Genomic DNA, 68,061 nt, shown 5'->3' with positions numbered 1-68,061 from the left:
TTTTTCATTTTAACATGAAAAGGGGGGGCTGTCTTATTTGATGGCCCTGCCTTATCATCGGGGAAACACGGTATCTACATCACAGGAAACTGGATTGAGTAGACATTACTAACAGAATCAACAGGTTTTTGTGGGACTTTGCACTTAGATGCATATAACTGTAGTGCTGTGCTGTAGTAAATACAAATTTTCTTTTTTTTAAATAAAAGCCTAAAATTGTACTTTAATTTTAGAGATAATAAATAAGGGTTTTCTTTCTATCCTCTTAATGTAAATATGTTGTGCCAACCCCAGGGTAAATCAATAGGTATGTAGAAGAACGATATTTCTTTGGCAATATAGAAGTGTATTAGTTGAGAACCTAATAGAACTTCTACATACATTTTATTTTAAAAACCTATTTGTGAATAACTGGTCATCTTTGTGATTTATTGTAATATGCAGTAAAAGTAAGCCTTATGGCTTTTTGAAAAAATTCTGCACCCCGTCTTCTTGGGTTCACCCACAAAGTCATTTATTCACTCCTATGGAGAGAATAAAATGCCTACTTACCCTGCAATTAGAATGTTTGTTATAGGGTGACAGCATTCTGTCCCATCTACCAGTTGTGCTATTGCATTGCTCTGTTATACAGTCATTCAATTGAAATCCCAAGTTCTCTGTAAGGCCCTGTTCCATCACCAGTACTCGCCAGACACCAGTCGCCCAATCTAATGCCACACTCGTTACCTATAGCAAGCCCCCGCTCAGCTTTAGGAGACTAGTTGCGCCTTCCCAACATACGGTTGCCGCCAAGACTTCTGTGTTCAGGGGATGGTGTCTGGTGAAGGACAGCCAGAGGACTAGGAGCTGACATATAATGCAGTACAAAGACAAGTCCAGACATAAGAATGCAGTATAAAAACAGTATACAAAGACAAAAGCAGAGTCCACAGGCAAAAGGTCAGTCTGGGCAGCATACACTCGCAGGGTCAGAAACAGGCAAGGTCAACAACAATAAATCAGATGAATTCACACTTCAGCAGCAAGTCAACCTAACGCTACAACAGGCACTGATGACTGGGAGCAGTATGTACAGCACTCATTCATGCATCGTGCAGTGTTAGTCATTAGTATAGTGATAGTGAAAGATCCTTTCCAACAACTAATATTGCACTTGTGTATGTGGCTTAAGAACCATTTCAAACTCCCGGTGAGCTGTAATGTTCTGCCACGGGCTCAACTGCAGTCCAAAACTCTCTCACTCAGTTTGAGAGTTGGGGACCATTTTTTGCACGTGGCTGCAGCAGATTGCGGCACAGTTCCCGTTTCAAGTTGCTTTTGGCTGCACAGTTGTTTGAACATTTGCGCAGTGGTTATAGCTTTGTGCAACTGGTGACCTGCAGCGTGCTTTGCTGTTTCTCAGTACACAGCAAATTGTTGCCAAATGCATGGTTTCACACTGCAGACACCTAACACCATTGAATCATTGAGGAAGAAAACAAAGAAAATGATTTAAAACTTTAATTCTTGTCCATAAACTCCATATATTAAAAATAACATATCTGTATCAATGTACAGCGTCAGATTCCTGTGTGTAAGGTTTTCTCTTTAAATTCGATGTTCACACGTCACTGTACGTACTACAAAGAATACAGATAACGCTTGCAGTGATGCTAGTGACCTTGGTATATGATATTATTGCAATTTTGTTTGATTTTAAATAAATATTTATATTCTACCTTGAACTGCTTTCAAGCTAATGTTAGTTATAGACATGTGTTCTCAGCTTTCCATAGTACATACAATGGACAGGGACCTTGAATAAATTGCCACTTAACACATATAAATCTTATATTGCCAGCATAGGCTGTGGCTCAGGATGGTATGGCTGACTGCATCCCCCCTTCCCAATCAGGTCACTGAGTGCCAGTAACACAATATTCACATTTATAGGCAGCCCTTAAAGAATTAAACATCAGGATTCAATGGTAATATACAAAGAATTTTTTTTACAAAGCAGGGTTGCAAAAGCCAACAGAGCAATTCCTTTTTTTCCCAATATTTATTGGTAAATGTAAAAATCGCTTGCAGACACTGAAAAATTATTGTGTAATCGGTACTAATTTAAGTTTATGCAAAAACATGTATCATCAAAAAAAACAAACATGTGGCAACATTGCTACCTCATACTTCCTGTCAAATAAAGGAAAATGACCAGACAGGTTATGTCTTGTGGATCTTAAGTGCCCAACAGGTGGATCACGATCTACCGGTAGATCGCAAAGGCAACGCAAGTAGATCGCGGAGCCCTGGCTTTCAAAATAAATTCTACCGCACACAGAAATTAGTTTTTATTGTTGGTATATCATTTTGACTTGGTCATTTTAAAAGTAGCTCCCAAGCCAAAAAAGTGTGAGCACCCTTGTGTTAAGTTTTTGCTAATAATTTTGATTAGTAAAACTGGTCAATACCACTTGCAAAACTGCTAGACCAAACCGGGTTTATTACAAAATGTGTTTGTGTTATTTTCTATATATTCTATATTCAGCCTTGACTAGTTTTAGGTAACAACCTAAATATTTAGTCCTAAAATGACTGCCATAATTAAAAGAAAAAAAACCCTGCTGTTAAGTATAAAGTGCATTTAGCAGCATTGAGTCTCTCTGCTGCACAAAAATACTGACCTGTTCTGATCAGGGAAAGATTGGGCTGCTGTTAATAGTGTCAGAGTTTACACACTCCTATATCTTAAAGTAGATCTAAACCAGGAAAACAAAAAACACCAGGAGGTAGTACTACTTAAAAAAGAGACATGCAATGTCTGGCTCCTGGTGGAATTTTGTTACATGGAAATCCGCCAAGAAGCAGGTGGTGAAGATGGCGGCACCCATCACCGCAGCATTGACAGGTCCTGAACCTGCCATTGCTGCAGGGCACCAGCACAAGGTATTTGCTGTAATTGGAAGGTATGCTGTGCATACTTGCTGATTATGGCAGAAGATCACCACCCACCAAGAAGTTTAGTTCCCCTTTAAGACTGCCCTTAATAGTTATAGACCCCTAAGGTGTATGGGGGGCAGGAAGGAAAATATAGGGCCAATGGAATAAAAAGAGGAACCAATTCATCATAAAGATATTGTTTCAACTTTTTGTATAATTTGTTTCCTTTGGTTTGCACATTGTAACTTACTAGAATTTTTTTTAAATTTAGGGCCAAAACACTCTTTTGCAATCACATGCATTTCAATTAACACATAATGATGAAATTTGTTTTGAATGATACCCCAGTGCAATAAGTTAACACAAATCCGGCACAGAGAGTTTATCTGCGCCATGCACATGATTTTTTGTTTTCTTGTGCTGTGTCTAAAAAAAAAAAAGTTGATTTTTCTTTTTAATTATGTAGATAATGCAACACATGGTAAAGCAGACAATACAAGGTTGTTTTCTGCTGTTGGTAGTCAGTCAAAGCTCATAAGGCAGAACAAAACCCCCCACCACCCCTGCAATTACATCACCCAGCTTTGTGATAATCTCTCAATCTTTAAATATTGAACACAGCAGCATGCCTATGGTCACTAAGTAGGTGTCAGGACAGGTACCGGAGGTTGGATATTGGTTTGACTGCATGTATGCTCCAAAACTTTGCACTGTACAGAACTTCCTACAAGACTGTGCTGGGAGCCAAATGATTCAGAGGACAAAGAGAATGGGCATGGCTGGCATTGATAAGTAGGATTAAGCAACATATGATGACAAATGTGCTTATAATACCTAAAGAGATTAATAGAGACACCCATTACTGAACCTGTTTAGGAATCCTTATTCCCTGGTTGAGTTTTTGACCCAGATCAAGCATGCAGATAAGTAGTTCTTACACTTGTTCACAACATACTGCTTTCAGGACTGGAATGTATTGAAGTCAGACACAACCACTCGTCATGTTTTCAGAAGGAGGGCTGCAATGGTACACATACTTCTCTTAGGGTCCAAAAGGAAATGTATTGGCAGTTGGACACCTGGACAACATAATTAGGTGGGGATAAGGACAGGTTATGGACATCCTTCTCAAAAAAAGTCATAAACATGTACTGCACAACATGATATTTAAATTGTTAAAACAAGTTGAACATGTTTACATTTCCATGGCTGGTTTCTCTGCTAACAAAACAGGTGATCTGAGCACCAGCTAAGCCAAAGGAATAGATACAGTATTTACACATAGAAGCACCAACCTTACTGAGGTTGGTTCATGTCTGCTTACTGAGGATATTCCAGTATATAAATAACCTCTGCAGCTATAAACACACACATGGCTATGAGTGCCAATTTCCTAATAAAGGGTCTAATTCTTCCCTACTCTTTGCCTTTACACCTCACTACAATGTCAAAGGCAAATATGATTGTCGTGTGTTATAAAACCTGAGGTCTGAGCTTAGGTCGGTCCTGGGGGTCTTCACTGAGATTTACACACAGGATTGTTACAGAGGGTGTGCTACAAAGATCTGCACTGGGGTCTGTTACTAAGGTCTGCAGTAGGTGGTCTGAGCTCAGATATGCCCTGGGGTCTACCACTAAGGTCTAAATTGCAATTTGAACAAGGATTTGTTATAGGGGGTCTGCTACTGATGTCTTATATTGTGTGTTTAGCAGTAGTGGCAGCAGGCTGCACACATCCATTAGCAGTAGTGGCAGCAGGCTGCACACATCCAAAAGTGTAGGCCAAGGCAGGGGGGATTTTCTGGATGCCTGGTGGAACCTGATGCAGCCACCTCAAACAAGTGAAGTCCAGGGGCATAACCATAGGGAACGGCTGAAGCGCATGATTACATGGCTCTTTTCTGGTTGTTGGTTGTGGTCTTGACGACAGCAGTTATGAGGAGGATCCCTGTCCTGACAGTAGTGACGCCAATTAATTTTTGGGTCAATAGGCTTGAAATCTGCCTGCAGTTGGCACAGTATGCCATCAAGCTTCTTTCATGCCCGGCATTCAATGTTCTGTCCGAAAGAACCTTTAGTACCGCTGGCGGAGTGGTCACGGACAACCGATTACGACTGTTGCCGGAAAATGTCAATCACCTCATCCTTTTGAAAATGAACGAAAGGTGGGTTACTAACAACTATCATACCCTCACTACAGATGTCACTGATTGACTGACACGAGGACTCACTGGCCAACCAAGATGTCTCTGTGAACCCACACTGCTCCAATGCTGAGTCTGTGGCTGCCAATCACCAACACCCTGTCAGCTGAGCCTGCCGGTTGAATATTTCCGCTAGTTATCACAACATATAGGGATGGCATTGATCACCAATGTCATGCGCACCATTGTGCCAGCTAGCAATATACTTTAAATTTCTGCTGCTTCCGGGAGGCCAAAAACCTGCAGATGAAAACCCCTAGTACTGCCACACTGATAGGTACCATTGCCTTTGCCTATTTTTTCAGCTAAGTATTGTAAGATTGAGGGTTGGCATTCATGTATTAAACTTCATGATGCACTACACCCAGCTCTAGATGCCAGTTACCAATGCAGTCCACGCTCCGTCTCAGGGCCCTCTGCCTCCTCCTGCTGCTGCTGTTGCTGCTGCCTGTCAGTACTCCATTCACCTAAATTGTATTACACGCTTCAGGGTGGCATTGATGATGCACTACATCCAGCTCTAGATGCCAGTTACCAATGCGGTCCCCGCTCCTTCTCAGGGCCCACCGCCTCCTCCTGCTGCTGCTACCGCCTGTCCGTACTCCATTCACTATAATTGTATTACACACTTCTGGGTGGCATTGTCAATGCACTACACCCAGCTCTGGATGCCAGTTACCAATGCGGTCCCCGCTCCTTCTCAGGGCCCACTGCCTCCTCCTCCTGTTGCTGCCACCTGTCAGTACTCCATTCACCTAAATTGTATTACACACTTCTGTGTGGCATTGACAATGCACTACACCCAGCTCTAGATGCCAAGAACTAATGTGGTCCATGCTTCGTCTCAGGGCCCACCACCTCCTGCTGCTGCTGCTGCCGGCTGGCAGTACTCCGTTCACTAAAACTGCATTACACTTCTTGGTGGCATTGACGACGCACTACACCCAGCCCTAGATGTCATTTACCAAAGTGGTCCACGCTCCGTCCCAGGGCCCACTGCCTCCTCCTCTTGCTGCTGCTGCTGCCGCCTGTCCGTACTCTATTCACTATAATTGTATTACACACTTCTGGGTGGCATTGACCATGCACTACACCCAGCTCTACATGACACTTACCAATGCAGTCTCCCTGGAAATAGCTGACCAGAGGCCACACATTGCTACTGCTCTCGCTGACCCACGCTTTGTCTCTGGTCCTCCATCCTTGCCTAATGTCACCGCGCTACTTCTCCACAACATTATGGGTGACATTCCTAACACATGTCATCCAGTTCATAATGGCAGCTAGCAATGCGTCCTCCTGCTGTTTTGACGGCAGAGACTGTTGCTAGTGGGTTGAGTTCACACCTAGTGCCACCCTTTCTCAATGTCCTAATGTTTATGCTGCCTTCTGTACACTGTCCATCATGCAAAAATCCTATTTGCCTGCTGTCACTTTGCCTGCCATTTTCTGGAAAACCACAAAGTCTTTTGGAACTTTTGTACTTTTCCTTTGTTGTCACTGTTCTCCTATATATACCTAGCAAATTTGGTGGTTCTAACATGTATAGGGGTTTTGCTAATAATGTTTAAAATCAATAGGCTATTGACTTTGGATTTCGCGAAATCAGTTTGCCGAAATTTTGCAGACCCATCGGAAGTTCGAGGGAATTTTCGCAAGACTGTCAGAGGCCTTCTTGCTCCTCCCTACTACTGAACAAGCAATGGCCTTGTTTTAGAAATCTTACTGCCTTCCCACATATGACAATAAATCACAAAGGTTATAAATAATGAAAAGTTAGGTGAGTGACATGATGGCTAAGTTGGGGCCATATAGGATCCTGGAGTTCTCCATTTCCTTCCCCCACATTTCGGTAGCAGGCTGCTATCTTGGCGATTTGGTTTAGATGATCCTTGGCTGGGTGTCTCTCAGTCGGCTGCCTCCCAAAAATTCCCAGGCCCCTCACTTTCCTTACCAACCCTTCTCCATCGCTCCTCTCCTTTCCTTTCTTCCCCCTGTTCTTGCCTTTCTCTATCGCCCTGTGCTTTGTCATCTCCTTTATATTTCTTCTCCATTTTTTATAGATGTTCATTGACCACTTATCTGAACAGTCTGCACACTAACCCAGCCATTCTTCACCAGGGTTTACTGGAACCTCAGGGTACCATCAGGACTTTGCTAGGACTACAAAAGGACGGCACATCCACCAAGCAAAGTCAGCAGCATGAACCCATAGGTTATTTTAGCTTACCTGTTTGTAAGAGAGGCATTCTTCCCACTGACCACCAATGTAGGGGGTATTCTTCCAACTGACACCGGAATAAAGGGTATTCTTCTCACCTATCACCAATGTAAAGGATATTATTCTCATTGACCGCCCAAAAAAGGGTATTTTCTTCCCACTGACCACTAATGAAAGGGTTAATCTTCCCACTGACCACCAATGCTAGGGATTTTCTTCCCCCTAACCACCAATGTAAAGGATATTCTTCCCACTGATCACTAATGTAAAGGCATTCTTCCCCCTGACCATCTATGTAAGGGGTGTACATACCACTAACCACCAATGTAAGGGGCGTTTTTCCCACTGACCAACAATGTAAGGGACATTCTTCCCACTGACCACCAATGTAAAGGGTATTCGTATAGGAGCACCAACATAAAGGCGTTCTTCCCACTGACCGCCGATGTAAGGGGTGTACATCCCACTAACCACCAATCTAAGGAACGTTCTTCCCATTGACCACCAATGTAAGGGACATTCTTATTAGGCACCAGTGTAAAGGCATTCTTCCTACTGACCACTAGTGTAAGGGCCGTTCTTCCTACTGACCACCAATGTAAAGGGTATTCTTCTCATTGGCTACCAATGTAGGGGCGTTCTTCTCACTGACCATCAATGTAAAGGGTATTCTTGGTATTAAGCACCAATGTAAAGACATTCTTCCATCTGACCACCAGTGTAAGGGGCGTTCTTCCTACTGACCACCAATAAATTTATTTTAGCAGAGATTCCCTGAGACCTAAACATTACCAGGTTTGGAAAAGCTGCATCAACCCATTGGGTATATTCCATAGATTGGCACTGTCCTGGTCTATGTGAGGTCGGCCTTTAGTAACATGGGGGAATTATTTCTATAATTACTGTATCACTGTCTGTTTTAGTCTGTCATTTGCAACCCCTATTTAATGTACAGCGCTGCGTAATATGTTGGCGCTATATAAATCCTGTTTATTAATAATAATATTAATAATAATAATATATAAATAATAAATAATAATAATACATAATATATCCACAGATCACATTACATTAGTGTGGTGGTCAGAGGGAAGAATGCCTCTTACATTGCTGGCCAGTAGGAAGAATGTCACCCTTACACAAAGACTCTAATCTGAGAAGGCCAAATTTCTCAGGGAACCCCTAGCAACCTCTGGAGGAACCCCGGGGCTGAATTGGGTTGTAAAACACGAGCGATCTTTGCCATGGCAGTGAAAAGGTTAATGCTTCCCATTTGTTGACACCGGTGTCATTGCTGCAGCTGTATAAGACATCTGACACATGTGCCCATACGGTGATAAACACACTCCATGCTGCTGACTGAGTCACTGTCCCTTTAAGAGAAGCAGGCAGCACTTCCATATAATCAGCTCTCTCTCCTCTAATCAGCGTCCCAGAGAGCACAGCCAGGTGACACATGTCCGTCCATGTGTATCCAACCCTTGTACGCACGCCCCTCCAGCAAGCTGATTGGCCATAACTGGGTCAGGCCCCTCCCAGACGGCACCCGATTGGACAAATCTAGGTCAGGGTCCACCTGCCTCTCCCTCTGTCAATGCCACATGACTGTGAAACTTGGAAAACACAAACAGAGTCGGGCAGCGCGCAGACACTCATAGAGCGAGCTGCGGGGAGATCGGGGAAATAAATAAATAAATGGTGCAAGGAGCTGCAAAGCCCGGAGCTGATTGGCTGCATGAGAAGTCTCGTTTCATGGATGGAGACTCCTCCTCAATTCTCCCTACCATAGAGGAAAATAGGAATCTAGGAAAACTGCTTCCCATTGATCAGGAAATGGGGGGAACTTCTGTCTGTTACCAAGATCACACATCTGGGCAGCCTATAGCAGCTGCGATCTGCTCGTGCTGAACAGGCATCGTGCTGTCATCTCAAACAAAAATCTTCATTAGCCATCATCGGTGGAGAGAAGATTATTACATATCGCACAGCTTGGCATCATCTCATCATTGCCATGGCACGGCCAACAACACAACTGGCTGGCAGCGAGAAGCTACAGGGCCAGCAACTGCACCCCACTCCTCCTATCGGGGTCCCAGGAGCTGGCATGGTGAACCTCAAGAGCCTGTTACAAGGGCCCATCAAGGGGCAAGAGCGCAGGACTAAGGAGCTGGCAACCTGTAAGTCTGCCATTGTTATATATTGCATGGGGTCAGATACTTTGTAACAGATCACAAGTCACATATGATTGGCTAGCAGTGCCCCTTACACTGGCTACAATGTCCCCAATTTATAGGATGACACTCACTTCCTGCAGGTTGTCACTTCTCATGTCTGTAGCACACATTTCAAGAACCTATAAGGTGCTGACTGTAAGATTTTGGGGGTTTAACCCCTTGTTACCCCAATATAAAGCTAAATGCCCCCCCCCCAGGTTCTGCATGCATAGGATATCTGTATCTTCTACCTTCCATCTGTTAAAGTTTGGGATTATTCCAACCAAAGGTCACACGTTGCATTGCTTGTGCACAGATTACATCGCTTCATTTTATTCCATTTGCATTAATGGGGTTTTATTTTTTATTGTGTGGTGAATTTATCAATGTTTTGCAGCATTGTGCTGATTGTATTTTAGTGGCATTAAATGTTTCTTAAAGTGGAATTATATTTGGCTCTATGCTTTGTCTTTTCTGCAATAAAATGATTTATCTGCTTGTTCATGGTAAGTGCGGCACACATGCGCAGATAAGTGTCCATCCTTGGTATACCTGGGATGCCAGAATGAGTGAACTCTTGTGCGCATGCTTTTTAGAGAAGAGCGGGTTCAGAGATGGATCCGGCCAGGGGAATCAGAAGTTTTTGAATTAAAGGGCCTACTCAGACTATCCATTGAATTAATGCACATTCACTTTGCATGAAAAGATGGATATTTTTTCAACACAGGGAAGAATGGTTCATATTTCTTCTTTTCTGAGCACTGTAACGCAAATGTGTTGTGATCTGCTGGGTATGTGCGTTGAGATGCCGTTCCAAGTGAATAGCGACTCATTTAGGTAGGTGATGGTAACATGCGTATGCTAATGAGCATGCTTTTCATTTTGAATGGCTTGCCAATGCACTCTAGCATTACATGGGCATTAGGATCACACCTTACCTTTACCGGAAGACATGACAACTTCTGTTCTCTGCAGGGCAGGTGGGTTGCCTTATTGGGATGGCGCGCCTTCCAAATTGAATGGCACCCATATGCACCAACACATGGCACGCATAAAAGGCAGTAGTACAACCCCAACCTATTTTACCTTATATCTGGGAAGGATGCATTCTCCATTTAATTCCTAGCTTCTCCCCATCCCTGGATTGTCCTCCGTGGTGTTTCAGCATCTCTTGCTTGGATTGGGATGGTATTTTCAGCCATGGACAGGCCAGTTTTAAATGATTTGTTGAAGGCTTGAGAAACAATCTTTGAATATTTAATAAATATAGATATTTTTTTCTGAGGACCAAAATGAACAATAATGGCAAATATCACAATGTTAAACTTTGAAGAACATATTTTAATGTAATAGATTTGAACAATTTTTTATCAGAATAAATAGGCATTTAACACAGGGAGATTACCATCTGAAATATCTGATGCTCTTTAAATTTGTTCTTGTTGTTTGGTGACTTTGATTTGTGGATCTTTCAAAATATTGCCCTGTCTATGGCTAGCCTATATCACAGGAACCATTCACCTTTCCTTATACTGTATGTGGAAAGATGTAATCATGGCTGGTTCTAGGGATCTCTGTATTTTGCAAAGGAAGGCAATTCCAATGTATATATTCTATATGTGATAATGTGTATCACATGCATCAACATTAAATATATATATTAAATATTTTACAATCCACTATAATTTTACCTAACCTTTAGGTGAAATAATATAATATAGACAAATGTTAGATATTGTCATTAGGATGATGTAGACAACTCTAATGTGGTAGAACTTTATTCCAGGCAATTGGGCTGACACCCATGCCACCATGCATTAAAATATGGCAAGTTTACATTATTAATTTCATTTATGCAATTATAATATAACATCTCAACAGTAACACACTGAGCAAAAAAGAGGTGTAGTGCATGTACCCGAGGAACCTTTTAAATTGTAAAGAAAAACCAATAATTGTTGTGTCAGTGGGATACTGGCTTTTTACATTGGTGGAAAGCTGGACAAATGTTCCTTTTTGCAGTGGGGGTCTGAAGGCCACCTGAAAGACTCTGGTCTCATGCTTCACCAGCATCAAATAGGAGGGCAATCATTCACAGCTCAAGGAACCCCCAGCAATCTCTTGAGGCATCCTGCATGACAATGGCTAATGTTAAATTTTTGTATGGATTTTCTCTACTTCCTTTACAGTACAGATATTATACCCAAATACTTACCTATGGTCATGCTTTGAAGAGCTTCATTATATGGCTTTGGGTGCCACACAACATGAGCCCAAAAAAATGTTGGCTACATCTGGCTTCTACTATTCATGCATTCTAGACACGCCATTCATTGTTGTGCAGGGTCTGTATTCCTCTGGATGGTTGTGGCCACCATGTGTACAGCCACTGCCAAAATTTGGAATAATTTGAATTTTGGAATAATTTGAACCAGTGTTTCACAACCAGGGTGTCCCCAAAGATTGCTGGGGGTCCTAGAGCAATGAACAGTTGTTACTCTCAAGTCAGTTACCACGGGCATCAATTATATCTTTGCCTATCTGTAAGGGTGCCAGCAATGTAGAAGGAAATGTTCCCAATGACCACAAAACCAATGTACTGTGAGCTTTGGATATAGTAATTATAGCAGGGGTTACCTGAAAACCTGGAAGTTATTTCAAGGGGAAAGGTGAAAAAGATCAAGAAACACTGATTTGGACAAATGCCGCAAATGTGCCAGAAGAAGCTTTCTATGGACTGGCTGTATGGACCAAGGCTTCAAAATTAAGATTTCCAAGTGTGGTTGTAGATAAATATTTAAGTATGTGTTTTCCACGGGGAGAGGTGGGGGAACATGTGAAAAGTAAGAGTAATTATTTTAGGTTTTTATTGTTTAGCATTGTTTTTCTTTGGGAAGGCTTTACCTCACTTCCTGTGCTTGTGACAACAAGACAATAAATAAGGAGATTGATTATCTGAGTTCCTAACCCTCATCATTTTACTGAAGAAATAAAAAGAAGTATTGCAGTCTGTGTCTTCACTGGAATATCTCTTTACTTGGGACACAGGTTAGAGTTGGGATTTATCTTTTTAACTGGGAATTATATGGTTTGCAGCATTCTCCCCAACTCCTAGCTGGTCTAAGTACCCGTAACTTTTCAGTAACCACCTGGCTGTTTTTAAGTAGCTACAGAAAAGTTAGGTCAGAAAAATGAAACCTAGGGGTGGTGGAAAGTTGGAACAAAGTATAGGGGGTGATAGAAAGTTGGAACAAAGTATAGGGGGGGTAATATAAAGTTCATACATTTCTAGGGGGTATTGGATTCCTTTGACAATAACAACTGGGAACACTAAATTTGTCACCCAATTTTTGACCAACTGACTACAAGCTGCTGCCCTACCAGTTTAAAAAGTTTGTTGTACAGAAGTTATAATCCATACCAGGCTCCAAAGTGTAATCTGCACAGGAGCTCCCTCATATAATGTTCAGGACTTTGCCTGCTAAAATCCAGTTCTACTTCCTTAGTAAGCCTGGCAAACTACAAATTGGGTACAATAGGTTCCATTCACAAAGCTTAAAAACAAGGAAAAGTTTCTTTACTTTAACCACGTGATTGTAATGTTCAAACCTCAGCTGAAAATAATAAAAAAAATAAAATAAATACATATTATCCTCGTGTGTTCACTTTATTTTTTAGCAAAATTTTACTATACCCATTGCTGTATACGTGGAAAATAAATCTGAATCTGATTAGTGGATGAGTGAAAGTAAGCCTTGCTCATTGGAAGAACAACTTTATATATTTGCCTATAGACATGGAAGTAGCAGACAGGATGAATGTTGCTGTGGAGAATAGAATAATGTTTTTTTTTCTTCTGTATATGTAATGTGTGTATGAGTGAATAGGAGGATATAGCCGCCATGGTTGTTTGAATGTTCCCATTTTGTTTGCTATAACAAGGCTACGGTGCCCAGCCCAGTGTTATATTTGAGAGACAGGAGAAAAGCACTTTAGATCCCTCTAGATGAAACTTACAGAACACCACTGAATGAGTTATATGGATGCTATCAATGGGTCACGTTGGGGCTTAGGCAATGAGATTCTGCCCTAACACAGCACCCATGTGTCCTCCCTCCATGGCTGTGTTCAGGGAACAGGACATTTATAAATGCAGTCCTGTTAAAGTATATCTTCATCCAAAATGTTTTATGTGTTAGCTAGAGTAAAGTAGGGTTCAAACAACCATGGGTTTTATTATCTCCATCATCATTGGGGATGATTGGTCCCTATTTTTTGCCACTTGGGCTGAGAATAGGACTATCTTTGCCCAGTAGGCACACAGACATATGTAAAAACCATTGGTGGGAGTTCTAACCCATCCTTGTTAAAAACATTGGATTTAAGAGAATACTTTTACCCAAAAGTTCCACATTTCTTCCCATTGGATTCAAAAGTTGGGTGAATCTTGGGTGCAAACCAAGATATTTTTTTTAATGGAATTTAGATTTGAAAACAAAGGTGTGTAACCTATCTATAAACCATGAAAGCTTGCATGGGCGTGAGTAGAATTTCAGCATCTGCCTGTTCCTGCTGTGCTCGCTAAGGATGTTTTTTGAAAACCTGACTTTCCACATGATCAATATTTAGCTAAAAGGACTGTACAGAGTCTGTCAAGCATGCTTAAAAATCAACATCAAGTTATGTTATTGGTAAGGAGAACTCATTGGCCCTGATTCATTAAGCTGCAACTTTGCTTAAAGCAATCCTCTAAGTATTTTGCCAGTCCTTATAACCTGATATAGCCAATTATCACTACCATTGCCCCTTCCTATCGGCCTAGGGTACTTTCAGTCATGGGTAGTACTGTTGGTACATACATCTGAATCTGTGCAAATATGCTGTGACCTACCATAACAACCTTCAAGAAGCTCATCATTTCACACAAAGTGATGGCAATGCCACTCCTGACATGTAGAGCTGAATGTGAGCATTACCACCGTAGAAGAGAATGGCCTTACCAGTATCAACAATTCATTTACATTTTAATTTGTTTGATTCCATGATGAGCATTGTTGAATAAAACGTGGCACTATTAGATAAAAAAATGGCCTTCATTTCAGAAGACAATGAATAACGTAACAAGACAGATCAGCATGCTTGGACTTCTTACAACCAATCAAAACTTTTTTCTTTAATCAGATCAAAGCAACCTGAATTATGATTCTGATTTTTATTTTGCTGAGAATATTGATCTTTGGTGCACTTTAATTGGTAGTAGTTGCTGCTGGCACAGGGAGTGTAATGGAATTTTACATTGAAAATGTTCTATTAGGCTTCTGAATTTGGATTAGGAAGTTTGCATGAAATATTAATAGACATAGATCTGCCCATCTCCCAGAGTTTACAAGCAAGCAGCATTGCACAATGACATGGAGCGCTGCCCATTTGCTATAGAAGGCAGGGCGTAGGTAGGGAGCATTCCAGGTGAGCCAGCAAGCCAGAGCTCAGAGCCGCGTCCAGCATGTCTGACATCTGACTGGAGGAATTGATGCAGCACGTGTAGAGCAAGGTGCTTACAGGACAGGCCATGCGGTGCTTGTTGTGTGCTCAGCAGACCTAATTGGAGTAATGTTTACAGTAGCGTGGTTGTAATAAGTATGAGACATAGTGCTTCAATGAGAAAGCTGACGACACAATGAAAAACAAATGACTGTAGTTAAAGAAGAAATAAACCTGTCATGATAACAATGATACGTTAGTTATTTGCATTAGAAATAAAACATTAAGTCAATTATTTATTCTACACATCGCCTTTATTTAGTGCTAGGTCTGTACTATAAGAATAAAATGGGGGAAAAACAGCTGCTTGGGCTTGTCAGTTTTTAAAGTGCAACTTTAGTCATATTATTCTGTATAAAAAGTAGGAAATAGTTAAAATTTGGGCTTAATCTCATTTTTTATTCCTGACCTGTTGGTTTTCCCCTCACTTACGGTCTCAAACATACAAATGGAAGATTTCACCCACCTCCTTTCTGGTGATAACTGTAAAATTCTGGAATTTTATTATTTGACAGCTGTCTCCAGGATTAAAAAAAAAGTCAACTCTTCACAGTGGGGACATAAACTGTAATAAAAATGTCACCAACAAAGCCAGGCCTGGCGGGTACTAACTGCACAACCTTAGCATATGGAGGGGAAAAAAAGTCCAGACCTTACAATTTGTGCTTGTAAAGTAGGTCACAGCTCAATGAAGGAGGGGGTGGGGGTCACACTTTGGGCATTTTGCTTTGTGGTTCTAAAGGTCCATATCCTGTCACTGATAGTGATTGCAGTTCTTGGGAAAGTAGGTTAGTGCTGCGGTCTCTGAAATCATTAGTTCTGTGGCCCTCTTCTTGGGATACAGAGCAAGATTTTACAGAAAGGTCTGGAATATGGATCAGATATACCACCATGAGATCTAACTAGTCTATCATCTTCACATCTAATTAATCAGGACCCAAAAAAAACAGCTATATCGAGGTACATATTTTTTAACATGACCTGTTTTATTGAGGAAAAGTTTGTCTTTGAAGTACGATACGAGTCAAGAAGGGAGTCTAGCAATTAACATCTTACCACCATCCTAGGACAGAACTAAATAACACCTGCCCTTCTGATGGTAATATCCTAGAGGGAAGGTGTTCTTTAGTTCCCAAGGAAGAACTTGGTAGGGCTATAAAGTGCATAGGTTAACCTTGGATCTATGGCAGGAGCAAGGACTTTTTGCACTTCCCAAACAGATTTAACAAAAATTTTTAATCAGTGACCAAATAGGAATAAACATGACAGTTACCTACAGTCTAACTACTGTACAAGTACAGTAAAAAGAAACAGTAGGTTATTGACCTAGGCACAGAAATAGAATACATCTGTACTCTTCTATCGCAAACATAAAAGAAGCAGGTAAGTGAAGCGCCAAACACTAGATGCCAACTAAAATCTTTGTTGTGCCATTTAGCTGTTGTGACCTGCATAGTACCTGCATTGTGGTGGAAACTCCTGTGCTCTGTAAGCCCTGACTGTGTGGTGTTACAGACAATGAAATGTGTACAGTGGCATAAACCTTGTTACGTAAAAAGGCGGTGGTTCCTGTGCATTGTCCAAGCATTCTTCAGTAATTGATTACATGCCTAAACAATGAGTATTACTTTTATAGCATTTGCATAGAGACAATATGAACACACAGAAGGTGAAGATATATGAACCTATTTATAAAGAGTGGTGAAAGATTTTATCCGTTTCACTGCACTTTCACAAAGTTTGGACAAAAAAATTTATTTTCTGCAGCTTTTGAAAACTACAGAAGTTGTCATGTTGAAACAAAGTATTTTTATTGCTGCCCATGTCCCAATTAGGGAGATTTTGCTTACTTCCTAGTGGGACAGGAAGTGTTAAAAAATCTCCCAGACATTTTCTTTCATACAGTGGGAAAGTTTTAGAAATTCTGACACAGTTTTTGTATTGTGTTCCTTTTTGCTTTTAGTTTGGATAGTTTATTTTTGTATATACAGTATATATATGTTTCTATACAGACAACCATAACATTTTTTTTAATTTGTAAATTTGGCCTAAAAGCACCAAAAGTTTTTGAAAAGTGTAATGTAAAGTATATTTTGGATATGCCATAAGGTCACTAGTGGAAATTTATTATCCAACACATTTTGGGAATTGAGCATTCATTCTTCAGGTAGCACTAAACAGGATAAAAGATTTTGCAAGATTTTTGTTCAGTCCAGTTACCAAAATATTTTGGACCTTAAAAATTAAAGCTGTCCAAGACTGATGAAGCTAGACTATCATCAGAGAACCTGTGTGATCCAGCAAACCTGGAATGGATCTTGTCCAGGATTGGAAACATTTGCCAACTATTAACAAATGATTATTAAGAAATCCATTCCTGGTGTTGGATCACCCAGGATCTCCAGTCTGGGAGATCCTTTATCAGAAGAATCAGACAGTTTATGTTCTCTCACTACAATAGTCCTGCTAAACTCCTGAACGGAAATCAAATATCAAAAATAAAGTTTACACTACACTGCACTTTACTCCCAATATCATATTTTGTGTATGATCATCCAAGGGTCCTATAGTGAACTATAGGCACCAAAGTAGCCCAAAACACATTAACTTCCAATCCAGCCACCACTGGTATATTAAAAATTGTAATTGTAATTTTGTAGGTGAACCTCTTCAATTTGTACACAGAGAGCAATAAACCTTACATAGGTACCACCCCAGTTTTTATTCAAACCTATGTATATTGTCAAACCTTATTAAACATTGCTGAATCTTTAGAAATTGGGTGCACAGTGACTTCAGGAATCAAACTGCTTACGATCTTGTTTTGATCCCTCGTTTTTTATTTTTTAGAAAAAGACCCCATACATGTTACTGGATTTGCAGATTTGTGAGTTCTTTAGCTTCTGTCTGTGATGAGATGTATCTCAGTTTCTAATGTAACATGGAAGATGTACCCATTGTTCATTTAGGCTTAGTTTTCTCAAGCAAAATGTAGTAAATTTTGTTCTGCGAACTAAAAACATGCATGCAAGTAATACTGATTATAAGCATTCTTCTCTTGAAGGTATCATGAAGGATAAGGAGAGAAAACTGGAAGATGAAATGGCCGGATCTCGTCCTCATTGTGCATTCCTAGGATCACTTCTCTGGGAGCGCACTTTGCCATACAATGAGATAGAATATGTTGACCTGGATGAGTTCCTCTTGGAAAACGGCCTCCCACCAAGCCCACCTCATCAGCCTTTTTCACCAGCTAACTTGACACCACCTCCATCTAATCAGTCAGTGGTTGACCTCAGCCGACCAGCTTCCTGCGCCTCTTCTACCTCTGCTTGTTCCTCTCCTGTGCAAAGCATGGTTGGCAGTGATTTTGAACAACAAAGCAGCAAAGCAGGTACCTCAAACTGCAATACTGTAAAAACTTGTTCATGATGTACATATTTGTTAAAATTTGTGTAAAGCCTAAACTTTTATTTTAGGTTATGAATTTGTTAAAACCCTTGTGTAAAATACACTTATTTTATTTGTCCAGCAGACTTGTCTATAGTACAGAATGTGGCGTAGGCACTTCTATTTCCCAAAAATACACACATGGTAGTCTTGTTATTTTTTAACTAAGATCTTGTATTAGTTTTGGAAAACTCATAAAGTCTCCTCCAGCTCACCCCAAAGATTGTCAGTAGGGTAAGGTTTTGTCTCTGCAATTGCCAATCCATATGTGAAAAGTCTCATGCTTCCTGAACCACTCAATTTGAGCCTGATGAATCTTTGTATTTTGGAATCTGTCTATGTAATCAGGGAAGAAATAATCCATTAAAACCTAGCCATTAATTATATTTGGGTAGTCAGCTGACCTTTTTTTGTGCTGATAAAGTTATTGAACCTAGACTTGACCAACTAAAGCAACCCTATATTTTGACACTACCCCAGCCCACAGGCCTGGAGACTTTTTTTGGCCAGGCAGTGGGGCCACAGTCATTGCAAAGCTTAGGCAGTTCTACATTACATTCAGGCACCACTGCACTGTTGATAAGCTGTATCCAAATGGCCTTTTTTTAGCATTTGCCACTGTATTTTTACCTAGAGGGGAACAAAAGTCCATTTCACTTAACATCTTCCTAGTTATTCAGTTGGGCTAAAAAAATGACATATATGCACCTTGCTGAACCTAATAAAAAATGCTCAGAAACCTATTAATAATCCACAGGCAGGCACAGAAACCTTATAAAGCATGGTCCAATTTATTTTAACATGGAAAAAATCTTTCCTGACCTCTAATGGCAGTCAGATAAATCCCTGGATCAACTTTCTACCATGTATTTTTAGAAATGCAGGTAACCCTTGCACTCTTCTCTAAATGTGACACAAAGAGCTGGATTGTTATCTGTGGGGTATTAATGATCTTTTGGACCCCAGATTTCTCCCCACACTTCATGTAACTTGCCTCTTTGGCTCAGGTCCTTTGACATGATTACTAAGAATAATTCAATACTTGAAAAACTGGGACCGCGTATATGGACTGCAGACTTGACAAAGAGCCATTGTGGCTTGATGTGTTGCCATGTTACTTTTGGCAGACTTTTAATATTTTGTACTGCTGTGTTTTAACCATGAAGCAAACCAGAAGATATTTGCTGGATTTAGGCTATAAAAGTTTTGTTCAGATCACTCTGCTGCAGAAAGAGATTGTTTGTTGCCTAAATAAGAAATAACAGGTCAGTGGCCATTGCACAAGGTAAATACAGGACAAAGGTGGTGTGCATTGGATAGTCCATTGGATTTTGGGGCCTATGATCTATGGAAGATATCATTGGGATAAACAACTCTTACAAGTCTAAGTTTGACTTGTTCAACATGTCCCAAATTTCTTCTACAGAACACACTGCCTTTTATTGCTTTTACCCTATGGGGGCTTCTATTACGTCAGATTTGCTTAATATTCTACTGGCAGTATAAATTTACTGTTCTGCTTTTTTTTCCTGTACATATTGTGCTTATTAACATTGCTCCTTTACACAGTTACTATTGTTTGATAAACTTTAGCAAATAGTGGTATTTCTTTGTATTTTTATCGAACATGGAGAAACAAAAATATTGGTTGATATTGATATTCCTTAATGATCTTCTTTTGTTTTATATACTGTTGTTATTGCCCTTTTTTATTGGGCCTTGTACAAACGAGCAAATCCCCTGCCAATTTTGTGCTCCAGTTCAATTTTCCAATCGTAACACCGACATGTGTATGATATTTTGTCCTTTTAATTGTTTTCCTTGGTTAGAATTCCAATCAGATTTCAATAATAATTTGTACACATGACTTAGCTGTTGTCAACATTTACCAAAATGTCTAATCGAGCACCAGAAAATCATTGCTTCCAATCAGTTTTGTGTTTATCTCACTTAGTATCTACTTAAGACTTGTTCAGCTTGTTTATTGGATCGGAAGTGGAAATTGGCCCAAGTGTACTACGTCTAAAGTAAACCTTTATTGAAATGTTAAGATAAAGCTATGCTAACAGTCTTGCTGAAATCCGTAATGGAATATAAGTGATTATGTTAAATACTTACCTGGAAAGCTTCTGTTACAGGTTCTTTTTTGCAGCAAGCTCCATGAATGGAGTAGATGTAGTTGTGGCATTGGACTGGTGATTGTTTTCTCTCCCTGGGACTAGTCATCAACAAACGGTAGCTGTGCATGATATCGGTGGTCTTTAGGGGTCCATTGGGACAGGAAATATTACCCTAGCACTCTGCATTCCTATACATAAGAACTTTAGAGGAAACCGGTGCTGAGAGAAAAATAGAGACTATCTCCGTTACAAGTCACTCTGAACTATTACGCAGGTTTAAAAGTCAAAGTGAAGTCAGAACTTCTGATATGCATACTTGTTCCAAGTTCTTACCTCAAAATGTATTGAAGCTCAAGTACAGGATGACAGCCAGACAAGTAGCATTTGGCTTCCATATTCTCTCAGGTCAAGTTTCCTTTAATAGTGTTACAAAAAAGATGTGAGCAGTATGCCAGTACACATTTGTTTTTATTAATATATACAGTGCTTCCCTAGGTGTTTTTGATGCTGTAGAGCATAATGGCTGTGGCTGCCTCTGTGTTCCTGATAGATTTATGATTCTAACATGAATGAATGTGTAGATTAGCAGACTAGTTTTGTTGGTGTCACCATTAAGTAGTTGTTGACTGCTGCCTTTTGGTGAATCAGTATTTTTATGGCTGCCTCTTGGTATTTCTGGTTCAAAAGTAATGTCACTCTGTCATGAGCACTCCTTCATTTAGTCGTTGGGCTGTCTATCAGGTCTGCCTATACCCCCCGAGACCTGCTAGACAACCCAACTGCCATCGCTGCTTTGTGTTGTCAGCCTGAAACAGGAAGTGAAGTCAATGCTAAGATTTCCAGGCAAGATACTTTGCAACAGTTCCATTAAAGGAAGGGTCTAAATTTGCTATTAGAATTCTAAAAGAGATGCTGCAGGAGGACACGTGCAGGGGGAGCTTTATGATTGAGGGAGTTTGCCCTTCCATAGCCCATTTACCCTTCACTTAGAATGCTTAGTTTCTTCCATAGAGAAATTTAGCCATATTACAGCATTATAAATCTAGAGACGTTTTACAGCATTATAAATCTAGAGACGTTTTATTTTATATGTTTATACTGATTTACCTTAAAAAACATTTTGCTTGATCATATCACTGTGATGATTGATGTTTTGCTTAGAACTGAAAGAGTTACAAGTAATTACATCCAGTTGCAGCATGGAAGAAATTTCCTTTTCCCTTGGCAAATAAACAGAGAGGGGAAAAAGACCAAACCTATCTCTTATTTGGAGGAAAAAACCCGCCCAACCACAGATGCATAACCCGTTTGCCATTTTGTGCTAGACAGAAATGCTGCTGGTTCTTTGCTCAGAGCCCAAATCCTAAATTTTAAGTAGAGAGATTATTTACAAGAGTCCCTTTCTAATGGAGAAGTGTAAGGGCTCTGTGCCACACATCGGATTAAGTGCTGTACTGTGATAGCTCAGTGTATTCCAAGAGCCATTGTGTACTTTTGCTGAGACATGATCAAATTTGTGTTTCTTTTGTATGCAGTACGGCAAGAATTTACTTTAAAAATGAATTTTAGCCAACTATAAACAATATAAGTTGGTTCAAATAGGGTATTAATTTAAAACACACTCAGCTTTGAATTGTGGTTGGTGTAATAATAAATAATTTCCATCATTTGCACACCAGGTAAAATTTCAGATTTACGACCCAAGCTGCATTTGACAATTGAAAAAGCTACACTGGGGACTGAAATGAAAAAAGTCCCAGAATAGTGTTTGACAGTTTAGGTTATCCTGTTGCAAAATAAAAAACGGGATAGGAGAAGTACAGAAGAAACAATATAACTACTTGTCCCACTGTCTATACCATTGGTCTTTGTTCTCTTCAGGAGTTACAGTCCTTGGAGAATCATAGTCATCCAATATTTCTCTCTCTGCTTAAATTCCTGGTAGTATTAAAGCCTGCTGCACTTTCCCCATTGGCCCATACATTTCCATTGGCTCATCACTATTACCTGACTTACTGGGAAGTAGAGTGTTTAAAGTGCCAGGGGAGCTTTGACATTACCAAAAAGTTCCCAAGCTTTGCCCAATCAAAACAGCTTAAGATGTTCAGACAGCTCTAGGGGGTAGACTTTCTTGAGATCCCTTCAGCTTTTCTGTCTTGAGACCTTTCGACTTTAGGACCCATATATTGTGTTGTGCTAATCCACATTGCAATAATGTAGTGCATTTATTGCAGTGGGCTGCCAACCCACCATGACACATGGTAAATTGTTACTGTGCATTGTGGTGTGGTGTGCATGGGGCGGCACTGAAAATAATGCAATCACAGTGTACTAACTACACAATGCAAATGTGTTATTTTGGCCTGCGAATGTAAAGTGCAGATCTCAAAGGAAATGCTTTCTGTCATTGCTGACCTTATTTTAACATTGCCTGGCTGTTATATTGGATATCTGGCTTCAGTTCTCTTGGAATCAATGATTTAGAAAGAGAATGCACATAAATAAGCAAAGCCAGAGAAAAATCTGAATGCCTATTCTACATGCTTGTTCCCAGCCAAGACCTCATAATTTTGGAGCAAGGGAATCGGCATGAAATCCAAGCAAATAGAGGTTTTAAAAGGTAAAGTCTCTGTGTTTGCCCTGACATTTTTTGCTTCAATAGGCTTTAGCTTTTATATAGAAAGTAGTACCGTAGCTGATTGCCATTAGCAAAGGGTATATGGAAGCCAACACCAGTGTTTTTATAATCGTAGAGAAAAAAAGGGGATTTTACGCATCTCTGTTGAATCAAACAACCACAGAAATTACTTTAATATAAATGCAAATTAATGTGACAAAATTAAAAAGGACAATTTGCCCAGTCACAGTTCTTTTTATAAAGGTGAAAGTCTCCTACCAGTTTTGAGCATGGGACAGCCAGTACAAGAATAAAAGTGGTGTAATGTCATATTTTTTTTTAAAATGGATAGAGAAAGGGTTAAACATCCATAAGCTTTGACTTACAGAGATTCTAAGTTTCTATCTAAAAGTGAAAAAATAATGCTTTGGTTAGAATATTGTTGTTATTTGTGTGCTGAAGGCTTTGTGATGGCTTGCTACAAACAATACTCCTCAAAATAGCATTTTAATTGGAAGTCACTAAATTCATATCTATTTTTGTCATTTTAATGTGTGGGTCTATGAGAATTTTTAGGACACAGAATCATTAACATCTTTTTTTTTTTTTTACTTCACATACTAGGCATGGCAGAAAAGATTGTTGGCTATAAATCAGTCAGAACAGTACATGATATATGACAAAAAAAATAGAACATCTAAATAAAGCAGGTTTATTTTATGAACTACATGCAAAAAAAAAACAACAAAAAGGAATTGACATTATAGTCCAAGTTTGACAGGCAAAGGCCTTTACAATTATTACATGCCTGTGCTGGTCATGAAAAATATTGTGTGCATGTATTTAGAGGCTTAATGATCACCATTAGCCTTAGAAAATCTTCTCTGGCTGTTCCCAAAACTCGTGCCCAAAACGTGAAAGCAGAACTAAGCTGACGCCTGCTGCCAGCAAGAGTGCACAGTACACGTGCCTGCTCAGTGCTTGTTCCTATGATGCAGCTCTGTGTTATAGTCTGCATTTATACTCAAAACGACAGGGTGGAACAGATGGCAAGAGGCTTACAGTCGCGTGTGTCAATTTATATGTAGAGAGAGAGACTGTGTGTGTTTGCGTGTATGCATGTGTCTGTTCTGTGTTCTCCCAAGGTGAGTGCATATGGAACACAGAATTAATGTGCCCGTGTTTGGCTGACTACATGCATCTACATGCCAAGCAGAGGCTTACTCTGTGCCTCCTGTTTCCTGCTCACTACCCAAAAAGCACTTTAGTAAAGGTAATGTGAGGTGAGTTGGCACCAGTCAAGCACAGGAGTGTTTGTAAAACAGAATGAGAGAGAGGTTGGTTGTGGGTGAGGCTGGCATTAAACATGTAGAGACCAAACCTGTCTCTTGTTTAAATATTGTGTACAGTTCAGCTTCTTCTGGCTAATTTAAAGGGCCGCACAAAGTCCACATGGTTGGCTCTTTCAACTCCTGTCTTGGGGTTGATCCCAACTAAGATACTCTCACCATGGGGTTTGTATATTCCCCCAATGTTTGGAAAATTTTCAGTCTCCCTTTACTCTGCTCTGTATTGACATTGAGGTTTTATGTTCTCCACATGTTTGGAAAGTCTCCTTACCTGGCTCTGATGCCCACCAAGGTCCTGGCAGTTCCTGAGAAAGCCTTGTGTGAGCTGCATTGGCAATCTTATACAGTAAAGAAAACTTTTCTGCATTGAAGGGTTTCTAATTTGGCCAATAGTATTATTAGTTTTGGAGTTAGACGTTGAAAATTATCTGCTATATAACTTTATTGTTTATAGAATAACATCTGTTCTAATAATCATCTGCATTTTGTTGGGTGACTGTGAACAGTGACTGCACTGTTGGTGGTATGTTCCTTTATGAACAAGGGTTGGTGTAGAATATGGTAGAAAATGCAGGATTCTGATTTTCCCTGGGACTAATAGCAGGTCATTTCCTGTTACTGGGAAGGGGCTTGGTTATAGGGAGATGGAGCTTATCATCTTTAAGATGTATTTGTTTGACTGCCAGTGGGTAGGTTTGGCGCCCATTTGGAAGGGAGTTTCAAATTAAATAATTACTTGGAGAACAGGAGGTTTGTGTTTCCCGGGGAAGATGGAGATGTAGTGCCTGAAGTGTTTAGGGTCAGCTAGCTTTGGGCCCCTGCCCCGGCTTGGCCAGTGCCCCAGTAAGAGCTGCAGAAAGAGATAGAGGAAGAGAAGGGGGGTTTCTCAACACCTTGTAGCCTTCTGAACTTTGAAAAAAAGGCACTGGAGAAGAGGACTCGCAGGATAGTCCTTAAGGACAAGAACTCACATGACAAGTGGCCAGCCCCAGAGGAGCGAGTTTCTCATAAACGTCTGCCTGTGGTAATGAGTAACTAGCAGAGTTTAGGCCTGGGGACACAGGAGGATGAGAATGTAGTACTGCTTACTTTAAGACTGGTTGTGAAATAAGGAAAGGAAAGCCGTTTATTTGGCAAAAATACAACTGTATTAATGTGAATATAATCATGTACTGCTTACTATAACAAATAATGTTTGGACTGAAAACTGGGTTTTCCTGATACTCCGTATTCCCAAAACCTTCTCTCCGACCATTGAGTTTGAAAAAAACCCTAGATAAAATTTGGACTCAGTCTAGAATAATAATTTCAGAAACAAAGAAACTGAGAAATTATAGATGCTCCAAAATGGGTGAGCATACATTACATTATGTATACATTGTATGACATCTGTGTGCACAGATACCTCCAGAGGTGATGTATAAGGTGCCCCATACATTATAATGGTAAACAGTGACAATGACATTGTATGGTGTTACTGTAACTGCATATGGGTCCGCTGACGATGCATAAGGTGACGGCAACTACCTGTCGGCACCATGACCCTGTGTGGGATGTGTAAGTTTGCAGCCTGGCACAATAACATTGTGTGGAAAACAGCTGACACACAGATAGGCACACAGACACCACCCAATGTAATGTATATTATATATGTTTTATTAATTCAAAGTTCCTGCTGGGCTAATAAATGAATCAAATGCAAGGCTATCACCATCACTATGTTTGATTTGTATAACTAATGAGGTCTTAGGAGGTTAAATCACTCGGTTACTGCTCAGTTTGTACAAGGGATTATATGAAATTTAAGTCATTCACCACTCTCCTCTGGGTTGAAGCTTAGCAGCAAACACAAGAAATTAGCTAGCTTTACTAAACAGGAAGAAGTAGAGAACATAGGTTATACAAGGGACATTGTCAGGGAGAGAAAACAGATACATTTATTTAGCATTTTGGTTGTTACTTTTTGCTCTAACTACTACTAAAAATACAAAAAGTAGAAAAACATTTTTGAGTATTAAAAACATATCTGAAGTCCAGTCCTGTTTTTTTCATAGAACAGATATAGAATATGTATACTAGCTTAGGTTCTTTTTATGGTTTGCCATAGAATAAAAGTGTAGTTAATGTAGAAGAAGGTAAGCAAACATCAGCAGGCAACTCTGGTCCTTCAATGGAGATATTTAATAACCAATTACTGACTTCTAACGGAGAAGGTTCAGAGCAGATCAGACCAAGCATATTGTACCATTCAATGTGCTCTTAATGTTTCCAAAACCCAAAGAATTAAAAATCCAGATGTGCAGTGACTCAATCTGGCATGTCCATAAGCAGTGAATGCAGATAACTTCTCCAACTGGTGAACAATCTGACCAACAAATGAATGCCAAGTGATTGCTAAAACACTTTTTTCCCAGCTTCTAATAAATATGCCTCTGTGTAGTTGTATAAAAAAGTCCAGTGGAAAATGTGGGCACAGACTTGACATTTTTTAAGGTTTCTTGTACTGGATTGTGTTTAGCAACTAGCAAGGAAATGGCAGTGAGTTACTTAATGAGCACCAGGTCTGTTTCTGGGCATGAGCAATTGGGGTAGTCGGCTAAGGTCATCAATGCTACATGGGCCCCACCTTATCATCCAGATTATTTTAGTTCTCACCTGTCCCAGCCACCACCAAAAACTCCAGTGTCCATCACTGACATGGACATCTGTCACCAGCTTTTTTTTCTATTGCTAGATCACAGTTTTTGGCCAACATATTAGATATAGTGGGGACTAAACTACTTAACTGCATACACAGAATGGGTATCCTAGGTATTACTTTTCTTTACCCTTTACTTTGGATATAGTGTTAAAGTATATATATTCCAGGACATAAATTGCTAGTTGCTGATGATCCGGAAACATCTGTGCAGTGTCTGCTATTGAACTAGACATAGTGACAAAAACACTGTATTGTCTAACCACATGGTGCTATGTACTAGACAGGTATTAAAAAGAGGTAAAAAGTATCCTCTGGCCCCCCCTTAGGTACAAAATTTAAAGGAAAACTCCATTAAGTCAAAACAAAAAATACAACATATACAGTATATATAATTTAGTCTGCAGGTTATATTTTTAAAAAACATAAAATAAATCTTCAGTTACAGAGTACTCAGATCCCCAATTTGTGTGTTTATGAAATGCATGGCTGCTTGCATGATCTGGTATTTGCATTGGGGAAGGGGGGGGGGGGGGGGTGAATGTATTCTGATATAGGTAGGTATGATTTTGCAACAAAGTTTGCTAAAAACATTTTGTATATAAAAAAGTTTACTCAAGTCAGGGAGCTTCTGCTGTGCTGTCTAGAGACATCTTGAAGCTATTTGTTACCTTCTTTTTTCAAAACAATGTTAGTAAACATTTAGGCTTTAAAAATTCTGCTCTATCCAGTCCACAAAAAAATAGTGTAAACCAGTTTGGATATCTTTTTTTATACATTAAATATTTAAATATACAGCTGGACAACTGGACTTTGTTAGTGGATATGTTCCCTATCTTACAAAGGAATCCGTTCTTGTAGAATCTTTTTTGAATGCATTATGACATTCTCAGCATGATTATACACACCCAACCTTTGTGAACCTGCTATATATTAGAAGCTAATGCATACTTCTGTATGATTAGCAAGCTCTGCTCAAGGCTGGTGTTGGAGTTTGGTTTCTGACAGGTTATACTACATACTGACTTATTTTATGTCTCATAAGTTTTAATGGAGATATGTGTTCAGAATGTTAGGGTTTTCTGGAAATGGGAGGTTGGGAAGGCAGAAGCATATTTAACATAGGTAGTCTAGTGAAAGATATCACAACAAACATATCTTTTTAAATTTAAGATGTGTGCCACATGCCTTTCTGGTTTTGCTCCGTGCTAAGACTGTGACCCTGTAAATTTTTAGACTAGGTACTTGCAAAAGGCACAGTTATTTAGCTAATGCTCAGTGATCCATCAACCACTCGCTGCACATTGTATACCCCTAAATGAATATGCCAGTACTGAATGCTGCCTATAAAATTCAGCTTTGTTTTCAGGCTATAGGTTAAGTGCTACATTTTCTGAACTTGGCTGCTCATACCTGACTATGCTTACTTCAACTGTTTCTCATTTTGAGTGACCTTCAGAACCTCTGTCCCTCTTTCTTCTTCAGTTGTCCCTCTGTTTTGGTGAATATGTACCCCTCGATAAAATATGTATAAGTAACCTATTAGAAAGTGTTTATTTGCACTAAACTTTTCATCCAACCTCCAAATCATTCTATTCATAATTTTAAAAAGCTAATAAGGCATAAGAAAAACTCTTGTCAGTTTCACCAGTCATTTTTTGTGTATTCTTTTTTTTGATCAACAAAATAGGGGGTCTTTTGTCATTTGCTTACATACATTAGGAAAAGGGCCTCTCTACCCTCCCTTCAATATGTCAGGTATGTTTATGCTCACTCCAACTGGCCCATTCAGCATGATGGGAGTGGTATTCAAGCATTTAGACCGTGATTCATCATTGTTGTCTGGGCATTTTGCCTGTAATATGTCTTCTGATTGCAGTTAGTTATCACATCAAATGTGTTACTGTAATACTGAGAGTTATGCCACCATTGCCTCACATAGTAATTACTTGAAAGTGTGAACTCATAGACTATTTGCTCACATAAAGTTTGGTTCTTTATGTAATAAGTGGCTCAGCAATCCTAGGTAAGTAGATGAACAAACCATCTTGAGGCATCCAGCTTTACATAGACACTTAAGTCTCTGGATGTTTTTGCTGGAAAAAATGAAATCATGGAGGTGTAAGTGTTGGCATTCAGCAAATATTAGGGATTAAAATAATTGCAGTATTTTAGATTTTGTTAATTCTGATCCTTACATATCTTAGCGGCACCCACTTGCACCCCTGTCTACTCATCATTATAGCCTAGGCACTACTGGTCCAGAGGATTGCAAACTTTAGGGACAGCCTGTCATAGTAATGATTCCATGTACTCTGCAAAGCTCTGTATAATACAAAGGATTTTTGAGAGGCCCTGGAGGGACCTTGCAGAGAGTTCAGCCAGACGGTCTGTTGTCTCCAGAAAGTATTAAATCCTGTCTTCTAACCTGAAGGTTACTTTATAATATCTGCCTCTATTCAGTTGCAGGTACATTATCTAATAAAAATGTATACTTGAAATGTAACAAAGCAATTATTTACATAGCAATTATTATAAGACATTTCAAATAATGCAGCAGTGCTATTTTAAGAAATCACTTTTTTCTCTATGCATCTAGCAAAGGACACTACTGATGTGCAATTCTTTAGAGGGTGACATACCATTAGTTGAATTGCAGGTTAAATAGGAAGTCTTGGAGCGAGGTACAAATACTTATAAATGCAATGAGTGAGGTTTTAATGAAATTAATGAATGCATTTGTATCTGACATAGGTGTCAAGCTTGCCTTGTTATATGAGTGAGTACAGTCATGTGAACCATTCTGCTCACATATACAGCTGCCCTTTGTATTGTCATTGAACTTATCTATCTTTGGTACAATTCTGATTCTGAAAGGGTGTACTTTCAAGAAGATCAAGGGCAGAACTTTAGTCATACCAGCTTATGCAGCTGTTTAAGGCCATGTACATACAGAAAGAAAATAAATGTCCTCTGCTGTGGTTGCATGATTATGTATCCATGCAGAAATATAGTTTGGAGACTAAGCGCTTTGAGTCCTCTCCTCCTCCTGTGTCACTGTCTGTATCTGTCTGTCATTTGCAACCCCTATTTAATGTACAGGGCTGTGTAATATGTTGGTGCTATATAAATGCTGGTTAATAATATTATGTAGGATAGAATTAATGTACAGTAAGAAATTCTAGAGTTTAAATTTGTGTACTGGTGCTAAAAAAGTAGATGGTATACTGGTATATGTTAGTGAATAGCTGCTGTCTTTGCAAAAGGTTTAGGCATAGGATGCTATGGAAAAGAGAATGACAGGTGGGGGAAATTTGAAAGCATGATTAAAGGGGCAGATAAGATAGTGAGAAGGACAGATAAGCGGGTAATAGGTGTTAGATTTATGTGATACTTTGGGAAGGTGGGGTTTTACAGAAAATTACAGTTGTTTTTGCTGATGGAACCTCTGTGACCAAATGTTTTGTGCACTCCAAGCCTTCCTTACACTGACATTGTTGGAGATACAATATGATCATGCCATTAAAAAAATGTATAGGTTATTCCAACATATCTGCCAGTAAAAGAGATCTGGAAATTATAGCAAATCAAATTTAGACCAGGGGTCAGACAGGGTAAATTCTTCTAGACATGTCATTTTCTGAAATGGGTAAAATCATAATTCTTCTGGACATGCTTGTTCATTGTACTGTAACTGAAATCCAGTCAAATTCACATATCTCTGGATTTTCAGATTGTAAAGTATGGTATGAAATAATAGCAACAAGCTTAGGTTGTTCGATTTGTTATCTGTCTCCTAGGAGCCTTGGTGGGCTATTAAAAAAATATTTTGCCCAACTTTTACTAGCCAACCTATTGCAGCTCTTAAAAACAAAAAACACACCTTACTTCATACAGCCCCCAATCCCTCCGTACTTGTCCTTGATTGGGTCCCGTGCCATCCTGTAATCCGCCTCTGTCCCGGCACCACCATCTTCAGCCGTCTTCTTGGCTTGTCTTCTGGCTATGTCACCCAATCCCGCACTGCACAGACAAGACATAGGGTAATGTAGCCTATGTGGATCCCAGTCACTTGAAATCTCTGCAACTTCTGGCTTCTTCCCCGGAGGAAATTTGGCCTATACCACAATAGTAATGAAGGCAAACATCTGATTGGCTGCTTTATTCAGAGATCATTTTGCACACATATATTTGAGTCCTAAAGACTGCTGTACTAGTATTGTTCCAATGTTATCATATACATTAATAAATGGCAGCCTAAAGCAAAAATATGCAATTATTTCTGAAGGCCAAGCTCCAAAGATCTTTGAATATAACTTACTAACAATTTAACCTTAGTTTCCAGAGCCAAGAGGCAGTTAATATGCATATTAGCTGATCTCCTAAGCCCAACACAGAATAATTTGTTAGGATACATGAGCTGCCAGCGCACCATAATAAATTAATCCGCTTTTATTTGCATGCATAAAGGTCATAAGCACAAAGCAGCAAAGATTCTGATTTTTTTTTAACATGTATCATGGATCATACAACATATATGACCTGATGAGGGAGTTTGGCTCTGACATGATGCTGTGTTGACCTTTATAGTCTACACCAGTGTTAATTGAACAGAGTTCCTCCAGAGGTTGCTACACCAATGATCTTTTTGGCTATCTGTAAGGATGACATTCTTTCCACTGACCATCATTCTAAAGTACTGTAAACTGTGGATATAGTATTTATAGTAGGGGTTCACAGAAGACCTAAAAGGTTTCTGTTTTTTTTAAGGGGTTCCCCATGTTGAAGAAAGACTTGTCTACATAATTTAAATCTGTTTCATTTAGAGATTTTTTACCAATAGCTCCACTAACAAGGTATGCTTACCACTGCTTTTTCCAAAACAGCTAGTTGCCATATGCAACACTGTCCAAACCAAATGTGGTTTGGGGGAATGATGGTATACATCCACATAAGTTCCAACATCATCTGAAACAAAAGTTCAGGTATACTTATGAATTAGGGCGGTGGCTTTGGTACATAGATGGGTAATTTTATCTTGCTTAGTAGGGTGTTGGGCTATCAGTAGACACTGTCATTGTGTGATGAATAGGTAAAATGGCAGCAAAAATGCATGTCTGTTGCCTTTTGAAGACCATGTACATAACATTTTGCTATTGTACCTAATCACATTCTGGTTTAGAGGCATATGTTGTTCAACTAGAACTATCTTGTCCAAGTTTATATAGAAGGGGGGGGCACTATAGAAGGGGGTGGGGCACAAAACCGCTAAACCCATTGCAATATTAGTCGTATGAATGCTTCAAACACACTTATTTCTCAAACATGTAATCCTTTCTTTGTGTTATTCAAATTTTGACCTTTTTTCAAAAGGTGGCAGCTAAGCAATCCTTTCCATTTCTAACCCCATCTTATAGTTACTGAAATCATTGAGTAAGAACCCATAAAATGTTTTGACTTTTTTAACATATTTGAACAAAACTGGTCAACACGTGCATGGTGGTATTCAGGTAAACTTGGAATATCTGATAGATATCGATCATTTACCTGGACATTGACTAGACCATGGACAGCAATAGGGCCGTAGATCTTTTGATCTTGTCATGATGACATAGCAAAGGTCAACAGCACAGCGAACACCAGATCCTTGGGAGCTGATGTTTAAAAAAAGCAGGTTTCATCTGCATACTACCTTAGAAGGTTCTAGTCTCTGGCACCAAATCTGGAACACCTTAGTTCAATTCCAATAATAAAGTTATAGGAAATGTAGGGGACATTTTCTCATGACAAATTAGCATTTCTGTACCTTGGATTATGAACACTGAATACACCATGTCAATTTTGTGTGTCATGTGTTCAAGTATATCACCTTTATCTAATAATATTGAATGAATATCTAATGTTTGCCTGTTCAAATATGTTGACAAAATCATCTGGTTCTATGAGGTATATTTTTTTTCCGGTGACCAGATGGCATGTTTTCCAACATCCAGAGGGATAAAATACCTGAACCATATGGTAACAAATATACCATATTACAACCTAGTATACTATCATCTCATAACTGACTGTATAGCTAATGCCATGCAGCGAGGAATAGCATGTAACTGTCATAGATGGAACAGAGGTGTTCTTGATGTGTACACTGTGGTTGACAGTCTGGATTCACCTTCTTTATGCTGTTCAGTTGGCAGCACCCACCTGGAACTCTGTGGACAGAATGGAGTAAATGTTTTTAAATGAATAGCTACTGGTAAGTTGTTTATAAACTGAATAGTGCGTTTTGGGAAGTAGAATTTTAAACACTCACAAAAGAAAAGGGTTGCTTAAGGATCCACGGGAATCAGTGGAAGCAATGCCCACCATAATATCAACCTGTAGTACAGGAAGGAAAACCCCTATTGGTTCAAGGGAGCCCTTCAACTTGTTTACAGAAAAGACTATTATTTTGAGGATGACACTGACACCAGATATAGGCCTTAATACAGGGGCATGTCATTCATTACCAGGAGATGCTAAGCTTGATCTACCAGAACCATGGAGCCCCGTACAATTACTGAACCAGAATACAGAGCATACCATCAGTGGTCTCCATACCATGGAAGATATTAGATGAGTCTGGTTTCATAATTTGTGGAAGTGGAACTCCAGGAAGAAAAAAGCTAAACACATGATTAAAAAAAACATGCACTATTTAGCTTGTAAAAGTAATTTGTTATACTAGCCAGCTTATCTTGTGATACGCACACCTCTGTTGCTTACTGTGATGATTCTACTACCTCCTGGTTTTCCCTTACTGTTTTCTTGATGAGCTTATTGCACCTTGGGTTGGTCCCCTGCTTACTTCAGCTTTAAGTTCTGGCTGTAGAGACCTGACAAAGGAAGCTTAATTGCTGAGCCAAAAAGGTGATTTTCTTTAAGTAGGACCGTCTAAACTAATCCCAAATTAATTTACTATGTGAGGCACAAGGATTGAAATATAAATATTTTTTTCTTCCCTTACTGAGTTAAATCCTTCATTTGTATCTAACACTCTCCCCTCTCAGATGCTGCAGCTCACAGTGTGGGGGAGGTTTTAGCATTAGAGTTGGTGAAATCAATGGGGGTGTTTGCAAGTATTTATAAATGCCTCTGTTGAAAACAAGTGGAAGAGTTTACAGGTGTTTATAAGCGTTTGAAACACCTTGAAACGCTTAAAAAGGGCCAAAAAAGCATTATGGCCTTTTATAGGTTTTTTTATTATGTCAAAGTTGGAAAGGTTGCTAATTCACTTTGACAGGTGATGGAAGTCTTCTCAGGAAGGAGTCATATGATTATGCTCTATTTCATCTTTGTTGGACTGTTATAACTATACCATAGAATAGAATCAAATTCAAGCCCCTGTCCTTTGCCTTCAAACCCCTGCACAGTTCTTGTCCGACTTTCCTTTCTCACCTTGTAAAAAAAATACTCCCCTAGCCGCTCTCTTCACTCCTCCAATGACCTACTACTGACTTCTTTACTCATAACCTCATCACACACATGGCCCCGACTCTCTGGAATGGTCTTCCTCGTCCTATTCGGCTTGCTCCTACTTTCTGCTCATTTAAAGGAGCCCTCAAAACCCATTTTTTTTAAACTTGCCCACCCATCTTCTTCTGTCTTTTGAAACCATCACTACTTCCCACCACTACATATCCCCCTCCTATTGTGTTACTTCCCCCACCTCCTAGATTGTAAGCTCCTCAGGGTAGGGTCCTCTCCTCCTCCTGTGTCACTCACTGTCTGTGTCTATCTGTCATTTGTAACTCCTATTTAATGTACAGTGCTGTGTAATATGTTGGCGCTATATAAATCTTGTTTAATAATGATCATGTCAGTGGCTTATCCCTGATGTACCTAGCTTTGCTATACATGTATGTGATGTTTCCCTATCGATAGTTGCACCTTCCTAGTCACCTGTCCAGCCATCCCAATGAATGTGTTGCATGATACAATGCTTCTATCCCTGAAGAAGTGGCAGTTTTCCCCATGAAACGCATTGAAAGTCATATTTAACCCTGCCCAGGTACTATTGTAACGATTCCTTGGAAAACCAAGTAAAATGTTATAATTAATGCTGTTTTGTTGGGGTCAGGGCAGTGACATCATTCGTAGTTTGCCAATACACAGATTTGGTTTTAAATCACATGTTGAGTTTTCAATTAGAGTTATGTACATAAATGAAATTGCATTTAAAAAAAATATGAAAATATGAATTTTCCTTTATAACTCCCAGGTTGTTAGGTGGATGGTGTATTACATTTTATTTGTCTATTAATAGGGAAAAAATGGGGGGATTGACAAATGTGTTGCAACTCCCCCAAAGATTTTGTTTTTCAAAGCATTTTTAGGTTTGCTTTAAATCACCTTTAAATGCTTGTATAAAGTGCCATAAATGCCTTCCTATAATGTCCATGTAGATGAAGCCTCAGTGGGCCGCTTGTGAGAACTGCGAGAAATGACCCCTTTGGCAGCCAGTAGTGATGTCACCATGGTGACCCAGCTTTCTATAGACTTCATTATAATACTAGTAACTCCTAATAAATCCCCAGACTGGGGATAAATATTTTAAATACAATTTTTGTATGCATGTAATAAAAAATATGTAAACATTCATCTTCTACAACATAAATAAGATGTAGTAACATACGATAATAAAGGTGGATGTAAATAGCATTCCTATGTGGGCATACATCTACCCACATAAGCTCTGCAGAAGGCTGGCAGCAGATCTGCTCCTGCATCCATCTTCCCCCTCCTCCTCCCATTTCCCCCCCAGGAATTTAGGATTTCACATCAATTAGTCTCGCTCGGCCGGCTTTCTTTGTACAAGTCCTCTCACTTCTCGTCCCCTCCCTTCTTCTTTTTTTTTTTCTAGCACCCTCCTTTGCATTCCCTTCCCTGGGGCCACCTCACACTCCAGCTCCATGTGCAATGCTCACCGCAAACACAGCCCTCCCTCCCCATAGAGCATGGCCAGCCAGGGAAATCCACTCACGGGGAGCGGCTGCAGGAGCTGCCATGTGCCAGGCCAGGGATGGGAGGTGGGAGGGCCGGGCTTGCTGCTGCGGACGCCTCTCAGTGCAGCGACACGAGACCGGATTAGTGCATCGAGTCCCGTGCACAGACAGGCCGGGCACCTGAGTGCAGGCTGAGGACCTTGACCCTGCACTGAAGGCACACAGTGCTCTCTGTGCTCTACTTATACACACATTGTGACCTTCAGCGCTGTGTATTATGTTGGCTCTTTATAGATAAAGGTTAATATTATTAGTAACCTGTGTACCACAGAAGCTGCTACAAATCAGGACAGAAACATATATTTATCATAGAAGCTGCATCATGACAGAAAAATATATGTACCATAGAAGCTGCCACAAATCATGACAGGAACATATATGTACCATAGGAGCTGCCACAAATCATGACAGAAACATATATGTCCCATAGGAGCTGCTACAAATCATGGCAGGAACATATATGTACCATAGAAGCTGCCACAAATCATGACAGGAACATATATGTACCATAGAAGCTGCTACAAGTCATGACAGAAACATATATGTCCCATAGGAGCTGCTACAAATCATGGCAGGAATACAGTACATTAGCAGCAGGAGAAATGTGTAGTGTATTGCTGTTCACTTCACATTCTATTCAGTAATCAAGGACAGGAGACATAGATAGCTAGGCCTACATTCATATTAGACATTGCTCTGCAGTGCGTTCTGTAATTACTGCACACATTTCTGTTTTTGTGTTTCTCCCCATTCAATGTCTGCATCACAACAGAAAGGTTTGCAGGTGGCTTTGCATTGTCCTACATTGCAGTAACATGTATGGCAACACATCTTCCCATGAATGGAAACAAGACCTAAGGGCCTATTCTTACCCATCTGTCCCCTATCGATTTTATTCTCCGAAAAAAGTACACGTCAAGGGGCCCTAACTTGTGATTGACACCCCAATATTTTAGTCAGGCCTTTGTACATCATATGACACCTATATGATCACTGACACCCCCCATCATATGAAAGAACATTCACACATTATACTTGTGTGTTAAATGCAGCGTGGTATATTTTATATCTCTTACATTGTTAAACATGGACAGTTTAAGTTTTAAAACTAAAAAATGCATGTGTATTTACTCCTATTGTAATTTTTATGTAATGCACCTTCAAATACTTCTAACAACACTTTTCCAAACTGCAGTAAAATGTAAAGGGAAATATTGTTATTCAGAAAACGTGTAAAAATGACAAGGTGTGAATGTATCATACAATTTATATAAGCCTCAGTCAGATTGTCTTTCTCATGTTTTTTTGACCCTTGATGTTTTTAATAAAACCCCATGAATTATACTGAATCCCCCTTATACTGAACATTACAGAAATGGCAAAAGTGTGTCTGATGATTGCATGCTGGAAATACAGAAAGGAGAAACACATTTCACATTGTGTGTGTGTGTGTGTGTGTGTGTGTATACACCAATACACAATTTCCATCCCATTCTGTCTTTGTTACAATGATCACCACAAGTAAAGGAGGTGAATCCCCCAGTGGGGAGAAATCAATTAAAATTTGAAAGTCGAACGCTACCCATGTTTATCCCAATTTTCTTTCCTTTTCCTAATTGGACATCCATGTCCCTTTATGCACAGCCCAAGTCCTTTATGTCATATATATTATAATATAATAATAGAAATGATAATGTATATATAAATAAAATTTATTTGCATTCTTCAGTTTAATGTTTTGCCTGCACTACCAGCACCGGGCACATCAGATGTACTGACACAGAGTTCCCAATAGTCAGTTTTTTATTTTTATATATAGTCTTTTACCATATTTATTTAGCATACTGTGTCCCAATAAATAGATTGAAGGTGGAGTCTTTGTTTTATAGTTTAGTTTAAAGTACAGTATGTTTCGATGCATGAATCCTATTTAGGATATGCCAGGAAGTTCTTGACTGTTCCATGTCACAGTCTGCACTGGGCGTGTTTGATAACCATAATACTGCAAGGATCAGTATGTTCATCCAAGAAAGAGACGTCCTGTGTGTATGGGTGTGTGTGGATTTACAGAGTAAGAACATGCAGCTCATCCTGTGTGTGTCTTAGCTCGTGCAGTGTGTGATGTGATCCTCCTACACACGTGCATTCCCATGTCTCCCAGTAACATGACAGCAGCCCAGCTGTTCATCCACATGGTCTGGGCTTGCTAATCACCAGGGAAGCCGGAATGTAATTGTACAGGATTTAAGCTGGTATTCCATGAGTCAAGCTGCACACAAAAAACATAGTACTGCAGCATTTACCAAGTCTCACATTTAAAAGATCAGTCCACAGAGAACTGACATTGCAGTTTTTGGTTGTTTACTGGAAAATGTATAAACATAGGTTTGTGCGTAATACCCCTAATAATGTGAAGCACTGCGTAATATGTTGGAGCTATATAAATACGGTTTATTAATAATAATATTAAAAAGTGACCAGAATTTGTGCAGCAAAGAGCATAATTGACAATTTTTCCCTTGATTTCCCTTGAAATAGTAATATTAGGATTATAGCTGCGGGCTCCTGACACTTACTAAATTCTGAAAGTATCAGTATGTCAGGAGGTACAGAGACTGCAATTTTTTCCTGACCCTGGGAAATCCCGGTATATTTATATCATATTTATTCTTATCATTGATACATAATGGGTCAGCTCTGTTTAAATGTTCCCCATTTATTTCACTAATTGGTACCACAGAAGAAAGGGACAGTGATTGTTTTTAATTGTGATAATGATAACCCATGACAAGCAAGAAAGCTTTATCATTTTGTTATTTTAAAATGATTTTTAATCTTTTAAAAACTACAGCTAATAATAAAATGTCTGGTGACCTCACCATGGAAGTGCTTGTTCATGCTTTTCCTGTTCTGTGCCTGTCTTCAAATTTCCTTTCTGTGTTGTTAAATTGTCACATTCGCTTACAGTAAAGACTATGTACCTCAGACAGTGTTCAGCATCAGTGTATAGAAAACAATGACTGACGTTCTCACAATCGGTATTGCTGCAATGGACTGCTGCATGCATTTGTGGCAATTTCTGTGCACTGCCCCATTGCAGTATAATGCACATTCTGCCACATTCCTTATAAAGTGAATGTAGCCTTGACAAGCGGCCATGACAATGCTCATTGATGATAATATGTAGATGTACAGATGGAGACTCCAGCCACTGAATCCTAAAATCCTTATATACTTGCAACTTCTTCACCATCATCCCACCTTTCCTTGCTGTTGATGCTGGAGGAATTTTATGGGTTGGTGGCAACTTTCTGCAGTCTATTCGAATGCTGCACCCTTTTCTGTAGAACAGATTTATCCTCCTTAGATATTGCAGTGTTCATCAGATTTCTCTGGATGTGGTCCACCAGCAGCTACGTCTTGTAAACTGGCTTATAGGTACTCTTGAAAATGATTTTCATGCTGGTAACCTTTTGTATACCATCTGCAGTTATATTTAAAGTCCATTGAAGTTTGGTATGATGACCCCACCTACTTTTTCCATACAGGTCATTGTGAGGGAGTTAGGGACTTTGCATTCAAGCTGGAATTGGGGAAAATATTGGCTTTTCCTAGTGTTGAATATCCGGATGACCTTCAAAGTCTATCATATCCAGTCTCCTTTGTGGGTGGGAGGTGGCAGTGGCCGATGGGAACTAAAAAGCAGTCAGTGCAGATATTAGAAATGTAACAAATGATGATGGCTGTAGGCACCTGTGCAATCCTTTTTATAGTTTTTTTTGTCCATCTAGGACAACTATTACTTCTTGATACTTAATATGTATGGATGGACTAGGGGTGTCAGTATGGCTGCCTGGTGGATGTTAGGCTGGGACTTTTGCCTTGCAGTGCTGGACTCTTTAGCAATTTTCCACTGTGGAAATCTCCCCTTTGATGTTTGCCTTTTCTCCAGTGTAACAAGGATCCAAATCAATTTGTATGTTAGAAATGTTATGATTTAGAATGTCCCAGGACGTGGATTAATATGAATGGCCGTTCTTATTCTGTATAACTCTGTAGAATCTGTAGGTGATGTGTAAATATAGGAGATAAAAAAATATTTTAGAATATACAGTGTATGTCTACCTAAACACGACAATACATTTTGAAATGTTATGGCCATCAACCTATTTTGGCCTGACTTAATATAATGGCTCCAGACCCCCATTAAGGAGCTCAATAAAAAACTCCTATTATTGTTATTATCAGCAGTCATAGAGTTAAAAAGCTTTTTACTGAGGAAGTATACAAGTACTGCACATTCAGAGGCAGTACTAAAGCTCATCAGCTCCTCCGTTTTGTTAGCGTGGGAGTATCTGCTGCAAGCAGAAGAGGATGGAAATAAAAATAGACATGTCTTCCATTTTCAGGGCTTCATCTGAATTTTGTACAGTTGAGTTGCCAGCATAGTCGCTGCAGAACTCAAGCATATAACATTTACAGCTTATCTAGACTGCATTGCACAGATGTATGCCTGCTACCCATAGGATTTGTTCTACCTACTAGATACTCTCTTTACAGTTCACTTGTGATGTTTTTGCTAATATGCATGAGCACAGCTGTTTAACCCCTTTTCAGTAAAAGCTGGCGAAAACCACAGTTTGTTGCCTTGGACCATATTTTTATAAACAAAAGCTGATCATACAGGCTATGATTTTTAATTTTTTGTTCACTAGCAATGAACTGACAATGTAAAAATGGCGAGCCATATGTACAGCATGAGAGCTGAAAATGCTTGCAATCACTTTCAAAGGTTCTCATTCAGTAATAATAATGGAGCAAATTTTATTAGGTGTGGGGTTAAAGTAACTCTTGATCTCCCACTTGCCCTACTTTGTTTTTTCTTTTCCTTCAAGAAAACAATAAAAGGATAACAAGCAATAAGATTGTGCTTAGACATCAGAGAAAAAGGCTCCACAGCCTACACACTGGACTTTATAATGGAGTGGTGGGAAGCTTTGGGTCACCAGTCATCTGGGTCACACACTAGCCATCTCCCCAACCACAATAATATTTGTTGTGGTCTTAGAATGGCAAGGGAGTGTAAGAAATTCATAGCTTCCAACATGAGAATATGCCAGCTTGGGGGCTTTGCTTTTGCTATGCTCCCTTGTTTACATTTTTAGTACTTACCTTAAAGGGACAGCTGCAGGTAACATCAATTAAATGTCCTTGCGTCTTCAAGGACAATTAAGCCCCATGCCTGGGAACCTATAAAAAAGGTGGATAGCAACCGTTAGTGACAGACAAAAAAGCAAGAATACTTCTTATCCACCCCCCATTCCCATGTCACTTTCTGAATTTATGTGGCTTAGCCTTTCCCTTAAGGGGAATGTCTCAAACAGGGTTTGTGAATAGAAAGATGTGAAAGAACGAATGTAATTTGTTTAACTGTAAACTGTTGGCTTTATGGCTAATATTTATTTATTTTTTGCCACACCAGGCCAGATGACTCCTTTATCCAGAGAAAGTCCCAGTCCTGTTGACCCAGAGTCTGTGGAAGTAATGATGAACTTTGACCCCGACCCTGCTGACCTTGCCTTGTCCAGTGTACCGGGTCTTGAGACATTTGATCCTAGGAAACATCGATTTTCCGAAGAGGAACTAAAACCTCAGCCTATTATGAAAAAAGCTAGAAAAATCCAGGTGCCAGAAGAACAGAAGGTACTAACTAACAAAACATTAGGCGTTTTGATTTAGATGTTGTATCAGAACCTCAACAAAAAATTAGAATAATTGTTTGTTTATCAGGACAGCGGGACCTACTGTCTTGCAGCCATTTGCCGGGGTTGTTTGACCAGAATTAAGACAGACTGGTTTCCTATAATCCCCAAAATGTGATAATGAGATGGACCTACGCTTGACTATATAGAGGCTGTTGTTATTGTTATAATGGAAGACCCACATTTTTTTAAAGTTACATCTTTTTTTGATACCATTTAAAAGTCATGCCTGCTTTGGATTGAATTTGGTTTCTTACAAGTACTCCTTCTATGAGGATATACAATACCAATATGTGAAATGCACCAAACTTTGCATGTGGAGCCCCTAGACCTCTGTGGGTAATACTGGGAGCATTGATTTATAAAGGGGTAATACCTGTGACCTCTACAAGTCTCATGTATCATGTTTCTCCTGCACATCTGTAGCATATCCAGTCTATGTCTATCATTTTCTGTAAAAAATCTGCTGTCTTCGAGAACCCTCTGTTGTTGTTTTTTTAATATAGTGAACATCATGTGTGACCCCCAAGGGCCATAGTTGAAGGGGGTGAATTCTCACAGGTTTTAAATTGTCTTACAAGGTGCTAGTTAGTCATGGATTCTGGAAGCTTATCTTACTTTTGTCATTATTATTATTGTTACTATTATTTTACAGCTCATTTGCTGGCAGGGAGGTGTAGCATTCATTTACATGAAAGATCATTTTGCTATAAATATAACCTTTTTACATTTTCAGGATGAAAATCAGTTGTTAACTTAGTTTTGTTTCTTTTAGTACAGGGAAAGGTTTAATCACATGATCATTATAAACATATAGCATTAGGAGGCATTAAAGACAGTATATCAATTCTTAAAAAAGAATGCTTTACATCAACATTTTGCTATGTTTTTCTTCTTTTTATGACCCTACTAGTACAGCAAATATTTTTTGATGTGCTGTTGTCTGACAACACTAAATATTCATTATGAATGTGCCTTTAAAACTAAAATCCAGGTACAAGAGACATGCATATTGTTACCTAAATCTTGTCCCATGTGGATTTCTTCCAATTCCTTGTAGCAATCCAACATGGGATCTTCACTTTGCTTCTGTGCAGGAGTTTCTTGTGATAAGGACAGGTCACTGCACTTATCCCATCCTGTATAGGGTGACATATGTATCCCGTGTAAAGAACATATTAAGAGGAGTGTTTTTTTTAACCCTCATTTCGAGTAACCTGTTCTACATCTCAACAGGGGTATTGTAGAGGCCAATCTTATTTTGTATCTTTTTTTTTTTTATAATCCCCAGGATGAAAAATACTGGAATCGGCGGTACAAAAACAATGAAGCTGCCAAACGTTCTCGAGATGCTCGTCGGTTAAAGGAAAACCAGATCACGGTGCGGGCAGCCTTTCTGGAGAAAGAAAACGCAGTGTTGCGCCAGGAGGTTGCCAAAATCCGTCAAGAACTCTCTCGTTACCGGAACATCCTGTCAAAATACGAGTCACAGCATGGAGCCTTGTAAAGAACAGAGAAATTGTGTAGCTTTCCCACATGGTTGCACGAGCTAACACAACTTCACAAGAATCTTTTCCCACCAACCTTTTTGTTGTTTCCCCCTTAAAAACGGCCCTTATTCACTGATAAGTCTCACAAAATGTAGAGATGAATGATGAGGGACCACTGGAGAGCAGGCCATTGTACATTTTGTTTAAAGCTTGCTTTCTTCCTCCATAACTCGGCATTCCACCAGGGCCTCCTTTTCTGCTTGACAAGGGTGCTACGTTGACTGATACAAAGCATGAGGCGTCATCAGTGACTGGGACAAACAGAAGAGAGGAAAAGGAAGCCAAAGCTATTTCTATCATATGAACACGGGCACTATCCAATACACCAGCTAACACTTAGAAGCTAATTTCCTGGTATATGATATTCCTCCTTGCACACTCATTAGTAGCATTGCATTCTTCTTTTGATTTACTTTTCTGTTTGTCAGAAAATGGGTTAATGGATGCAACATGGTGTATAAAAGGTGTAAAAATGTATATATTGAAAGGAATATGCTGGTATGTAAACATGACTGCACTTAAACAAGCAGGTAAGGTTGGAGCAAACATTGTGTTAGGACTGCAGGGTGTTATTACAGTATTTGAATTAAGATGAGGATGGGCAGCCTGTCAGTAGCCTGGTCAGAGTTTCATGAAATCGTACAAGTTTATAATTGTACAGAATACATGACCAAATGTTGTTTGACAATTTCATGACTTGACAATTCTACAGAACGTGTCAGCATTGCTGTGTCAGTCAGAAAGGCCAGACTTAACATGGGGTCGTATGCCATCTTGAACAACTTTCTCTTCAACATGCAAGAATTGCCAATATTTGGGCCTGACTGTTAGTTCAAACTGTATGTCCTGTTCTACATCTCTAGGCAAAGACCACTACTGTGACAAAATTTTTACATTTGTTATTTCATCACACTTCTCTATTCTAAGCAGTGATGAGACGTTAAGGTATTCTCCAGCAAAATGGTGGTTGCTGTCAGAGACACTGCTACTAGCAGGGCTGGGCAAATCCCAGGTGCCAGGTAGCCAATGTGCCTGAAAATTTTTGCTAGTGCCTAAAATTGTCAATAAAAGAACATGTTTCCTTGTTTGACTAGCACCTGCAATCTATTTTGATACAATCAAAATTTTAGTCATATGTAGTCACAGAGGTTAAATTATTTTTGTGGGGAGGATACTGTTATTTGTGCATTTGCTTGAGACATTGGAGAACCGAGTATGGCTAGGAGAGGGGCAGTTTGGGGACCTAAAAGACCATAGGAAACCTAAATGGGTGCTGCTGCAAAGATGGAACCATGTAAGAAATCTCACTATCCTACTAATAAAACTACTTTTTGCTGCTAAATTAGGATCATCATGAGATGTAGAATATGACAGCATCTAGACTGCTAGTAGCTGCTCATCCTTTCTTAATGTTATTGTAATCAAGAAAACAAAAAATAACCTTTCCACATGGGAGGGGCAAACAATCTTTGCTTAAATGTATTCTTCTAGACCACTTTTTGTATTCAGTGGAGGTGGTTTTACATCAAGCCACAATGGCTCCATACAAAATGAAAAAATTTCATACCACTAGTTTATACCACATGAATTTTTATATAGTCTAAGAGATATTCACAATTTAATATTGTAATTGTTTATTATTTAATGGGTTTTGGGGCATTAGCGATGAGCAGACGCCTCCTCCATAAAAACGGCATGACTCACCAGGCATATGGGCTGGTATCCATGTTCCAAAAAACCTGTGAGCATGCATCCTTCTTCTTTGTTGACACAATTCATGCAAGGAAAATGGGCCAACAACAGCATGAAACTGGTATTAAAAATACAGAAGAATAGTGATATATTTAACATGCCCAACCCATGTAGAGATTGGTAGTAGGTAATGCCTGTGATGGTGTAATGATCGAGAGGTCTTTTAGATTATTTTTTTAAATGACAAGGTTAAAAACATTTTAAAATCAAGTAAAGATTCCCTTCATCCCATTTGCTCTTAATGAAAAGTGAACAAAAATCCAATATTTTTCATCTCTCCACTGCGGTGTTTTCTTCATCCAGGGGTTAAATTTGGGTGAGGCAAAATGACCTCCTCTCCCTGTGCCTTCCAGCCATAGATCATTTGTAATGGACATTTATCTAGGTACATACGTTTTGCTTGCATGAATGTGTAATATGGTGGGTTAATGGTGCTGACTTTTATGTATGTGCAGACCTTTTTAGACATTTGTTCAAGACTAACTAAGCACAATGAAAAAGAAAACTTCTAAACCTAATAGGGACAAATAATCTAACCTGAAAAGTAATCTGTTGGGGTAAAGCATGTGTGTACGGCCTTTGATTCCACTTGGCATCCTGCAAGCTATAGTAAGGTGAAATTATTACAGAAAACATTCTGTTTTGGTTTCATATCTAGCTGATGTGTACTAACAATGTAAGGTAGACAAATCTGACCAATACATCCTGGCATAATAAATGTTTGGGTTTTTTTTATTGACAACCAGGCAGTTATGTAAAGTACAAGGACTTCCCTGATGTGTAGCAATGTAAATCAGTAATTTAAAATATAATCACAACAGGGAACTTTACCTTTCTAAATAAGCTGGCATTTTTTGTAGAGTGAAACATGATGTGTCTTGTGCTATTTTTATTTAATAATATCATAATATTCCCAATTGATATCTTTATCATCCAGATGTATGAAGGCTATAGCAACCAGGCAGAAGTCATCCTGCACTGCTTCCCTTTGATGCTTGGAGTTACTGTACTAATATTTCATATCTGACCAATGTTGTTCATAAGACTGGTGGAATTTTACTTGTTTTTAAGTTCCTCAGAATATAAGATTTACAAAATCATATATTTTAAGCCATTAAAAGACAGCACAGGGTTGTTGAATATACAGAAATCAGGCTAGAAATCGGACCAGCCTGTGTGGGGACTGTTTATGTTTAGTTTAGGGAGCAGGATGGGGTAAACACATTTATTAAATGATCAGACAAGGTTATCAAGGTTTTGGGGGATTTCCATCTAATGTCCATGGGCACCTTCAGTCTACGTCTTGTCCTGCTTGAAATAGCATTATGAAAGCTTTTTATACATTGCAAAGAAGTTTGTTTTTACAGTGTAAATAGGTGAAAGATTTATAGAGGATAATATATAGATTTGGTGGATGACTCCGCCATATATGAGACGCACTTTGGGTGGGCTTTAAACTAGCATAAATACATTTATAGTATGACGATTCTGCTGTTACAGTGAAAGTTATTCATAGAAGCCTGCAGATCCCAGGTGTATGAGGTTGGCAGGAAATGGAGGAGAGCATATTTAACTCTTGCAGCTAGTCAAATGAGCAATACATTGCCCAGTCTGCACTTTCCCCAGTGTACTCACATACAATGCATGTCACTACTTCATTTATTACACTACCAGCTCTGTGCTGGTTCAACACCCTATAAATACTGCTATTTGCAGAATATTTTCTTAACAGTTCTTTACTCTGTCAAGGCTGCGTTGACACATGTTAAGATGTATTGTCCTTTTTGTATTCTTGAGTCTCCTGTTATATTAATGGACATGTACATGATTTGTATTACAGACTCAAGTTTAGCATTCATACACAGAAATTTCTGTGAGTCTTTGACAGTGAAACCCTGAGAAAGATATTTGGTAAACCAAGATACTGCATGGAGGTGATTTTGACTGGATAGCTTACATTGTTCATAGGTAGTTTGGACATACAATGGGTTTTTATTTTTATGGTGTATACATGCCCATGTAAAACAACCTGTAACCCAAATATAATTTGTCACTGATTTATGAAACTCAGGTACAGGGTAGTTAAAGCTAAAACAATATTAAAGCAACGTTGTAGGTCATCTTTTTTTATTTCTGATGCCAATACACAAGCACACATTCTCTTCTACTACATATACCATATCTTCAAAACATTCTCATTCTGTTTACCCATAATGATCAAATCATTCATTCATGTGTCAACCTTCCATGTTATAGTGGATGTCAGAGACTTAAAGTATACAGTCTGGGTTTGATAATGATATATAGGTTTGTGAACTTTTAAGTCATAAGATATCTATCATCTAGTAACAATAATAAAATTATTCTGACAGTTGAAGGATACATGTTATGTGATACCCTTGTAATGAAAAAACTACTGGATAGTCACATTCCCTTAGAAGTGTTGTTATGCTACAGTGGATCTGCATTGGTTTGTAATACACATCACTGGCATGTATATTAATGCTTTGAGTTTCTCTTTTTATCTAATCTGCCTATTTTGTTCATTTATGACATGATCTAGCCATCACTTGTTTATAATAATGTCGGAGAAGAGGTTGGTTGTCTGTTGACAAATTCTTCAAGTCGGGTAAATATAATATTCATTGCTATGAGCAATACAGACCATCCCTCCATTGATAGTGAGATCCAATAGGTTTGATCACTGGAAGAAAACAGTTCCCTTATTTCTTGTAAAGATAAACATATTTGGTTACTATTGGCATCAGCTCAATGTTTGCAACTTTTGCTTCATTCTTCTTAGTTGCAGCTTATATAACAACCCAGCTGGTTCTGGGAAACTTAAATACAGGTTGTAACATGCTTAAAGAAACACGAAAAGCCAACATTTGGCACACTATTACACAGCTTGTTACCAACTATTGTGGTTTAAAATCACAAAAACTGCCAGATGAAAAGCCATAATAGATATACAGCTATTTTACTTAAGATTGAAGTTTTTTGGAATAATGTTAGAGGCTTTATATGTACCATGATTGGTCTAATAATCTCCCATGCAGGATTTCACTGATTTGTCAAAAAAACAATTGCTATATTTTTTATTAGACAAATGACTTTTGTTTTCATTTTAATATTTTTTAATTTAGAGCTCATTTACATATTCCTGTGACATTTATTTATTCTAAATAGCACCCCAACACATCAACTCTAGCGAGTCACAGGTCAATTTACTATAATGTGTTGTCATAAATTGTGCAGGTCCAATTGTTGTCTACTTTTGTGGATTGGACTGATTGTTTGACCACTGTTGGTAGTTCCTTTGATCTTTTACTATATTCTCACTCTTTACAAAATGCAAAAAAGAAAATATGATTGTTAGTGTGGAGGTCTGGATTGTATATATGTTGATAGTGTGCTGTAAAGATTTGATTTGCTATAGATAATAATGGAGTCTGAATAATATAAGTCTTTTTTTTAGACATTTTTTATTAATCGTGGTCTTTCATTCTCTAGTCAGAAACAAGCAAACAGAAAAGCACTTAAAACTTTTAATCCTGCATCTTGCATGTTCTATATATTTCCCCCAGAATCCAGCAACTTTTTAAAAAGGACTATAGCAAATGTTGATCCTGTTTTGATCCCCAATAATAAAAATAAAATACAGAAGTACTGTAATAGCTGTGCAGTAGGCTAAATTCACTTAAATCTCACTCATTTATTTTGCTTTAACATTCATTGTTTCATTCATATGACTGCTATTTTCATCTGTCATTGGCTTTCACTACTGAAAATCATGATTGTTATAGCATAATAACTATCATTAAAACTGAATTACATTATTTTAATATACTACCTGCTTAATTATTCCTGTATTGGTAATCTAACAAGCATACATTTAGATGCTTTATTGTGTGGCAGTCTCCTATGCTAGTCATAGTTAGGAATAAAATAACATGGATATAAGCAAGCTAAAATTTTGCAAACTGAACAATTTTTTTAATCAAATTCCTTAGTAAATTTAATTAAGATTGTGCCTACAGCTGCTTTCGAAAAGGAAATGTACAATGAGAGAAACAAGTTACCATTTATATATTTTGGACAATCCATAACGGTTAAGAATGACATTAGGGAGCTGACATTACTTTTTGAAAGCGCATACTTATACTAAATAGTGTAATACTGACTCCAAGCAAACATGCAGTCAGTGTGGTCTTAGGACATGCAGAGTTTTGGAGTTTGCACTTCAAAGACAACTGATCAGTGCCAGCTCAGGTCGTATTGTCTTACCTGTTTCCATGAATTAAACCTGGGTTCTACTAACCTTGCCAGTAAAATTTGTAGCATAACTGTGAGATAATTGTGAAGTTTTCTCATCTAAAATAAATGCATCCTTATTTCATAGTATCCGCTTAATAATATCCTCACTCTAACATGTGTTCATTCTCACCTTGGGTGAAAACTCAGGGGGCTGTACAGCTGTCCCCCAACATCCTTTATTAATCAGTCATGCCAGATCACTACACTAATAGCTGCTTTTTCCTATTGGGGAGGACACAGCAGGGTGCTTCCAGCTTGTCCCCTCCCCTCTCCATAGAACAAACTGTGCTGTCTCTACAGCACTCTTTCTATCACTAATCATCATTTCCTGTAACAATACCTGTGTGTCTGCATACAGCTTAAGCCAGAGAAGCCAAATAAAAAGGTAACCCTCCCTAAGGCCTGTCCTAGTCTTGTGCAATGGAGGGTGTAACCTAAAAAACCTATTTTTCTATTTTTCCTTAAAAGCTGCCAAATTATGGTTATGTTTAGCACAAGAAAATATATTCAGAGAAGAGAACAAAATATATAGAGGTATATAATATAGATGTATAGATATATTTATTTTATCCTAAAAAAATATATTTGTAAGCAATAAAGATCATAAATTACATGGTTACATTCGAACCCTTTTGGTGCTTGTCTTTGTTTTTCTGCTAATGTTTTTCTTAGAAGTATTTTGTGGATGAAGCACTTTGTACCAATTATTGCAACCCTGTAATAATTAGTAAAGCTTTGTGTTCTGTGTCCTCTTCTGTTATACTATCATTCTTAAAGTTTCCTAAACAAACGATACATGTGTTGAACATGTGAGTGCACTTTTTTTACTTTTTAATTATAGGTGTAGCAGGGATAGTGGTTTATAATTGCACAGGATGTTATTCACAAATGACTCTTACTACCATGCTTTATACTACCTATGTGGCATTGTGATGGCTTTTTTAAGAAAGGATAAATATTTAATATTAGCCAACATACCTGTGTAACTTGTGTTTCCAGCTAGTACAAGCCATACAATAAATATAGAATACTATGAATAAATAAATTCTGTCCAGCAATTGATAAGGGGTATGAATGATTTTGTTCAGTTATACACTTTTTTCAGTCACTAAGATAAGACATAACAGATTTATCCGATACTAAATTGCACTTTTGGGTCTGAACGGGTTATAAAACACAGTCTTTATCTTAATGCAACAACTTTTATTCAATGTTATATTGCCGTTGACAATATTAAATAAAAAGGCAATTTAAAAAAAGTTTTGTAGAAATTTTATACTTATAGCAGGATTACTTGGACAAATCACTAGATAAAAGGTAAAATTACCTGAAACCCAAGGGACATGTGATGCTTATCTATTGGAACAAAAAGACAAATCACAATAGTAACATTTAAAGGTTGTATAAAGGAAAACTAGATGCAAAAGCATGTTGTTTAGCAATAACTAAACCATGGGAATAGCTTGCTTGAATCTTCATTTTAGATGTTCTATGGGGTAAGCTATTATTCTGCAATGAATTGAAACCTACTACATCACCTAAGGCCCGCTTAAAGTTTATAATTGCATCTACATCCTTTTATATGTTTTTTTGCTCTTGATAGTCTGGTAAAACAGTTTGCACCAGTAAGTAAGAGGAATAAAGCCCTGGATAGCAGTAATAACCTAACAGGAGTTCTATGCTTTCCTCAAGCTTAAGCTAAACATACATTTTAAAGCCCAAAAGTTTCTGAGGCACCACACTCAAATGATTCTGGATGTACACAGATTTGATTGCAGGGGTCTCTTGCAATCACAAGTAAAGAAGAGATTAGAAATGCAGAGTTGAAATGTATACTATTTTCACTGGTTGAATGTGGTTTTTTACCACATTTTATCAAATAAAATATTCTCAGATTTAAAAGACTATTCTAGAAGTTCTGAGCCATTCAGTATTGAGGCTAAATACAGCAAAACTAAGGAACGAGTTGTCTTGATTAAAGATAGTCATAGAAAGTACAGGGCAGGGTGACATCTAGGCACCACCTTACCACCCAGTAGCTGCTGAGCCCATCAGCAATCTTTTAGGTCTTTCTGGTGTTGGCTTATCAGAGGAAAAGTTACCATAAAATAATTTTTATTCCCTTGATGAACATTGGCTGGTGTGTCTTCTTATTAGAAACTCAGTCACCCAGTCTTGTTCAGTAGATGGTCAACTAATGTCTATGACCACCTTTTTTCTTTAAGTAAATACTAGTTTCAGTGGTAGCTTACCATTGTTTAATACAAATGTTTTAATTAAAATATCTTATTTCCATTTGAAGGTTAATGTCTTGGTCATCCACAGACCAAGCTGGAAAAAGTTTGAACCCAGTTCAGGATTTGTTAAGGCAGGAGTTTTCAAAAACTTCTATTCTCTAGTTATGAGATCTACCGCAGTTCTTTCTACAACGCCCATTCAAACTTTAAACAGCTCTAAGCTGTGTGTGCCATAATGTTTACTATGTTGTGTGTGTATATATCATATGTATTAGGTATTTGTGAAAAGTTCTGACTCTCAATTTTATAACAATACATGCATACCACATGTAAGGGTTTGTAAAAAGGTTACAACTGAAAAGCTTATTTTTTACTACATTAGGAAGTACCCTTAAGGAAAATTTAGCATTTAACCCTTTAGACATAGCTAGCCGATGGCAGCTACGATGGCAACATAGATAAAAAAAACTTTATAAAAATAATTGTATGATGTATGTCCACCATTAGACACAAAAAATGTAGGAGAAAAAAATTGGAAAAGTCTATAAAATTTCCAATGTCACAATATATTGTGACACCGGCTGTGCATAGTCTGCTCATAATGAAAAAAAAATGAAATGAAATATACCCTGACATGTCAACTGTATTGGTTATGCTTTTAGGAAGCATTTCAGTTACAAATTAAGTGTTCTTGGCTTGCTTGGTTTGATGTTGTTTTAGGTAATCTGTACTTCTCTTGGTATTTCCAAAAAATCTCATTGTTTGACTATAAGGAAATATATTTAGTGAAAGACTCAGCTTCTGATTTACGGTACAAGATGTCGGTGTGAACTGATGTTTTACACTTAGCTGCTTAGACTGGATATTTCTTTCTTCAAGTTAGTTACTTATTGTCTTATTGTTTTTTCTTCTGAAAGTCACGCAGACAATAGTGTATCAGAATGAGAGCCTCGAATGTCAAAAAAATGTCTCTGTAGCTTTCCATACTAGATATGCTTAGAAATTGAATCTAAAACGTGACAATGTCGCCTAAGTGAATTAGAAGTAAAGTAATATTTATCACACTATTTATTATATGTTCTCAAACTAGCATGTAACTGGAGGTAAGTACTTTATTTACAACAGCAGCAGGCCTATGTGATACAATTATCTCAAAGGGTCCAATGTTTCTAAATTCCATCTCAGGAGGCCTGGTGGTTCTAAAATATGACCACTGTAATTTCGGTTCACAATTAGAGTATCCCTAAATTCTGATGGCAACTTGGCTTTTACTGTAACTTATTGCAGTAACCCACTTTTTATTCCACTGCCGCTGTCCCCAAACTTGAGACCTGGGCAAGCTGCACATACTACAATCTCATCATCCAAAACCAATGTCTTGTATGATCCAGTGATAACCTGACTATTCCGTGTGTTTGCCAGCCTTCTTTTTCTGCCTCTAGCCATGCTGTGCAGCACTTACATTGGAAAGAGCAGAAATGAACAGGCAATTAGTAGCATTGTTTAAGCTTTTTCAATTCTCTTGTGAAGTAGCTGGCAGTCTCCTGAGATCACCTTCTTTGATTATTTGTAGCCCATATACTTTGCTGTGCTGTTATGCCAAACTTTTTTTTTTTTTTTTATCATACCACAGTCTCTGTCTTGCACCTTTAAATAAACTAGTGCCTTTGTTCTTCCTCTTCTGTAAGTATTTGCCCATATTATCAGGTCTGTAAAGGCTTTTATAGATGTTTCTGTAACCAGAGGTGCTCAGTAGGTGATGAGCCGTTGTGCATGTTTCTTCTAAGTCTCTGGGGGTGGGAGAACAATTTTATTACTAAAAAGGAAAGCTTATTGGAAACCAGTATTGTCTGGCATAGAATTTATAAGAATCCATCACTCCATTGCTTTACTGCTGCAATAACCCAAACGTAAGGTCCAACAATTAGGGACTTTGGTGACTTCCTATCTCCACACTGTACTGAGAATACCCAAGGAAGCCTCTGAGTGCTTATAGTATCTGTGCTTAGGATCTGTTTTGGAAAAGGCATGGTGTTGGCATCAATCATGTAGGTCATAATAGTTGCATTTGAAGCCATCACACTATGAGGAACAAATACTTATTTGGCCCATAGTTGTCTAGCAACACTTCTGCACATCAGTCATGTATTGCCCTCGTCCTTGGTGTGGAAATACATGCAAGGAGGGGTAATAGGGGGTTAGATCGGTTTTCCAGGATGCAGGATAAGCCAGTGTGTGTAATTTGATATGGATGTTGGGTAGTATATATTTTAACTTATTTATTTATTATTTTCCTTCTAAATGACAATCTCATTTCAGAAAAAAAAAAAATCCATTTCCTAATAAAGAAGGAAGCACAAAAAATGGTTAGAGCTATAATAAAAATAATAATATATTTTTAAAGTCTTTATATGGTCATTTGGAAAAAAAAAAAACCTGCACTTTGCTTTGATGCAGAAATATACTTTATTGTAAAGATAATCTATTTTTCTATGGGTAGGTAGTCTGCCAGAATTCAAACTATATTAGATATTGCTTTTCTACACAAACCAAAAATATGTAAAATAGAACAATTAATTAGCACACATTCATTATTACCGGGGAGATAGATTATCATCTAATCATGTTTAATCTAACACTTGTTGATCTCCTGTAATCCGAAGTACTGAAAGTAGCTTCTTTTTTAGTATTGCTCATTTCAACCAGCCTGATTTTTCTTTACTTGCAAAATTGAAAGGTTATGGCCATGGTTTATGTAACCTTAAATGGTTGTTAGGTACCGTTTAGTATGATTGACTACTAACAATTGTGATTGATATTCTAACCTTCTAGGTTTGCTAGATCATCCAGGTTCCCCCATGATCGTGCATATTTTCCAGCCTATATTGTTACTTGGAAAAATTTGTTCATTGTTTGAGTAGGAAGTAAACGAAGAAACGGTGTGTACAGATGGTCATATATGGGCTGATGTCTCACCTAGCATAGCGAATATTAGGACATCTAAACATCCTGAGTCATATCACCAGAGATGGGATCCATTGCAATCTTCTTCCTACTTTGACTGATGAACATATATGGTGCACATAGTAGCATGTAGTAAAATCTTTATATGCAGTAACATACACTTCCTGTTCTTGGAAACCCTCTTATTGCATAACTGTTAATCTCCACATGGCCCGAGAATCATCAGGTCTCTGCAAGCCATTTTCAGTTAGTCCCACTGATACAACTGGTCTTGCTTCTCTTGCTTACCCTTATACGGTAGAAGTCTTAAGTCTATCTCCATACTTCAGGATCTGAGATCAACATGTGTTGGACATATTTTACAGTCAAAAAGTATACTACTAATTGTTAAGAAGCCATGATTTAACATATGAGAGCTTGTACAGATGTTGAGCATACAATCACCTAAAATTGGAATGATGATGTGATTGAATGGTAAATATTAGCAGTGTGCTAAGCACTTTTTCTAACTAAATGATCTGCTGCTTAAAGTTTCCCATACTTTCAAAGAGCACTTGATGGTGTAAGTGAATTCTAAACAAACACTTCCTTGTCCTCCATTAGGTAATTTTTAAAAAGCCTGGGACAGAACATGGGTTCTTGACATGTTCACTGCACGCACATACTGTGTAATCTTTCTTGAAGGGCACCTCACCAACACAAGTGAGGACATAGAGATAATGTGCTAGGGACACACAAATACACTGTTATTATGTGGTCTGCACAAGTGATCCTAAATGCTTGGTTTTACAGGAGATGTGTTAAAAGGGAGCTCCATTCAAGGCTAGAATTCTCAGTAATCTGAAATTGGTTATGTTTGAACTAGATTTTTCCACAATTCAAGGCGTTATACTATAAATGTGAATGCGTCTTGTTTTAGATGACAATTTATTTTGCACAATGGCTAGTTATATACTTAATCCATATTAGAAAGACCTTTAAAACTGTTGTAAGACAATCATGTGATAGAAAAGTATTTTTTCTGCCAAACAGAATTCATAATGGCAACAGGTAGATGGCTATTTGCAAATCATGTTTTTGACTAAAATGTCCCTTTTGTATGGAGTTCTTTTTTTAAAATGAACCTTTTTTATTTGGTTGTGATTACTAATCATTGTTACACCTCAATGCAGTGGTTCACAAGTGCATGCAAAGTACAATATGTAAGACTGTGTCATAATTAATCACTAGAAGGTCTAATTCTCAAAAACAAAAAAAATGCCATTAAGTACATCAGTGAAAATTTGTGTCATTTGTCACCTAGAAATAGTAACCTGATCAATATTAAAATTTTATATAAAATTTAATAAATAGCATTTTTGCTCCATGATAACTATCTTGTAAAAAGAACTCAGATATAATTTTACAGTCCTTATAAAGTCTATATTTTTGGTACAACCAATATAAACCCGATGAATTGTATGGACTGTTATATATGCCGAGTGTTTATCCACTGATACAAATACACAGGTTTTGCACAATGTAAGTGTATGAAGGCGGACAGTTGGTTTCTTTTCTATCCTCAAGTTTCTTCTTGCTACTTTGTGTTATGGAACGTTTCTCCTTTGTGTCCAGCACGGTTGCTTGGCTGTTGTAGTTCTTTAAACACAAACCCCAATAGTATTCTGAAAAAAACTGTATTTTTGAAACAGATTCAATACTTTAAATGCTTGAGAATAAAATAGAAAATGGAATAAATAAAAACAGTATGTATGTATTTTTTCATTACCATTTATTTTGTTTCCCCTGGTCAGAATCTGTTTAAATGGAGATTTTTAAAAGTTGTTTACAGTTGTAAAGAAAATTAAACGTAATAAAACTGAAATATGAGCTTGACACTAGTCATTTGTGTTCATCCCATGATTGTTGGCAGGACACCACTTCTCTCACACATTCTAGTGTTGGACATTCTTTGTACTTAGGATCTTTTTTCTTTAGATATACTGAATATATGTAAAATGGAGCTATACCCAAAAATGTGTTCAATTTGTATCCTACTTGGTGGATCCTTAAACTACATAGGTAGTAATATAATAGGAGTGCAGTAAGTTGATTTAGGCTTTTTACTTGCCAGGGCGAATCGTCACAAATTCATGTAGCTTTTTGAATATGGTGAAGCTCATGTGCAAGTAAAAAGCCATTTTTTACATTTTCCCAGTTTCAGTATACTTTGCAAAGCAACATTTTAACACCGTGTGCATGTCGACTTTATAATGGTAAGACAGGGCCAAACTGAATGTGTACCAGTTTTATGTAGTCCCTCTACTAACCTCATGTAATGCTTTCACTGCTAAAGACAGCCCCCTCCATCTGGTATTTCTATCATACATGTTCATGGCGTGCCAGAGGCTCCTCTGTAAATCGGGGAAGAAGTTCCAAGCTCTGGAGAGGTCCCTCTTTCTGGTTAGCAGCCAGGGAAGTACATTAGTTAAAGCCAGAAGGAGCTTAAAGATAGTGGCTCAAAAATGGTAATTTTTGACAGAGGAAATAAAGCTTGGATTAAACCATTGATTGTTTAGTCAGTCTAAGATTTCCCAAAAATTGAAAAAATGATTTGTCCTCAGGCCATGACTATCAGTTTTCAGCCAGATAGGCTGAGTGAAACATTTTAAAATGTGTAACATATGGTTACAATTGAGGTAGGACTTCTCAAGTATGACTTTTAATCCGGATTTCTTTTTTATCAATATATTAATGTCTTCTGAATCAAGAAAAAAAATACCCCAGTCGTAAAAAAAACTACTAGAAGGCTATTTTATAAATACTGGAGGAAAGGAAATTCTCTGTAAATGTACCAAATTTACCCAGAATATCCACCCAAGTTTTTTTTTTTTTTTGGGTTCCTAAAGAATAAAATAAAAATATAGATCTTTATTGGATTTTAAATTTCCCTAATATTCCATAAAGGTCACCTTAAACATCACATTAAAGCAAGAGAGAGGATATGATTCAGGGTTTGCTGGTATGCTGCTATAGATTTCATCACACTTGGGGCTCTATTGATAAAACGGAATCTGACATTCTCTGGTGGAAAATAATTCCTGCCAGTGAAACAAATGGACCTGGAAGATTTCCACAATGGAATTTTCTGATTCCGTTTTATAAATAGAGCCCTTTGACCAGAATTCCATAACAACTTGCACAGGAACTCAAATTGTCAACATGACACCCATTAATTAAGGAAATTGACAAAGAAACACCTTCATGTGTAAGCTATAAAGAGGACTACATTTTGCTTGGAGTGCCTTAAGACAGACAATCTCTTCTGTATGCTGCAAATAATCTAAATGCATCTGCTGTCTTTTTGACTTTGTCCACAAGTACACTTAGTACACTTCTGTGTGAACTCCTTAAAACAAGGTGGTCTGGTCCGCAAGAAAATTCTGGCTGGTGCACCTCCCAGCAGGGTCAGAAGAAGGACCCCTTGGGGGGGGGGGGGGGTGCACGCGTCAGAGGCGTGGACCAATGGGGCCCGTATGGATTGCAGACTCAGGGTGGTGGGCTCAGACCTACGAAGGGAGAGTGGGTGAGTTCTGGCATCATGACGTCACTTTGTAGAAAGTGTCTTCCCCTTTGAGTGACATGCGCGTTCCCGGAGTCCGTGAAATTAGTGATCCGTGACAACCAAAAGGTTGGTGACCACTGCTTTAATAATGTTCTATATTTTCATTTGAACCTGACCTAAAACATCATCTGATCCTCAGGTGTCCTAAAAGTAGATGAAGAAAACCTAGATAAACAAATGAAACAAAAAATGATATATGGTCATGTATTTGTTGAAAAAAAGAACCAACAACATCTGCAGGATATCAATGGGATGACAATCGGGTATGAATGAGAGACCCGAGGAATTGTTGATGCCCATAAAGTGTCATCTTGATTATGGAAGTTGGAATTTGCTTTTGAGAGTGCCCCAAGTTATGAAGCTTTCTAGGCATTGTTGAAAGTAATATTGAACAATAAAATGTGATTCCTCTGGGTCCTTGCACTAATATCCTGATTCCATTTTGCACATGGAGAGCAGAGCATACACTTACTGTTAACAGGTTCATGGATAAATAATTATTCTATATATATAATTTTGCAATTAAAAGCAGCTAACATCCAATAATCGTGTAGTAACCCTGATTATCCTGCAAGCTTTGCATGTCAAACCTGCTATGGACACATACTCAGGCACCAACTTCACTGCCAGATCCCTGGTCGGGTAAGTGGAGTTTGGTACTTATTTTACTATACAACCCCTTACAGACCACCCTTTACCTTAACGTATCCTCAATCATCTATTATTTTACTCTTCTTTATCTATGAAATGTATCCCTACTTTAAATATATCAAACCTTATCCGCTTTTTGGATTTCTTTACTCCTACCAAATAAACCTGAGATAAAGAACAACTTTGCAATGCCTTTCTTGAGGGTACATGTACTATTCAGGGAAGGTTTGCTACCCCTGCCACCTCCATAGACTTTAGCAGAACTAAAGTAAAAATAAAAAGGGAGGGAGCACCAGGGTCGCCATCTTTAGTCTCCTGTTCCGGTCTCCTTGCTACGTTGCCTGATTTCACACTGCGTAGGTGCAAGATCGGGTGACATAGTCCGCTATAAAGGTAGTGTAAAAGCTAGCTGATCTCGCTGCACAAGCGTGAGATCGGCTTCTTTTTCCCCTTAGCGAAAAAAAAAGCCGCAATATCGGCCATAAGCAGAAGGAGCCGCCAGAGCCTCCCGGGATTCTTGACATAGGTATCCCAAGAGGCTCTGCGCTCCCTTTTTTTTTTTTTTTGAAGGGTGTTGCACTTGAACAAAAAAATACAATCTTTACAAATTGGATTGTCTACCCTTTTATGTAAAGTAAAAATGTTGAGTTTTTGAAACTCAGCAACATATTTTGCACCATTCCATGCTCCAGCCCTGCGCCCTCAATTCTTTGCCATCCTACATTATTGTGTCCTTTTGATGGCAACCAACCTGCTTTTTGTTCCTGAATTTTGCAATCTCTCTATATCATCCAGAACCTTTTACCACCAATGTAGAGAAGATGCTCCCATAACATCATATGACTGACCAAAAGAAATCTGAAGAAAAGTATCTATGCAAAATATTCCATATTGAAGTGAGAAGGAGATGCACTTGATATGAGTTATCAATAAGATAAGCCTTCTGGTGACAGCAAATTATATTATTAGAAATAAAGACATGCACTGATTTTTTTAACCTTTACAATATATCAAAAACATTGCAAATACTACATCTTCATTCAGAATAAAATTAAGGATTCAAATGTCAGCTATTGATTTTTGGAAAAGTGCATTGCAATTTCATCTTTACATTAGGGATAATTGATAACCCACAAAAAAAGGCAGACTAGAGCCATTTTAAAGTTTGAGTGCAGAGCCAAACCCATTATAAATAAGTGTTTATATTATTTAATGCAAAAGTACTCAGACATGTTTATACAAACTCCCAATGTCTAAAAAGGTTTCAGCAAATAAAACTCATCTGCAGCTGAATGTACATAGTATGACGTAGGCTGCCATCTACTGGTGACTTGTTAACATAACATGGTACAAAAAATTCTAAATACAAACAAAACAGCAATAAGAATGGGGTAATGGTATTATTTTCCGGGTGTTACACCTGCCCTGACTTTTCATCCTGCTCATTCACATGTGTCCACCATGGCTTCTCCACCTTTTTGTATTGGTATCAGTGGTGGCATCCTAGTTATTATGGTTGGAGGGACTGCCTGGTCACCATAGTAAAGCATACGTACAGGCCTGATAAGTAGTTACTTTAATGGCAAAAGAGACCATGAAGTTGCCTCTTCTGCCTGCTTGTCAGGACTTTTTTCTCTTTGTTGCACAAGCAGGGTTAAATGTACAGACTCAGCAAGATTGCATGTCAGGATGATGCAGCTCCTGTGCACATGTGTGGAAGCTACACGATCTCCACTTGGACAATGAAGTTGGTAGAGGACCTTAAACCCAGAAGAACCCAAGGCGATGAGGTTAGGAGTTGTTGGGGGCCCTTTGGCAGCATATTTAGCAGGTAAGGCAGGTAAGTAGCATATTTATACATTTTGACAAAACCCTGAGTGGTGTTTACATCTATTTGAAGGCTGGTTGTGCATCATAATATGAAAGGCAGGATACACTACAGAAATAGCCTGGGATTTAGCAATCTTTCTGAAGATCCATAGGTTGGACTATTAAGGTAACACGTTAATGGTTGATTATAGGTTGTAAGTATATTGTTTTCCCCAATAGTGCCAAACCATTACATCATAACGCCACATCCCCAATAGCACATATTATATTAAAAAAGTTTTTTGGGATACAAAAAGCCCAATAGATAATGGTATTTTTAAGGCATTAATTTTCCAATATCAACTTTCAAATGTTATCAATTTAATATTGCATAATTTTAAAATTCACATAAAACATAATCAAATTCAGTCTTAATGAATTTGAAGTTTTTTACAGAAGAAGTCTGCAAGGTAATATAATGCAAGGTATGCTATTAATTACCCATCCTAACACAATTTTGATAGACCTTGAAATGCTTGATTCAGCAATTCACTCACTTGTGCCACCCAGAGATGTTCGTTTCCCGGCTACTCCATCCTAAATGGAACCTGATCACAAAATGCTTAAGTGTAGATTCACTTTAGAGTAAACCTTTAAGCATGAAAATAACTTGGCTTGGTTTTTAAAGGTGTAGTTTCCAAGGCTGACACCCTGATCATAGGCTTGTTCTAGGTCATGGACCATTAATATATAAAACACTCCAAAGTTGGCAGAGAGCTGAATTCACACAAATCAATAACCCTAAGGATACAATTAGGGAAATTTTTACCATGTTTTTAAAATAGTATCCTTATGGAATGCCATATTGATCCTGGCTTACCACCAAATTAGTTATTTAAGTGAGGCACACATACAAACAGAAAAGTCTAAAAGATATTAAACTCAAATCAAACCCTCACTTTAAATACCTAATTACATTGTAGGTGCATCAAAACAAATGGTGTTCAATGCCTAACAGTTTTTTCTTTCCCTCCCAGCAACTTACATGTGAATGGATGGTGTGAAAGCAGTGGACTCATTGCAGAGGTCAGATGAATCAATGTTCTTTGATGATTGGAGAGCTTTGGTTCTGATTTAGTAGAGGCTGTGTCCTATCCATACAAATGTATCACTGCTTTCTCACATAAAATATCTGCTCCAGAGGCCTTTTGAATGTCTCATGAGGTCCCTTGGCATACACGTACCATTGGAAGCAGAATAGAGGTGAATGACAGCATGTGGCTACATAAATGAGAAAGAATCTATGCTGTGGGATGTATATTTACATTATTCACTACTCTGCATGGTGGTAGGAAGGGATATTATCAATGACACACTGTTGAGTGACTTCTAGTGAATAGGTTGCTTGGCCATGCTGGTCACCACACAAAGTTTGGGGCTCTGCAGGAAGGGTGGCCCCATCAAAGACTTTGGCAGAGAGGGCCCAAAATTAGAAGTCACGCCGCAACCCGAGACAATTGTTTTATATGAAAATCTGGCAGCAGAAAAATGCTAAATTTAATTTTGAATACAAATTATTGAGCATCAGTACAAGACCTAAGTATTGGAAAGATGATGTTAGGGATAATGTTGTCCTATGCATAAAATCCTAATTCATGTTGTAACATACAGATGTGGTAGGGACAGACAGTATTAACTAAATGAATGCTTTGGGGAGAGGTGGAGGAAATAGTTTGCAGCATGACCATGTGGCAAATAATTCTGACAAAATTATGGATCACAAAGTTGAGTTTTTTTGAAGACAAAAGAGGGGAAATCTAACATGAGATGTGTGAACCTAATGTAGTACATAGAAAATTGTAGTACTACTTTTTTCTATACACCCTGCAAATGCTGCGTATGTGAGAAATTCAGTACATTCAGTATGTAAACGGATCTTGTGACACACACAAATATATGAAGGTGTTTGCTTACCATAACCTGGGTTGGAATATTTGACATTGTCTTTCACCTTGTATATATAAAGGCAAGGATTTGATATCTCTTATCTATCTTCCGAAGTTTAGAGAAAATGACTTCTGTGTCCTTCAACTTCAGTGGTTCTAAGTTGGTAAATGTGGGACAATTTAGTTACTGGGGTTAACAATGTGTAATTTACTCAGCATCTCTGCATTGAAGTTGGTAAGATAGGTCAATGGATTGTACACTTCCAAAGATTATGTTCTCTTAGCCCAACTCTAGTCTCCTCTTTGTACTTAATTAAAGCTTTATACAATTTTGTTTTCAAAGTGCTTATCAGCTTTAATGTATATTTCAGAAATCAAAAAAACAGTTCAGTACTGCATTGTAGCACCTTGGCTTACATTCACCCACAGTGGTCCTGTTAAAGCCAACTACATCAGTTAATCCTGTAAATACCCAAGGATGATGGCAAGTCTGGATTTCTATTCCTGGAGCATAACATTTTTTCTTTATACTGGTCAATCACTGATTACATGCTCATGCCTACTGTGCCTACCAATGAATCTGGGTCTGTTAATGAGTTTTTTTTCCCCATTTATGAACTAAAGGGTTCTGGTATATCTCAAAAGTGTAATCCCCCCCCCCCCCAAAAAAAAAAAATCTACCATCTTGAAGGTACATAAAAGCAAATTATACCACATTGTTCCAGTAAGTAGCTTTCCAGGGTCCAGTTGCTTGGCTGTTTCTATCCTTAATACTTTGAGTCGCTGACCCATTGGAAGAGACTTGCAGAAGAAATCTTTTGCTAAACACAGCTGAGGTTGTGGATGATCTTAAGGACTGAGCTTTTTCTGCAGCCTCTTGTAACCCTTTTATGACCAAGACAAACTCTTTGCTTTGTTTGTGATTAGCTCATAGTGAGGATTTTATGCAATAACGGACACCTCACTGACTAATGAGACAAACATCTGTGCTAACTGCATTTAATAAAATAATGTACCTGATCTGACCTAAATACAAATTCAACTTAAGAACAAACCTACAGTCCCTATCTCGTATGTAACCTGAGGACTACCTGTATTGAAGCCAGAATACAGATATGTATAGGATACAGAATAGGTTTCCGAATCTACCCCACTCTGCTCATAAGGTTTACAATGAAACATTTTTCTTAGAATGATAGTAAAAGACCTTTACCTTGACTTTAATTTTAGGCCCACAACCACTGCTTGGCTTCTTAGGTGGAGCCTCAAACTTGCTGTGTTTGTTAGCTGATATTTTCCTAAAAAGTTACTGTTTCCAGTTTTTATAATCATTAGGACAATTCCAGAAACAGTAAATGGCTGTGCAAATTCCTCCTCCTTGCTTTCTTTGGGGTGATCATGGATTGTTGCTTGACTGGCACATATGCAATGGAATGGTCAAGTATAAATACATGGGAGTGGATGAAACTGTTTTGGGGAATTATATCACATCACTGGAAAGAGCGACAGTCATTTAAAGGTTCAGCAGTGCAACAGTGTTGATTATTATTCACTAAGCTTGCCTTTTTTAAATTTTGCTTACATAGGATTAGGCAATCAAAGAAAACTATTAGGTCTACACCCCCTGTCAGGTGACACTGGATTACCCTGGGCACAGAGTGTAAGTGTCTCCTGGACTTCACCAGAGCACCCCACAATGGGCCAGTGACCCTAATGACTACAGAGCTACTTTGCTGCAGGCAGAACACTAGGTTACAGCCTCTAGGCTCTCGACTCCAGGGGGGAGTGGGACAGAGAACTTTACTGCAGGGATAGCCAGAGATCAGGTACTTCAGCAAGGAGTGAAAGCAGCAAGCCAGGATCAGGGGCAGGCAGCTGATGAGAAGCAAGGTTAAGACAGTCCAAGGTCAATGCAGGCAGTAAGCAAGGATCAAGGTCTAGACGGTCTAAGGTAAGGCCAGGTATTCAGAAAGATAAATGGGCAGAGTATAGCTTGGTAAGTCACAGGAAATATGCTGGGAATCCAGCATACAAAGCTTGGAACCTGGAAGGCTTTAATAGGGTTAGAGGCCTATAGCAGGACAGATTTAAATCTAGGAACCAATCTGTTCATTGGCCGCACCTCCTACTCTAAAATCCCCTTCAGCTGTGCACAGCCTAAGTATAAGTGCAGGGGATGCCAAGAAAAGTTAGAACTTCATGGCCAAAGGGAGGCTGGTGATGCTGAAGTTTGCTAAACAGCTGATCTGTGAGCGGAGTGGTAGCAAAAACACAGCTTAAACTTTTCAACAGTCTTTGTACCTTTAACCCCAAGGTCTGTGTAATACATTGAATTACTAGAGTGTATCTTTAAAGTAAGTTCTTCCGGGACAAAAATGTTGTGTTTCACCTGCTGGCTTACATCTGAAAATGATAGTTGTGTGGATTCAAGATCATATAAGTCAAACAGTCAAAGGTCCTTTCCTGCAGACTTGTCCTAGGTTAGCCACTCAATGTTAAAGCAAATGGGTCACCATGAAAGTCAAGCAACAAGAACGGCAACTTCTATGTTTCTCCTTTTGCAAATGTATTTGTATGCAAGCTGATGACTGATCTACTGTAAGTTCCTAGCAGTACAACAGAAATAGAATTCACAGAACAACTGTTTAGTTTAACACAGACACATATTTAGCAGTCATTAAGTGTGTAATATTCTGGAACATCTCTACATTTCGAAGGTACATTGCTGATATCTTGTTTTTAATATCATATAAGAGGAGTAAGAGCTCTTCTAATCATCTGGGGATGGATCTTTAGCCTTCTGACCACAGAAATTCAGTGACCTGCAATGTAGGCCACAGCTGCTTTCATGACACCACTGACAACTAAATCATGCTAAAGCGAATATTTTTGTAAAATAGGTAAGTCTGTTTTCAATAGCATTGTATAGAAAGAAAAAAAAACAAATCTGTATAATAGATATATTATACTGGTATAGTCTGGCCATTTATGAACCCCCATGTCTCCATATCCTACACACAATGATAAGCCTTCAATGCTGGTAAGTTTCTACCTAGTACTTAGGATATGACCTTAAGGTCCCCATCACATTCTAACCCTACCTCATACTTGGGGTTAAACCTAATCTTGTATTTAAATACTCACCTATGCTACAGTCATGATAAAAAAGTATATCTTCCTTCAAGGTTTTGCATATCAGGACATATTAAAACAATCCAACCAGGTCTTAGAATTAAGTAAATGCAACACCACCAGACGTTACAGCGTTTTATTTACTATTGCCTAAGTCCAGATGCAGAAGCAGTGTGTAAAACGTTAACTACCACTTCCTTAGGAATTAAGACAGAAAGTAGCAGCCAGGTACTGCTATTTAAAAACACTTTATTAATTGATCATCAGCAAGTATGACGACCTCTATAAAAGCCCATCAATCTGGAGAGGGTTATAAATCAATTTCCAAACAACCCTTCATTCTGCAGTGAGAATTATTTACAAGCACTGGCCAGAGCTGTGGACCACCAAAATTTTCTTGGGGACCACCGCACATGGCAGGCAGCTTAGGTTTCAAGGTTCTGAAAACACCCCAAGGTTTCTTAAACAATATCTTTCATACAGACAAGACCAAAGTAGAAATGTATGGAATAATGCTCAGCGTCATTTTGGTGAAAATCCAACATAGCATATCATTACAGGCAACTCATACCAACTGACCAACATGGTAGTGGAGGGGTGATGATTTGGGCTTGTTTTGCAGCCACAGGATCTGGATACCTTGCATTCATTGAGTTGATTATGAACTCCTCTGTATTCCAAAGTATTCTAGAGTCAAATGTAAAGCCATCTTGACAGCTAAAGCTTGGTCAAAATTGGGTCATGCAACAGGACAATGATCCCGATCACACCACTAAATTGACAATTGCATAGCTGAAAAAGAAATAACTCCAGAACTAAAACGTGGGACCTTAAGAGAGCTGTGAAATAATGAATGCCAACAAACCTCAACTAAAGCAATTAAAGAAGTGTGGTGTGGGCCAAAATTCCTCTACAACAATGGCTCTAATTTAATAAAGCTCTCCAAGGCTGGAGAGGATACACTTTCTTCAGTGAAGCTTGGTGATCCAGCAAACCTGGGATGGATCTGATCCAGGGTTGAAAACATTTGCTAACAAATAGAAAATTACTTTTATGAAATCCATTTCAGGTTTTCTGGATCACCCAGCTTCCCTGATGAAAGCGTATACTCCAGCCTTGGAGAGCTTTTATAAATCAGGCCCAATGTGTGATACTGAAAAAGTCATACAGAAATTGAGGAATTCAAGTTATTGCTGCTAAAGGTTGATCTACAAGCTTTAGAATCATAGGGGGAACTAAGTTTTTCACAAATGGCTTCTCCACTATGGCTTCATTTTTGGTAAATAAATAATGATATGATGGAATCAGGTGTGTTTTATTTTACAAAAGGTTAAATTTACATAATTGTATAACCTGCAAATGACCAGATAATGTTTTCAATATGTCCTGCTACATAACTCCTTAGAATTGAAAAAATGGTGTACTTTTGTTTTACTGTATGCCTATATACAAGCACACACATACACAAATGTGTTAACATGTTAAGTGAAAAAGTGAAAGTAAATAGTAAAGTAATACCATCACAGAGGTTTTTTTAAAATCCTGGCAGTTTTGTTCTCTTCTGTTCTGTAATTCAGCAGGCAGGACATCTGAAGCTTACCTCCATTAAAATTAACAGAGAATCTCTACATCTTTACCACTTGACACAAAAAGTCATAGCAGTACATATCTTCAGGATTTATTTAGTAGAATTTTTACAGAATGGAATACATGACAAAATAAATCCAGCAATATCTAAGACATTGATAGGACATTTCCTGTGGCCCATGCGTTATTACAATGATCAAATCTTTGAAGAGTATTACAAGTCCAAGTCCCTCAACACGCGTCAAGCCACCGACACAAATGCAATATGCAGCTCAAGCAGTGTCATGTTGTGTCCCCTGTGTCTACAACAGGGAGTCAAGACTACATCTCATGTTACGAGGAGGGGTTGTGACATTTAAAAATAGGCAAATAAA

At 38.4% G+C, this 68,061-nt stretch overlaps 1 protein-coding gene and 1 long non-coding RNA gene across 2 annotated transcripts; one reads left to right on the top strand and one right to left on the bottom strand.

The window, feature by feature from the left end:
- Positions 1-8,980: 8,980 nt before the first annotated feature.
- Positions 8,981-56,822, top strand: DBP (D-box binding PAR bZIP transcription factor). Its single transcript, XM_072427021.1, has 4 exons — positions 8,981-9,524; positions 18,166-18,495; positions 41,859-42,079; positions 43,430-56,822. Exons 1-4 carry the CDS (start codon positions 9,359-9,361, stop codon positions 43,643-43,645), a joined length of 933 nt encoding a protein of 310 aa, XP_072283122.1. The 5' UTR covers positions 8,981-9,358; the 3' UTR covers positions 43,646-56,822.
- Positions 38,039-43,436, bottom strand: LOC140341346 (uncharacterized). Its single transcript, XR_011922854.1, has 3 exons — positions 43,158-43,436; positions 41,549-41,626; positions 38,039-40,438 (listed from the first exon to the last, which is right to left on the bottom strand). It is a non-coding gene; the product is annotated as an uncharacterized lncRNA (long non-coding RNA).
- Positions 56,823-68,061: the final 11,239 nt, after the last annotated feature.

The sequence above is a fragment of the Pyxicephalus adspersus genome, chromosome 11 (genome assembly GCF_032062135.1).
Source record: "Pyxicephalus adspersus chromosome 11, UCB_Pads_2.0, whole genome shotgun sequence".
In the NCBI taxonomy this organism is placed as follows: Eukaryota; Metazoa; Chordata; class Amphibia; order Anura; family Pyxicephalidae; genus Pyxicephalus; species Pyxicephalus adspersus.
The sequence above is the reverse complement of the archived record's forward strand: the minus strand, read 5'-3'. Positions and strand labels throughout refer to the sequence as shown.

Excerpts from the sequence above, each read along its gene's own strand:
- DBP (XM_072427021.1), top strand. The coding sequence starts at position 9,359 with ATGGCACGGCCAACAACACAACTGGCTGGCAGCGAGAAGCTACAGGGC. Across the intron at positions 9,525-18,165 it reads GACTAAGGAGCTGGCAACCT|GTATCATGAAGGATAAGGAG; the intron begins GTAAGTCTGCCA and ends CTTCTCTTGAAG. Across the intron at positions 18,496-41,858 it reads ACAACAAAGCAGCAAAGCAG|GCCAGATGACTCCTTTATCC; the intron begins GTACCTCAAACT and ends TTGCCACACCAG.